Source organism: Vigna umbellata, chromosome 3 (genome assembly GCF_029865625.1).
Source record: "Vigna umbellata cultivar VRB3 chromosome 3, Vumbellata_1.0, whole genome shotgun sequence".
Classification (NCBI taxonomy): Eukaryota; Viridiplantae; Streptophyta; class Magnoliopsida; order Fabales; family Fabaceae; genus Vigna; species Vigna umbellata.
Genome location: NC_142167.1, coordinates 27,034,488 through 27,106,576, shown reverse-complemented (window position 1 = coordinate 27,106,576; position 72,089 = coordinate 27,034,488). Strand labels below are relative to the sequence as shown.

At 37.7% G+C, this 72,089-nt stretch overlaps 2 protein-coding genes, 1 long non-coding RNA gene, 1 other non-coding gene and 2 pseudogenes across 5 annotated transcripts; 2 read left to right on the top strand and 4 right to left on the bottom strand.

The window, feature by feature from the left end:
* The first annotated feature begins 141 nt into the window (after positions 1-141).
* On the top strand, positions 142-3,318 carry LOC148202150 (uncharacterized). The gene has a single exon (XM_088110640.1). It carries the CDS (start codon positions 142-144, stop codon positions 3,316-3,318), a length of 3,177 nt encoding a protein of 1,058 aa, XP_087966766.1.
* A 10,218-nt stretch (positions 3,319-13,536) lies between these two features.
* On the bottom strand, positions 13,537-13,643 carry LOC148202149 (small nucleolar RNA R71). Its single transcript, XR_015785366.1, has one exon. It is a non-coding gene; the product is annotated as a small nucleolar RNA R71 (small nucleolar RNA).
* An 806-nt stretch (positions 13,644-14,449) lies between these two features.
* LOC148202148 (uncharacterized) lies at positions 14,450-19,849 on the top strand (annotated as a pseudogene).
* Positions 19,850-31,778: 11,929 nt separating this feature from the next.
* LOC124838331 (protein JINGUBANG pseudogene) lies at positions 31,779-32,399 on the bottom strand (annotated as a pseudogene).
* Positions 32,400-41,908: 9,509 nt separating this feature from the next.
* On the bottom strand, positions 41,909-49,476 carry LOC124838330 (LIMR family protein At5g01460-like). The gene is made up of 14 exons (XM_047313900.2): positions 48,850-49,476; positions 48,651-48,736; positions 47,358-47,473; positions 47,139-47,249; positions 44,385-44,483; positions 44,160-44,282; positions 43,916-43,978; positions 43,758-43,822; positions 43,550-43,659; positions 43,317-43,431; positions 43,158-43,223; positions 42,808-42,918; positions 42,509-42,575; positions 41,909-42,415 (listed from the first exon to the last, which is right to left on the bottom strand). Exons 1-14 carry the CDS (start codon positions 49,197-49,199, stop codon positions 42,368-42,370), a joined length of 1,530 nt encoding a protein of 509 aa, XP_047169856.1. The 5' UTR covers positions 49,200-49,476; the 3' UTR covers positions 41,909-42,367.
* An 11,884-nt stretch (positions 49,477-61,360) lies between these two features.
* On the bottom strand, positions 61,361-66,532 carry LOC148202147 (uncharacterized). 2 transcript variants are annotated; one of them, XR_015785142.1, is made up of 6 exons: positions 66,225-66,532; positions 65,471-66,131; positions 63,875-64,898; positions 62,630-62,690; positions 62,457-62,533; positions 61,361-61,834 (listed from the first exon to the last, which is right to left on the bottom strand). It is a non-coding gene; the product is annotated as an uncharacterized LOC148202147 (long non-coding RNA). The 2 variants fall into 2 exon arrangements; XR_015785143.1 differs by having other exon boundaries at positions 62,457-62,517.
* Positions 66,533-72,089: the final 5,557 nt, after the last annotated feature.

Here is a 72,089-nt window from a genome sequence, read left to right as displayed (position 1 = left end):
GCTGCCGAAATCTTATCAATTTTCTGATGTAGACTTCAATGCACGTGGCTGATATAATTATGAAAATTAGTTTTTTTGAATGGGTAGGGCCTAACCTTGTGAGAGTTAAAACACTTGAACTAATGATTTTACGAACATAGTATGGATCGAAGCTGGATGAAGGAACGTCACATCAGTGAAGAGTATGAGAAGGGTGTTTCGAAGTTCTTGCAATACGTTGAACAAAATGCTAAGTCCGTCAACGGGAAATATTTTTGTCCTTGTGTGCGTTGTCTTAATCAAATACGGCAAGAATTAGGCAATGTGCGTGACCATCTATTCATGTACGGCATAATGAGGACTTATACCGTTTGGACTTGGCATGGAGAACTACTGGAGCAGCAAACCACGTCACGAGGAACGGATTATGTGGAAGAATGGATGAGTGACCATTTAGAGGACATGATACGTGATGTCGGTGAAGATAATTTTGTAAGGGCTAATTTGTATGATTCTCTTATTAATGATTCAGAGCAACCGTTGTTCCCAGGATGCTCGAACTTTACACGTCTGTCTTCAACTTTAAAATTATTTAGTTTAAAAGCAAGGAATGGATGGACCGATAAAAGTTTCACCGAGTTGTTAGAGTTGTTGAAGGAGATGCTTCCAGAAAATAATACTCTACCTATTCGTAATTACGAGGCCAAAAAAATTTTATGTCCAATGGGTCTTGAATATCGAAAGATACATGCTTGTCCTAATGATTGTGTTTTGTACACAAAGGAGTTTGCTTCGTTAAAGTATTGTCCAACATGTGGTTTATCCCGTTTTAAAAAGAAATCTGACAGAGTCACTGGTGATGAAGGTAATGATGGTGCACCTGCTAAGGTGATGTGGTATTTGCCTATAATACCTAGGTTCAAACGTATGTTCTCTGTTAAAGAAGATGCAAAGAACCTTAAATGGCACTTTGACGAAAGAAAGTGCGATAATCTTCTTCGACACCCTGCTGATTCTCCACAATGGAAAAAGATTGATGACAAATTTCCTGAATTTGGTGCAGATCCAAGAAACTTAAGGCTTGCACTTGCAACTGATGGTATGAATCCTTATGGAAACTTAAGTAGCAAACACAGTTCGTGGCCAGTTATGTTAATGATTTACAATCTTTCTCCTTCGTTGTGCATGAAGAGAAAATATGTGATGTTGTCCATGATGATATCGGGTCCTAGACAACCTGGAAATGACATTGATGTTTACTTAGCACCTTTAATTGATGATTTGAAATTGTTGTGGGAAAAAGGCATCGACGTGTTTGACTCACATGTTCAGGAACAGTTTCGTTTGCGTGCAATGTTGTTTTGCACTATAAATGATTTCCCAGCATATGGAAACTTGAGCGGTTATAGTGTTAAAGGTCATTTTGCATGTCCCATATGTGAAGAAAACACTAGTTACCTTCAGTTGAAGCATGGTCAGAAGACAGTATATACAAGACATCGAAAATTTCTTCCTCGTAATCATCCTTATCGTAGATTGAAAAAAGCATTTAATGGAAGTGCTGAGGATGAGGTTGTGTGCAGACCCCGGAATGGTGAAGAGGTGTACAACGAAGTGAAAAACATTGACATTGTGTTTGGAAAACATCATAAAAGTACCTATGCAAAGAACATCTGGAAGAAACGATCGATATTTTTTAAGCTTCCATATTGGTGTGAACTTGATGTTAGACATTGTATTGATGTGATGCACGTTGAAAAAAATGTTTGTGACAGTGTTATCGGAACTTTATTAAACGTCAAAGGGAAGACCAAAGACGGAATAAAAGCAAGACAAGATTTGGCTGACATGGGAATCCGATCTGAGTTACATCCACAGATAATAGGAAGACGCACCTATCTGCCCCCAGCCTGTCACACACTTTCCAAAAAAGAAAAACAAAGTTTTTGTAACTGTTTAAGAAGTGTGAAGGTTCCGCAAGGTTATTCTTCAAACATTAGTAACCTTGTGTCTATGCAAGACTTAAAGCTAGTTGGTTTAAAGTCTCACGATTGTCATGTATTGATGCAACAGTTGTTACCAGTTGTTATTCAAGGTATATTACCTCCTTCTGTTAGGGGTATTCTGACACGTCTGAGTTTTTTCTTTAATGCCATTTGCAAGAAAGTTGTTGACCCTCGAGGTTTAGATGAATTGGAAAATGAGGGAATAAGACTACTATGTCAATTGGAGATGTATTTTCCACCTTCCTTTTTTGACATCATGGTACATTTGATTGTTCATCTAGTCAGAGAAATTCGAATATGTGGGCCGGTCTTCTTAAGGTGGATGTACCCAGTTGAAAGATACATGAAGATCTTAAAGGGATATGTCAAGAATCAGTATAGACCAGAAGCTTCAATCATAGAGCGATACGTTGCAGAAGAAGCCATTGAATTTTGTTCAAGTTATATGCCATCTTGTGAACCCGTCGGTCTTCCGAAGAGCAAAAATGAAGGAAAATGTGAAGGTAAGGGTGTTCGAGGTGTGAGAATTCAAAGTGTTAGCAGAAAAGAAATTGACCAAGCTCATTTGTACGTCTTAAACAACACTGTTGATGTGATTCCTTACATTTCTGACCACGTTAATGAAATAAAGGCAGCAAACCCAAAAATGAGTGAAAAATGGCATCTTAATGAACATGTGAAAACCTTCTTGGGATGGTTTAAGAAAAAGATGTATGCGACTCCACATGTTTCTGAAACTTTATTGAGGTTATCTCGTGGGCCGAACACAGAGGTCATTACATATGGTGGGTACTATATAAACAATATTTCGTTTCAGACAAAGGTAGAAGATGACAAAAGCAGAGTTCAAAATAGTGGCGTCACACTACAAGCTGAGGCTGTGCACTTTGCTAGTTCTAAAGACAAAAATCCAATCACAGCATCCATCAATTATTTTGGAATAATACAAGAAATATGGGAAGTTGATTACGTTACTTTTAGAGTACTAGTTTTCAAGTGTAAATGGGTTGATATAAATTCTGGTGTCATGATGGATGACCTAGGTTTCACATTGGTAGACTTGAACAAGATGAATTACACTGATGAACCATTTATCATGGCTAGTCAAGCAAGACAAATATTCTACGTAAGTGATCCATCGAATAACAAATGGTCAATGGTTTTAGAAGGTAGAAACATGCATGGACATGAGGATGACGATTCTCTTGATATACTTGAGACAACATCTGTTGCATGTAGACCCACTGAAGACCCAGTTGATGACGTTGCCGATGTAATGCAGGCAATTCGTAGTGATCACAACGAAGGCATTTGGGAAAAAACAATTAATTAATAGGTTAATATTTTCACTTTTATTGACTTTATATGTATGTTCATCATAATTGAATTATTACTAACGTTGTATAATTTTTCAGGTATGTCGGCCTCAGACTCAGGATCGGGAAAGAGCAGACGTGGACGAGGCGTCACCCGAGTGACAGATGTGACATCCGGACGCGTGGATGGTCAGAGGAGGCATGTTGACATTGACCCCAGATCAGGTCATCCATCAGGGCCAAATGCTGATAGGTTTAGGAGTTATCTGGGCAAGTTAGCAAAAAGTCATGTCTCTATCCTTCATGCATGTTGGGATGACGTCCCAGAGGTCGACAAGAACCTCTTATGGCAAGATGTTCAGGTATGTTTATACTTCATGCAATTTGTGATATACTTATCTGTTATGTTTTCTTTTGGTAACAAGTTTTTGGTTTTAAACAGCAACATTTTGATATTCCAAACACAATGCAAATCAGAAAGAAAGTGTTATCGCATATAGCGATAAGATGGAGGGATTTCAAGACAAGGCTGACACGACTATATGTCTTTGGAGATAGACAACATGAAAATCCATCTCAGCATTATACCTTTACAGAGGAGGATTGGATGCAGTTTCGTGCATCTAGAGAGTCTGAGGAATGGAAGGTATGTTTCTTAAGATCGTCTTTCATTGAGTTTTTATGATTATACACTTACTTATATACATGGTTTCACAGGATAAAAGGTTAGCCGCCCAAGAAAGACAAAAGTTAAACGACGCACCCCACTTGTTATCACGAGGTGGATATGCAAAATTGGAGAAGAAACTGAGAAAGTCTAGAGCCGATGCCTTGGGACTTGAGTCGCCGGACCTAGCACCTGCACCTGCTAGGTACGAGCTATGGAAGGCTGCTCGGACTAAATCTGATGGGAACATGACATCTTCCTCAGCTGCCTTGATCTCACAGAGAATTGTAAGTTCAAATTATAAGCAGTTATTTGATTGTGTATCTATCACAGCATGTCTTCTAAGTAACTTGGTTTTTTTATGTGCAGGATGAGTTGGTTGAGCAGCAGACTCAGGGCACATTTGCTGGCCAAGGTAGGGACGACATTCTGACAACGGCCATTGGAAGGCCCGAGCACCCAGGACGTGTACGTGGAGTTCCTGGGGCGATTGGTCTTCGTGACTATTTTGGCCCTACACAGAAAACCCCCCAATCAATGAGTCAGGAGACACTGAGGCAGATGGATCTTCAATGGGAGGAAAGACTCAACCAAAGCATGAGATCAATGGAGCAACGATTCATGGAGCAGCTACAAGAACAAAAACAAATACAAAGAGCGCTTGAAGAAAAGTTGCATTCCATGACGCAAGGCAACATGGGGGTCGATGAAACTCCCACACCACCTTGTGTCAGCACTAAAGGATCATGCTCTGCTGTAGACCCCACTCAGTATAGCGGTCAATATGAGCTGTTGGTTGATGGGGATCCCCCACGCATTGTGGCTGTCGGACGAGTGCTTGAGGGAGGGGAGACCATTCATGGTGTTGCCATATTACCCCAGCACGTACGTGTGACCATTGACGAGGTTCGGGATCCCCAGGCTCAGGTGCCTGTACCCACTCCAGAAATTAACTTTGTGGGGGAGGCCATAGGATCATTTATTGCATGGCCTAGAGCATTGATCATGTCCCACATCGCTACTCCACAGGTATAATGTCTTTTAAAATAGTATTTCTATGTTTATTCTTCATATAATTGTTGACAAAGCTTTGACGTAAATTCTTATCTTCAGTTCACACGTCCTCAGAAGCAGCCAATTCATGATACAGTCATACATGAAGATGATGAGATGGCTGAAGCGGAGGATGATCCTCTATCAAAGTTAGTGACAAAATTACCCAGATTAAAGAAAGCATCATTAGAACTCTACTGGGATTTGAGGGTATTTGGTCTTCCCCCACATGTGCCAGTTTATATCACATTTTCTGATGCATTGGAGGTGATTGGGGGAGACAGGATGTTGAATATTTCCATCATTCAGCTGTGGTGCATGTAAGTTACTCAATTTGGTCTTTCATATTACTTTTATTTACATTGTTATATAGTTTCTAACAACTTAACTTTGTTGTTTTAGGTACATGGACACAATCATTGTAGACCAAGGTCGGTCTTCCGTGTACGGATTTGTTGAACCTCAGACCATTCAACCGTCTGGTAACACACTTCAAAACAGACAAGATTATTTGCAAACATGGATGGATGAGTCAAAAAGAGACGTATACCTTGTGCCATACATTGACGGGTAGGTGTTGTTATATGTGGTCAGTTTATTATTATAGTTTCGTTAATTAGTTGAATAACTATTTGTCCTTCGTGATAGGTCGCACTGGCAGCTGATGGTAATCATTCCCAAACAATGTAAAATTATATTTTTTTGTTCGTTGCACAGGAGGATGAAAACTGAGTTGAGAACCATGCTTCAAGGGTAAGTGTTTCTCCAAAAATGACTTTGAATTTGATGTTCACCTTCAACTTTTATGATAAAATAGTCATATTAATTATACTTTGTGTTTTCAATCTGTACAGAGTTATTGGTAAATCTCGTGGTCAACTGGTTCAAGTTTTGTATCCAAAGGTTGTAAGTCATTTAACGTTTCCTTTTCATTTATGTTATTGAATGATCTAAATTCTTAACTATTTAGTTTGTTATTTTAGTGTAACCACCAGGTAGATTCATGGGAATGTGGCTTCTATGTGATGTGTTGGATTAAGACCATCATTTGAGCAGTCATTACAGATGACTGGAATGAGGTAATGATGTATACCTTCAATACATTACAAATCATATTCATCTACAACTATATATGAAACAATAATGAATCTTTGTTGAATTTTGCAGCGCTTCAAGACTACATCGCCTATTACAGAAGACACAATTAAACAGATAAGGCAGGAGTGGACCGCTTATCTTCTGCAAAGATGGAGTTAGGAATAGTTATATTTCTTGTTGAACATTGTTTAGTTTTTTAGTTTAAGTTTTATGTTGATAGTTTGGTAGTGGATTGAACTCCACATTAAGTAGAACTTTGTTTATATAAAACGCATTTTTATATTATTGCAAAATTGTTCTGGGACATTTTTCTGCTTTTCAGGTGTGGTTTTATTGAAAAAATAAACTAATTTTTAAAAAAAAAACGCCCAGTAGACGTCCGTTAGTGCACAGTCGGACGTCTACAGACGTCTGTCAGTGCACACACGGACGTCCACCCCCCAGCTCCTACCTAAAACATTTCAGCAAGGTAGACGTCCGGGGGGAGGAGGCGGACGTATATATAGACGTCCGTCCAGACACAACGGACGTTTATATAGGCGTCCGTCCAGACACAACGGACGTTCGTGTAAACGTCCCTCTTGACACAACGGACGTTCATGTCGACGTCCGTCATGACACAACGGACGTTCATGTAGACGTCCGTGCTGACACAACGGACGTTCATGTCGACGTCCGTCATGACGCAACGGACGTTCATGTAGACGTCCGTGCTGACACAACGGACGTTTACAGAGACGTCCGTCCTGCCACAACGGACGTCTGAGCGACGTCATCCACATAAACGTCGGGCGTACGGCGGACGTCAAAAGGCCAAAATATCGGACGTTAAAACCCCTTTCTGCACTAGTGAATAATCTTGATTTTAGACGAGACAAAATTGAACTTGATAAGTCTTGTAAATAATATGTAACTTGTACATTGAGTCAATAAATCTTAATCGTTGTATTTGGTAAAAAAAAATCAAACAACAATGATATGAGATAAAGTAGTTCAAGAACTTGAAATTCTCCACAATTACACATTACTAATCATTTAGTGTAACTATGTATGTCATTGATCGTCGACCAAGATGGGGAGTTCTCTCCAAAAATCAAACACAATTTTTTTTCAATTATAACATGAAGATGACAATGGTCAATCTCTGTTCATTTTTCCTATGTTATTAATATCTTTTGAGTGTTGATATCCTACTCACAACATGCATTTTATCTTGATCACTCTTCTCTCAAACCAAATTCTTTCAAATGTTGTCTTAACAAGAGCATAAGTAGGTAAGGAACATGTTATCTTCTGAGCAGAGTTCATACATTTAGCTACATTACTTTTTATGTGTCTATTTTATTCCTTTTAAGCAGAGCTCAAATGTTTGAGTCCACTAGTACTTGACTTAAAAATTTGATCTCATAACTAATAACTTAAGTTGAAAAGCAATTTTTCATTTCATAACCTGTAACAATATAGCCAATAAAATACCTAATTATTGTGATAGACTAATAATATGTAATGTAAGTAAAAAAATAACAATATAGCCAATAAAATACCTAATTATTGTGATAGACTAATAATATGTAATGTAAGTAAAAAAAGTTAACACTCATGTTAAACAATTTTCTCTTCAACTCTAAATTGAATTTTTTTTTATTGAAATTGAATGTAATATGACGTATGCAATACATTGAGTGTAGGCGTTTACCTCCCATCCAACTTCTTCATATTACAATGTTGATGAGTTCCTATACCCATTATCATGCATAAGTTTAGTTATTGGGAGACATATTGAGAAAACAACTAGAAGAACAAAATTAAAGTTTCATGTGTCAATGACTAATGTCATACACAATTAAATTAAATGACTGGTGTGGAAATAACCTCTTTAACTACCTTGTCCTCACCTTAGTGTCATTTGTTATTTTACTACTTACAATTACTAACATTTTATTGACCAATGTACAATGTACAGAAACACTTAGAATTATAAAGTTTATCTTCACCTTATTCAAAATGAGAATTATTGGTTTACTTATACGAACTTAAACATCATTCTTAACCCTCAAAACACTATAAACCATCAAGAAGTCTGAATATTAGTCATATTTATACTAAAATGAATAAATTAATACAATAAGAAAAAAAAATCTTATGATCTAAACGGAATCATGATTAAAGAAATTATTCACATAGTCAATAAAAGTTGTTTTTTAATATTTATTTTCCCAATTTTTAAATTTACTTATTACAAGACGTAAATTTATTGTTATTGTTTTAATATTTCCCAGATTATATTCAATTAACATACCTAATGTCATTAATTAACTAAATAATCTAAAATTAAAAAAAAATCATTACAACAATACATTCACGTAGAAAAAAACATAAGGTACTCAAAACGTGCAACAAACAGCATTAAAAAGCCCTAAAAACACGCTATTAACATAATTTTAAAATGAAAAAATGTGTTACAAAAAACAATTTCTAAAAGAAATTAAAACAAATTAAAAAAACGTGCTAAAATTACAAATGAAATTTATGTTTTGAATAATTACTTCTTTATTTTAAAATTATACTGTTAGAAAGATTTACTGACACCAATAATTGTTTAAAAAAGAACTATTGTAAATTTAAAGTAGAATTATGGTACTATATTCCAAGAAGGTACCTTTATGATTCTTCAACCTATCTTCAAACCTCCTCCACCGTATTACTCCAAGTGGGATAAAATATTATCCCTTTTCATGTAAAGTTGTCATTATAACCAAATGAGATTGCAATTCTGGATGATGATCGATGATGATGAATCTTCCTTTAACATTGTCTTTCCTCCTTCCATTATTAGAACTTTTATATTGTAAGTATTGTAAAGTTTCCTTTAATCTCACCAAACTACTTGATATTGTAGATGCATGTGAATTAGATATCTCCATTTACACCTTGTACCTTCCTCCTATCTAATACGTATATTTGATGATGGGTTCAATTATCACACTATGTATAATTAAAAGTATACAAGATTTTAGTATAATTTAAAAATATGGTTAATTACTTTATTAAGATCTTAAGTGATGAATAAAAATCTCTTAGAAAGAAAAATAAAAGTAGAATGAGAAGAAGAAAAGTAGCTTGGTGGCATCCACAACCTTCAATCTCACTGTCTTTCCTTTCACTTTAACGCCACCAGACACCTCATCACGTTTCTTCTTCGTTTCGACTATTTGTTTGAAGTGTGGTTCAGATTTATTTCGCTCAGCAATATTCTGTGTTGGATTTTAAAGATTATACTAGCCACCTCTTTTCTCACTGTATACACTCATAATCTTCTTTGTAACAATGTTTCCAAGGAGTTTACAGGGAAATATAGTTTTAATAATTGGAATTTAATTTATAAGTATTAATAATTTAAATTATAATATCAATACATATTTATATCTTTACAGTAATGTAATGTAAGAAAATTATTTTTTTAAATTAATTTTTATTTAGAAAAGGTGAGTCAATGGGATAGTTTGTCTCGTATTGTCTTTAGCTATAGGAAGGACAGATTAAAACGAGTAACACGTTGAAAACTCCAACCTAAGCCATTGTGACTCACTTTGCCATCTTTATATGACAATGAAATAAGACAAGTTCAAATTTCACTATCTTATCCTTATTCCAAATTAAAAATTTATCCACATATCTAGTATTAATATTTTTGGCTTTATTTTCATCTCCATTCTCGTTGGGAATCGTATACATGTATGGTCCATTTATTATTTTAAATATTAATTAAATAATTTTTGTGAAAAAAATAAAAACTACAATAAAAACATTATTTTTTCTCCAATATCAAATATTAAAAAAAATTACAATTATATAAAGGATAAAATAAAAATATCAAATAACAATTAGTTAAAAGATCAAATAATTATAGAAAATAATAAAAAAATTATAAAAAATAATAAAAATGATCATATGTAATATAATTAAGTTAAAAAAATTAATGTGAAAAAAGTGTTTTAAATTAACTAATAAATTAAATGTTTTAATAATTTAAAACAAAGATAAATATGAGAATAAAACAAATATATACATATATTCACTCTAGTTCGCATATCTAATTCAAAAAATAAAATGTTACTTATACTCGTATCACTAACTAATTGATATAGTTAATCAATATAAAAATTTGCTATTAAAATCGAAATAAATTTAAATAATACCCACATATATGAATTGATTTACCATCCCTATCTATAAGTCTATTAGGTTTATTGTGTTGTTATCCATTTTTCTAGTTTATTATAGCATAAATTAATTGTACTTGGAATACGGTAAATATTATTGGTGTGATGAGTTCCGTACACAACAAGAATGGAATGACTTTCCTATGATATGAAACATCTTCCTAATGTACTAGAAGGTGTTTAACCACTAATGTCAGCCTAGTTATACCGTAAGAGTATATAATCATTAACCATTTTAATTTGTGTAAAACAATATTTAAATCAATCCATTGTTAACATATAGTAAATTGGTAAAACTTTAACTAATTATCGACCCTTACATTTACACAAGAAAGTGTGAAAAAAACGATAAAGCAAATCAAGGGAATGATTCTCCAGTCTCTTTTTCTTCGATGGTAAAACAAAAAGTGAAGCAACAAAAACGTAATGATAAGCTTTATAACACTTTTTCAATTGAAAAAAAAAATCGATCGTCGATCCAACCTTCTTATAAATTACTAACACTTTTTTTCGTTGTCCATATTTCTTTTCAGAAATAATCATATTAACAATTATAAATCTATAATAAAAATTAAATTAAAAGAAAATTATAATTTTATACTCGTTTTAATATGGAATATTGCTCCATGTAATCGTAATTGTAAAATGCATTATTAACATATAGTAGATAAAGATATTATTGTTGAAAAGTCACCATTATTATAAATAAATTAACAAAAGTTGTCTTCACCACGAGAGAAAAATAAGACGGGTCAAATGCAATGATGACAAAAGAAAAGTCAAAAGAGAACAATGGAAGAAGTCATGAATAAGCAGGAGAGAAAAATCCTAAAAATCCAAAGATCTCAAGTCAAGACATCTAAAAGAGAAAAAAGAGGCGACATCGACGTGATAGTACGCATGATGAAAAAAGAAACAGATCTGCAACTTGAAAGGCGCTAAGAGGGCGTAAGAGTTCTGATGGATGCATAGTTGATGACACAGTGGTTGCCTGACCGAGACAATCAAAATCGTGTGGTTGTCTGTCGAAACTGGAACTCCGACGATGACGACGGTAGACAACATCATCACAAGCAACGGTTCTAACGACGACGATTTTAGTGAGCAGGAGAAACAAAAAAAAATTCAAATAATCTTAGACTCAAGATATCATATTGAATACAGTAAAAATTATGTATAAGATTAATCTTCTTTGTGTTGAATATAGACGTAAAGTATTGTATTTATAATATAAAAAAAATGAATTAAACCCAAAATACAAATAAGAAACAATAACAAACAAATTAAAAGTAAAATATAAAATTAAGATAAAAATAATACATATAGCACAACAATTTAAATTTAAATTGATAATTTCATTTGTAATACTTTGTAACACAAACTTCTAAATCACAACGTTAAATGTTTTGTCCTAACATGAGTAATAAAGAATTATAAGGTGAAAACTTTTTTATTTTGTGAGCATGTTAGAAAAATAACATCCATAAGAAGAGGATCATGTTAGACTATTTTTGTGCTTATTGGTGGACCATCAAAAGTTTCATCGTTGGGGTACCTGATAGGTAAATAAAATGTAGTTGCATTAGTAGTTTAGTTTAGGCCATTTGAATGCATAATTATATTAATTGAATCATTTTTTTAAGCATTATAGTTGTTTCGGATCATACAATTGGATTTTGTGTTTTTTCTTGTTAATAGGTGTTTTGTGAGGGTTAAAATCACAAATCAATAAGTGCTTAAGATGTAAAGGTGAAACCAGAGAGCGTCACAACTGAATTATGGTTTTTTACCCAACCTGTGGATTTGCTTCAGGAGATGTAAACTCAAAACCAGAGCGCTCCATAACTGAGCTGCGGTTTTTTTCCACAACCTGTGGATTTAACTAAGGTGTGCATAATGGAAACCAGAGAGGTTCACACCCAGATTGTGGATTTCTCCATGAACTGTCAGAGCAGTAATCAACCTCTGATATTACGTGGAATTAAAGATTAAAGAAAAAAGGAGAAAAACAAAAAGGGACAGTTACTGTAACGGACCAATTCCACTAATTTGGAGGGTGAACGCACGTAGGAGGCCAATATAATGCCACGATTTTGGAGGGAGAGGGGACACGCGGAGGATCCAGAACGCAAATTTCTTCTTCTTCTCCTTGGGGTTTTTGGTGATTTTTAATTCCAGTATGCAGAACTAATTTCCTTTTGTTAGAGAATTGAAGTAGTACTTTGATTATAACTTCTGAACCTTTCCAATTGATGTTTCGTTAACTTTAATTTATCTCAGTGTTCTATTTATGTTTTGAATGTCTTTTTCTATGAGCAGTTTCACAATTGGGAAATTGGGGATTGCTTGCGATTGTAAATAGAGAAGATTAGAAATTGTCACAATTGGGAAATTGGGCATAGCTAATTAGTTTGCAATTGAGATGGTAATTGTTCTTCATAACTTCATTAAATTTTATAACTGGCCTAAGGGATTGGGGGTTAGAATTTGATGAATATGTTTGCCTATCTAAGGGATTAGGGGTAAACAAGCTCTTAATAAACTCAATTAGATAATTATAATTTGCACATCAATCGGGAAGGGTTAAGAATTTATATGAAAGCGTACAAAAATTCAATTCTCTAACATTGTTTATTTTAATTAAATTTTTTTCATTTGTTTATGTTCACTATTTTACTTGATTTTTGGTTACTCAAAATTATACGAATTAGTAATCTAGTACTCAACTATTTCAATCTCAGAGGACGATATTTTATTACTACAATAACAATTGGTACACTTGCCAAATTGTTTAACAAGTTTTTGGTGCCGTTGCCGGAGATTGATTACGGTTGATATTAGTGATCTAATTGGCTTAAGATTTGAGTTATAGATTTTAGGGAATTTTTGTTTTTTATTTTGGATTTTTTTATTTTCAATTTTATTGTCACGTAACTTCTGTTGCAGTATTGTTTTTTTAGTTGTTTATGCGAGGTATTATTACCCTAGAAGAATTGCTCTTCGACTCATAAATTGAACGCACTGCTAGAAGAAATAGAAGTAGTGCAAGAAGAAGAAAGAGAGAAAGAAGACAAGAACAAAGATTAATTGAACAAGAAAAGGAGGCATTAACAATGGCAGACCAACCTGTTAGAAAGACTCTTAGTGACTATTCAATGCCAAATCCTAAACACTTTCCTCCTTCCAAGTCAGCTAAAATGAGAAACGAGATTACTACTTTTGTGCAGCAAGACACTGAATCTTTATATGAGGCATGGGAAAGATACAATGAGCTAATTAGGAAGTGTCCACATCATGCCCTACCAGTTTGGTTACAGGTGCAAATATTTTATAATGGTCTTTCACCCTCTTTTAAAGCAATTTTGGATGCAGCAAGTGGAGGATCATTCAATCTCAAAACACCAGAAGAAGCTTTGGAGACTCTTGAGCTAATGGCAAACAACACAGTGAATATGCAGTTTGATCGTCAAAATAGAAAAGCTGGAGTGTTGGAGGTTAATACTTTGGATGCTATCCTAACCCAAAACAAGTTGTTAACACAACAGATCACTGATTTGACTCAGAAGTTGGGAAATATGCAAGCAAATAATGTTAATACAATATCTCCAGTGTGTGACTTTTGTGGAGGAATGCATCAAAATGGTGAATGTCAGGCCACTCAACAAGAGGCACAAGTGAATGTAGTGGGACAACAACAAAATCAGTTTTCTACCAACCTTAATGCAAATTGGAGGCATCAACAAACCAGACCTTGGAGCAATCCAATCCAATCAAATCAACCAAAGCCTCCATATCAATATCAAACACAACCTAGCAATCAAGGAAACAAGATGTCTACGTTGGAAAATGCATTAGAGAAGCTAACTATGCAAACTTCTACCTTTGTGGAGCAGACTTCTAATTTCATGAATGAAACAAGGAGTAATTTTAAGAACCAGGAGGCTTTGATCAGAAATTTGGAGAATCAAATTGGTCAACTTTCAAGACAACTCTCAGAGAGATCTTCTATAACATTTCCTAGTGACACTATACCAAACCCAAGGGAACAATGTAAGGCAATTCAACTGAGAAGTGGAAGAGTGTTAGAGAATGAAAAAAAGGAGTAAGATGGAGAGAGAGAACAATAAAAGAGTTGATGAAACAGTAGAAGAGAGTGAAAAACATGAAGTTGAGAGAAAATGTGAGGAGACGAATGAGGGAGAAAAAAATCAAGAGAGTGGGAGTAAAATGCGTGAGTATGTCCCTACAATTCCATTCCCTCACAGGTTGAAGAAGCAAGAACAAGCGAAGCAATTTGCAAGATTTCTTGATGTCTTTAAGAAGCTCCACATTAATATTCCATTTGCTGAAGCATTGGAGCAAATGCCAAGTTATGCTAAATTCATGAAAGACTTGTTGTCAAAGAAAAGGAAGCTTCAAGAAGATGAAACAATTATGCTCATAGAGGAGTGCAATGCAATAATTCAACAAAAATTACCTCCTAAGTTGAAGGATCCAGGAAGCTTTGTCATTCCATGTGAGATTGGAAATACAACGGTGGGTAAGGCATTGTGTGACCTTGGAGCAAGTATCAATTTGATGCCTTTGTCCATTTTTAAAAGGCTAGGTATTGGAGAAGTGAAGCCTACTATGATAACTCTACAATTGACAGACCGTTCAATGACTTATCCTTATGGAATTGTGGAAGATGTCTTAGTGAAGGTGGATAAATTTATCTTTCCAGCTGATTTTGTGGTTCTTGACATGGAGGAAGATGCTAAAGTCCCAATTATATTGGGAAGACCATTTTTAGCCACAGGAAGAGCACTGATAGATGTAGAAAAAGGTGAATTGATGTTAAGAGTAGAAGATGAAAAAGCAACATTGTCTATAAATGAAGCAGTGAAGCATAAATTAGACAAAGAAGACTATTTCAGGGCTGAAATAATTGAGTCTCTTGTGTTGGAAAATATACACTGTCATGTGAGGAAGAATCCATTAGAGAGAGCTCTATTGTCAGGAATGGAAGCAAAGGAGTTGAATAAAAAATTGACTGATGAAGAGGTGGTGAAGTGTGCTCATCAATTAGAAGTTCTCAAGCCAATATTCAATTCCAAGAGAGGAATAGAAGATCTACACAAGAGTAAGGACGGAGGAGAAGAGACATCCAAGATAGAATTGAAACAACTTCCCTCTCACCTTAAATACATGTTCTTGGATGAGCAAAAGCTAAATCCCATAATTGTGAGCAGTGAACTTACTACCACTGAGGAAGATAAACTTTTAAGGGTTTTGAGAGAGCATAAATCTGCAATAGGTTGGAAAATTGAAGATTTGCAAGGTATTAGTCCTACTATGTGTATGCATAAAATTTATTTGGAAGAGGACTTTAAACCTGTACGTCAACCACAACGAAGACTCAACCCTACTATGAAGGAAGTGGTAAGGAAAGAGGTAATTAAACTTTTGGATGCAGGCATTATCTATCCAATCTCTGATAGTGAGTGGGTGAGTCCTGTTCAAGTTGTACCCAAGAAAGGAGGGATGACAGTAATGAAAAATGAAAATAATGAATTCATTCCTATAAGAAAAGTCACAGGGTGGCGGGTATGTATTGATTATAGAAGATTGAATCAAGCCACAAGAAAGGACCATTTTCCACTTCCTTTTATAGATCAAATGCTAGAAAAATTGGCAGGACATGCATATTATTGCTTTTTAGATGGTTATTCTGGTTACACTCAAATAGCAGTAGCTCCTGAAGATCAAGAGAAGACAGCATTTACATGTCCTTATGAAGTCTTTGCCTACAGGAGGATGCCATTTGGTCTCTGCAATGCACCTGCAACTTTTCAAAGGTGTATGTTTTCCATTTTTTCTGATTTGATTGAAAATTGCATTGAGATATTCATGGATGATTTTTCTGTTTTTGGTTCTTCATTTGACTCTTGCTTATCTAATCTGACCTTAGTATTACAAAGATGCCAAGAAACTAATTTAGTGTTAAATTGGGAAAAATGTCATTTTATGGTGAGAGAAGGTATTTGTCTTGGTCATCACATTTCTTCTAAAGGTATTGAGATAGATAGAGCAAAAGTAGAAGTAATTGAACAATTACCTCCTCTAGTGAATGTAAAAGGGGTAAGAGGTTTTTTAGGTCATGCAGGTTTTTATAGGCGGTTTATTAAAGATTTTTCCAAGATAGTACCGATGACTAATCTTCTTGAAAAAGAAGCTCCTTTGGTGTTTGATGAGGCATGTATGCAAGCATTCTTAACCATAAAGAAACAACTTATTTCTGCTCCTATAATTACAGCCCCTAATTGGTCTTTACCATTTGAAATGATGTGTGATGCTAGTGATTATGTTGTGGGTGCTGTATTAGGACAAAGAAAAGAAAAAGTGTTTCACGTTGTATATTATGCTAGTCGTGTTTTGAATTAAACTCAAAAGAATTATGCCACGATTGAAAAAGAATTGCTTGCAGTAGTGTTTGCTTTCGATAAATTTCGATCTTATCTTGTTGGGTCTAAGGTTATTGTTTACACTGATCATGCTGCTTTAAGATATCTGTTTGCTAAGCAGGATGCCAAGCCACGATTAATTCGGTGGATTCTCTTATTACAAGAGTTTGACTTAGAAATCCGAGATAAGCAAGGTAAGCAAAATTGTGTTGCAGATCACCTGTCAAGATTGAAATTTAATGACATGAACCAGGATATGAGGCCTATTTCAGAGGAATTTCCAGATGAGAAATTATTAGCTATTACTTCCTTGCCATGGTTTGCAGATTTTGCCAATTTTAAAGCAGGTGGTATAATTCCTCATGGTTTTACTTTTCAGCAAAGGAAAAAATTTCTACATGATGTTAAATCTTATTTTTAGGATGATCCTTTGTTGTTTAAAAGATGTGGTGATGGTATCATTAGGAGATGTGTCCCTGAAAACGAATTTGAGAATATTCTTTGGCATTGTCATGGGTCAGAATATGGGGGACATTTTAGTGTTGAAAAAATAGCTTCTAAAGTCTTACAAAGTGGATTTTATTGGCCTACCCTCTTTAAAGATGCTTATAACTTTATTAAACATTGTGATAGATGCCAAAGGGTAGGAAATATTTCAAAAAGAAATGAGATGCCCTTAAACAATATACTTGAAGTAGAAATTTTTGATGTTTGGGGTATAGATTTTATGGGACCTTTTCCTCTTTCTTTCTCAAACCAATACATATTAGTTGTTGTGCATTATGTGTCTAAATGGGTAGAAGCTATTGCTTTACCAAGAAATGATGCTAAGGTAGTGGTTTCTTTCATCAAGAAACAATTTTTTTCTAGATTTGGGGTACCTAGAGCAATCATTAGTGATGGAGGTTTACATTTTCATAATAAAACATTTGCATCACTTTTGGGAAAATATGGTGTTAGACACAAGATAGCTACCCCGTACCATCCCCAAACTAGTGGACAAGTGGAAATTTCTAATAGGGAGTTGAAGCGAATTTTAGAAAAAGTTGTGAGCTCATCTAGAAAAGATTGGCCTAGAAAATTAGATGATGTACTTTGGGCTTATCGTACAACTTTTAAAACTCCTATTGGAATGTCACCATATCAATTGGTGTATGGAAAATCATGTCATTTACCAGTTGAATTAGAGCATAAAGCATTTTGGGCTATTAAATTGCTGAATTTTAATTTAACAAATGCAGGTGAGAAAAGGCTTTTGCAATTAGATGAATTAGAGGAATTTAGATTACAAGCTTATGAAAATGCTCGAATTTATAAGGAAAGAACAAAAAAATGGCATGATAAAAAACTGTTGCTTAGAGAGTTTGACCTAGGACAACATGTATTATTATATAATTCTAGGCTTAAATTGTTCCCAGCAAATTAAAATCTAGGTGGTCAGGTCCTTTTGTTATTAAAAAAGTTTTTCCCTTTGGTACAATTGAAATTTCGGACATTAATTCAGAAAGAAATTTTAGAGTAAATGGTCAAATATTAAAATTGTATTTAGGAGGTGATATTGAAAAATATAGGACCAATGTCTCACTTAGATCACCACCAAAAAAATAACTAAACTATCTAAAAATAAATAAAAAATAAAAAAATTAAAAAAATTAAAACTTTTTTACAAAAAAAAAAATGTTAAATTTAAAACGTAACAGAGGGGGAAATCTGATGCAGTTTCTAGATTACTCTACATTTTCAGGTTTTGCGTTGTTCTTCACCACTGGTAGCCAATTCCTCCACAGCAGATAGCGGCAACCCTAGGTCACAAATTTCACACACCAGCAAAATGAACCGTAGCCACCGTCAGCCATCACGTAAGCCTACACAAAGCACCACACTTTCCAACCAACAACCGCCTCCGACACGACGTCAACCTAGTCGCCGTAATGTTGTTCAACCATCGTCTTCCTCGACGCAACAACTATCTTCAATAAAACCAGAAGTTGAACCAAGTTCAAGCAGACAAGCACATTCTTCACCTGATAACAACTCTTTTGGTATTGTTTTTCAAAATGCAGAACAAAAGCTAAGGTATGATTCTTTGATTAAGAGAGTTATTGTGCCTACACGGTATTTAGATGAAAACACATTGGGGACATTAGGCATGTGGGAGGAAGTATTTGGGATGATTAATAAACTGGGTTGAAGTTCTTTTATTGCTCTCAAGTATCCTGCTTATGAGAAAATTACATTTGAATTTCTGAGTTCTGTAAAGACTGAAATTTTGCAGGGAAAGAATTGTACAGAGGGGTTAATTGCATTCAGATTGCATAACACTAATTATAATTTTACTCTAGCTGAATTTAATGCAATTTTTGGATTTCCCTGTGGAGGTCAAAGGAATTACCCCAGAGAATTTGATGCTCATTCATTTTGGTATAAATTGTCTTTATCTGGTGCTTTTGCTTCATCTGACTCTAAAGAATCTCATATACATAACCCCTGTTTTCGATATGCTCATCGCCTCATGGCTCATACTCTTTTTGCTCGGGGTGATAACACTTCTGCAGTTAGAAAATCTGAATTATTATTTTTATGGGGTATGGTGAATGCTGTCCAATTAGATTCAGGGGCTTGGTTGGCACGCCAGTTTACAAAGGTAGGGAGGGCTTCCTCTGGACAAATAGCAATTGGAGGGTTAATCACTATTATTGTTTTGCATCTCAACATTCCCTTGGAAGATGATACACCAATACTAGGAACTTCTAGACTTGATCTAGAAATGTTGGTGAATAATGAAATGTTGGTAAAGAGGGATAATCGTTATTTCTTGGTAATGAGTGACCTGGTAGGCATACCACCTCAACCTCTTCCTAATCCTGAGTTCACTGCTGTGCATGGGAAAGAAAGGTGGATTTTTGTTGAATCTGATGCTCAATGTCCTTCTCCTCACGCTCCTACCTCTGCTCGGATTCCTTCTGCTTCTACCACATCTTCTATGGACACACTTGCTCATCTTCAGCAGTCTATTACTGAACTTCAAACTCAACAACTCAACCATTATGCAGAGTTTGTCTAGTTTCGAGAAGCCCAATTTCAACATCAGTACGATGTTCACAATCTCTTGCAAGAAATTCTAGCTTCTCTTCATTCTCGACCCTAGTAATTTGGTGAGTTCTAGCCTTTCCCATCAATCTTTATACATTGCGGACAATGTTAATTTTTAGGTGGGGGATGTTCTTGTGCATTTGCATATATCATTTTATGTTATTTTGTCTTGTGCATTTTCATATATCATATATCATCTTACGCTACTTTGTTCTTGTGCATGCATGGACTACATACATTGCATCTCTTGTTTTAGTGGAAATGTATCATCTTAACACTAGGTTCTAAGTGTGTTCAATGAGATTTTTCGAGCACTCTGTTAAAATTCTTTTGAGCCTGTTTGTTGGGAAACTTCACACACTACACAGTGAAAATTGACATGATGACACTTAAGGAAGATAATTTTTGAGATATACATAAATAAGTTTTTTTGTTTTTTTGTTTTTTTGTTTTTTTGTTAGGTTTCTATGGTGACATTCAATGCATTGGGTTACTGGAGAATTGTCTGTCAAATATCTTTTGTTTAGAAATAAAAAAAAATAATAAAAAAAATAAAAAAAATAAAAAAAAATTGAGTGAATAAATTGACACCCCTTTGAGACTGTATGTTACTGGGGAAGAGACCCTCCTTTGAGACTGAGTGTAATTGAGTGGAAGATCCATGCTTAGTTGACAGGTAAATGTCTTCTAAGTCAGGAACCTAATAGAAAATCCTTTTAATGAGACACCAAAATTTCCAAATATTATCTGCCTTGTTGTCTAGTGTCATATCTCAAAGAATTATTTGCACTTAGGGACCCAACAAGTTAGTCATCAGTCTAAAACAATTGTGAAATGCGTGCTTGAGGAATATCATTGTTGAATTGAACTTGAGTTAAGAGGGTATATTTTCATTTAAATTCATTCATCATTTTGTTGCATTAGTGGAATTTCCTTTGCTTGAGGACAATCAAAAGTTTAAGTGTGGGGTATTTTGATAGGTAAATAAAATGTAGTTGCATTAGTAGTTTAGTTTAGGCCATTTGCATGCATAATTATATTAATTGAATCATTTTTTTAAGCATTATAGTTGTTTCGGATCATATAGTTGGATTTTGTGTTTTTTCTTGTTAATAGGTGTTTTGTGAGGGTTAAAATCACAAATCAGGAAGAATAAGTGCTTAAGATGTAAAGGTGAAACCAGAGAGCATCACAACTGAACTATGGTTTTTTACCCAACCTGTGGATTTGCTTCAGGAGATGTAAACTCAAAACCAGAGCGCTCCATAACTGAGTTGCGGTTTTTTTCCACAACCTGTGGATTTAACTAAGGTGTCCAGAATGGAAACCAGAGAGGTTCACACCCAGATTGTGGATTTTTCCATGAACTGTGGAAACGGTCAGAGCAGTAATCAACCTCTGATATTACGTGGAATTAAAGATTAAAAGAAAAAAGGAGAAAAACAAAAAGGGACAGTTACTGTGAGAAGTAACGGACCAATTCCACTAATTTGGAGGGTGAACGCACCTAGGAGGCCAATATAATGCCACGATTTTGGAGGGAGAGGGGACACGCGGAGGATCCAGAACGCAAATTTCTTCTTCTTCTCCTTGGGGTTTTTGGTGATTTTTAATTCCAGTATGCAGAACTAATTTCCTTTTGTTAGAGAATTGATGTAGTACTTTGATTATAACTTCTGAACCTTTCCAATTGATGTTTCGTTAACTTTAATTTATCTCAGTGTTCTATATGTTTTGAATGTCTTTTTCTATGAGCAGTTTCACAATTGGGAAATTGGGGATTGCTTGCGATTGTAAATAGAGAAGATTAGAAATTGTCACAATTGGGAAATTGGGCATAGCTAATTAGTTTGCAATTGAGATGGTAATTGTTCTTCATAACTTCATTAAATTTTATAACTGGCCTAAGGGATTGGGGGTTAGAATTTGATGAATATGTTTGCCTATCTAAGGGATTAGGGGTAAACAAGCTCTTAATAAACTCAATTAGATAATTATAATTTGCACATCAATCGGGAAGGGTTAAGAATTTATATGAAAGCGTACAAAAATTCAATTCTCTAACATTGTTTATTTTAATTAAATTTTTTTCATTTGTTTATGTTCAGTATTTTACTTGATTTTTGGTTGCTCAAAATTATACGAATTAGTAATCTAGTACTCAACTATTTCAATCTCAGAGGACCATATTTTATTACTACAATAACAATTGGTACACTTGCCAAATTGTTTAACAGTACCAATTATTTTTTATTGATGATTAGTTGAGATTTAATTCGGTATTCATGAATAAACAAAAATCAGAAGTGTTCAAGAAGTTCAAGTATTGTATTGGATACTCTTAACGTACCAGATTGAAAAAATTGTCAAGCTTTTAAGGAACAACAATTAATATGCTATCCGCTTTAAAGAGTTTCGCAACTTTTACATAGAGAGACTCTCTAAGACACTTGAGTGTTCTTCATGCTCCACAAAACAATGGAGTTATTGAAAGGATGTATAATATAATATCTTTTATTTGTATTTGTATTGATTAATTATTTTTAACACAATAACCGTAAATATTTCTAAATAAAAAAAACCTCTGTCAGACCTCATTAAAACGCACCAAAAAACCCCTCTACACGGACGCCAGATGTCAAGCAACGAGGATCAGAAATCAGATAGTGGAATGCAGGTGTGAACAGATGAGCGGACGTTCGGTTTTGACAAAACTGATTTTTCTGAAAATCGCGTCACACTATCTGCATGCATCTTCTTCTCCAAAATCTGATTTCTCTCAAATTCTCCTCCTTCTCTCTAGAAGCTCTCCCTTCTCTCTACCAAAACTCACCCTTTCTCTTTTCCGATCACCGTTCAGGCACCGTAGGAGCACTCCCGGCGTCCCAAGCTTCAATTTGAACCGAACAATTCCGAGTTCTTGTCCCTAGCCGTTGGTTCTTGTGAACATGCAAACCAAGTTGTTGTTGCATGAGTCCTTAGTGTCGTTCTGAACCATTTTGGTTGTTGTTTGATTTTCGGTTCGAAGAGTCGTTGAGCATTGAGGGTAGAAGGAATCGTAGTTCGGCGAACTGAGTTTCGGTCTATAGGACGTTCGTTCATGCTCAGAGGTAAGGGAAGCTTATCTAATTTAATTGTATGTTTTTTGTACGTTCGTTGATAATGAATGCATGTTGCTGAGTGGTTGAATGTATATAAAGTATGAATGCTGATATGCTGGTTTACATGGAATATGATTATTTACGATGATATGGATTGTATGAAAATTGATTACGATATGAATTTATAAAGTTATGAAATTATGTATTAAAACATGAGTTGAAGATAAATGAGTCCTGAATATGAAATTTTCCTATGATAATGTATGTTCGTCATTGAACGGTCCTTGACCGTTCGGTGTTCCTAGTAAACTTGTTTGAAATGGAATTCTTTCATTTGGAAAGAATCCTAGTTGAAGACGAGCGTCTTCTGTGGTAATACTATGCTTGAGCGTTCGGCCAAGCGTAGTTGCATCTGAGTATTCGGTGATAAACCTAAATGTTGTAAATATATGTATTTGTATATTTAGTTATTTTAAACACAATTCCAATAGTATCTTATTATATTTATTAATCTTTCTATTATAAGTATAGTAGTGCTCGGTCTCATACCAAGCTCTCGAATTTAGTAGTGCTCGTTCTTATACCAAGCGCTCGTACTCGTTTCTGGTATAATCTATCTTGACGAAAAATAGCGTTTGTCTAGTTTTAATAGAATTTTCTTCTCTACCGTGCTCGGTCATTGCCTGACATTCAAACTTCTTGATGTAAATTCAAATAAGTTAAATATTCATAAGTGTTCGGTTTCTTCAGGTGAATCCTTCTAAGTATTCTTCTCCGAAAGTCTTGAAGTGTATACGTCCATTTGATTCCGGCCTAGAGCCTTAGTATTTGGTCTAGTTTCTTTCTGTGTCCGGTTAGAACTCTCAAGGGTCAGTTCATCTAATTGACTCACTTCCAAAAACTTGTTAACTTTTTGACAAGTATACCAAATCGTTCCAAGTAATATAGAGTAAGTTCAAAGTATCGTTCTCCCTAGGGACTTGTGCAACACATGACAATTATTTCTTTTATAACTCAATTATACATCAAAGTGTACAAAAAAACACAAGAAACTCTTTTTGGTATTTTTATCAAACAGTTGGTGTGCAAGGAATTATATTTAAAAGAAACTTCGTTGGAATTGGGTTTCATGAATCATGAATATAAAACTCTGTTCAATATTTCATTACTTCATTCAAACATTCACATCAAGACATACTAGTCCTAATCCCTTAGCAACTAGTTCTAAATTAATATATTAAAATGATAATACCTTAGTCAATTTAATATACAATTTGCATTAAGTCCGATGTTAAGAATGATCAAGTTATTGAGTCTATCCCTAGATCCCAAATCACTTAAGTGTTCTATCTAGTTCAAAGTTACTTTCCAGTAATCAAAGACATTCAAATAACATTATATTTTCATACAATGATAATAAATTCAAGAAAGAGCATATGAACGAACAATGATATATTGAACATGAAAATTATATCACAGTGAGTTCATTACATCCAATCCCAACAAAAGAGAAATTTAACTACTCCTAGTCATCTAAAACGTACACATTTGAAGCAATCTCTTGCAACAATGGTGTCTTGATGCCTTGAAGTAGTCTCCGGAAGTTCCTGAGATGTTTTCGTTTCTTTCTTTTGTCCGGAACTTCTGTCAGCCAGTTGTTTTTGTCTTTCTGTCACGTCTTTTAAAGCCACTTAATTTCATTAATTCGCTCAGCGCACATGTACTGGTGCGCTATGCGAATTTTCTTAACTGCTGCACTTTAACTGATGTTATTCGCTTAGCGCACAGGTACTGGTGCGCTATGCGAATTTCCTTCTTCTGGCAGTGCGAATTTTGGCTTTCGCTTTGCGAAAATTGGTTGACAGAGTCTAAATAATACACCATTTCATGTACAATATTTTACATAACAATCTACTACCTATTACAACTTTTAATGAGGAACAACATGAATAATTACAAGATTGAACTCATTTATAAGTATAAAAACAACTCTTTTTCACACTTATCAGTAAGTGACGGTCGTTCTAGTCATTCTTGCGATATACAGTTGACTTCCGTTTCTTTCGTAATCTAATAGTAACCCTCTCGATCTTGTTCTATTCTGGAACCGGAGACCCCTATGTCTCGTTCCAAGTGTTCGTCCTCGTTATGAGTGAGGATTGAACGTTCGGTATCTGGTGTCTTAATAATCTTTGAACAAAAAGGAAATTGAAATGATTGAGAATGAAAGATGGAACTAAGGTGAGGAAAAATGAAAGATGAAGAAAATATGATGTGAATGAAATGTTGTGAAATATGAACGAGCGTTCCGGGGAGGAACGACTCATGAGTGAATATTGGAATTGGTAAAGTATGAATGTGGTAATGCTAAGCTGGCGGTTCATCCTGATGTTCCGTGAGTACTCGTCCTCACGTAGAGGAGGGTAGGTCATGTGTGGGAACGACAGGAGGTCCTAGTCCTTAGGGGTACTTTGGACAGATAGGACTAACCTCGGGTGGCAGCTGATGAGAGTATTCCAGTTACTACATCACCCAGGTGCACGAACGTCGTAGCTACACAGATTTCTTACAGTCCGGACAGTCAGTCTAGTAGTAGGCCTTGCTTGAAACGTATGTTGAAATGTATTTGATGTGTTTGAATATGAGAAATGTATGTGAACTTGAATTAAATTACATAAGATTACCCTGTGTTTCCTGTGTTGTCTGGTTTTGTACGTCCGTCCTTGTCGTTGCAATGATCATCCGTGTGGATGTGAGTAGAAGGAGACGAGCTGCTGGAAGAGGCGCTGAAAGAAGAAAATTTGGTAGAAGTAGAAGTAAAGACCGAACAATAGGACGTTCGGTCAGTAGTTTAGTTTGATTGTAGTGTGGTCGTTTGATCACCTTCTCTTTTGATTATATTTGACCGTTCGGTAGTTTCTTTTGTAAACCGATCGGTCAGTTTTGCTTATCCTGTACAGTTTTAGCTATAACCTTTCTGTAAGGTCGTTCGACCGTAACCGTACGTTTTCTTAGAGTTAAGACTGATCTGAATTATTAATTAATGTGATTATTCTATTATATAGTTTTGTACTGTATTTTTGGGATGTTACAACCTCAAAACAAATATTGAAGTCTAAATAAAATATTATGAAATATGAAATATAGTCCAAAAATATGTTATTTTTTTTCAATTAAAACATGTATTAGATGAATTCTTATGAGTTTATCTCAATTATAAAATTTAACACAATGCTTTATGATATAAAATTCTCCGATCACAGAAAAAATACATTCTCCACACTATAAACTTTTTCTCTCTCTATTGCAATGTCATATGATTTTCACTTAATTTGTTTACGTAATAATCACCAATAATAAAAATAAGGGCAAGTCCAAAATCAATCAAAATAGAAATAAATATTTTATAAACAAATCACAATTCACATACAATTTCCAATTTTCTTATATATTTAATAAATTAAATTAATTTGTTTATTTCTAACAAAACCAAAATTTGAAGTACACAGATCGTGATATATATAGTATTGTGTATAATTTTTTAATTATTTTTTAGCTTAATTTGAGTCTAACTAGACCTTTAACTCCAATCTATACCAAACAATTTAAAAAATTTTGGATATAATGTATTAGATGTAATTATAGTATTGTAATTTGATAATCTAAAGTACCTTGAAATGGACTTTTTTTAGCATTTTCCATATTTACATGCAGTGCCTCAGTCTCCCTCGTAACTCCATCCATTCTTCCCAGCTACCAATTTTGTTGTCATTCGAATTTTCCTATTCAAAAACAATTTACAAGTTATTATAGCTTAATAATAACAATAATAAAACAATTTCAAATTAATTGATCTTAACATTAAATTATATTTAGTAAATACCTCTATAATATCATTAATTTCAAAAATAGTTTTAAGTTTAGCCTTGTACATGAATCAACCTTTGAGAGATGGATGCATGCAATTGAGTTAGAGCTTAGCTTTGATGCTATGTTGATAGGTCATTCATTTTATACCTTGCATCATACCTATATAAAGGATATATAATGAAAGTAGACATTTTGATTGTACATTGAATTAATTAATGATAAAAAATTTAACAACGTAGAAAATTCAACTTAATAATTAAATAAATACTAGTGTTTGTTGAAGTCACATAAGTTTAAAACTAATTTATATTTATATTAAAATTTTATTTTTAAATATATATTCAGTTTTTAATCTAGTAAAAATTAAATTATTTTATTCGGATACAGAACTTAAAATAACAAAAATTAAATTAGTTTATCAGTTATTATTTATTAATAATGAAACGATAGTGATTAATATTATTGATTTTATAACCATTGTTTATCTTTTAAAATGTTATTTTAGACATTTTTATTACTCAGACCTATCTATATATTCTTTTCAATTATAAAATTGTTTTGTCATTAAGAGTGTTTATTGGTTCAAATTATTAGATAATACAATTTAATTTAATCAAAATTAATTTAATTTGCTCAATAATAGATTAAGTTAGATTGTATTTAACATTAAAAAAAATACAAAAACTCAACACAACCTAACCCAATATTTCTTTAATAGAATTTTTCAAATTCTACATAAACCAAACACTCAACTCGCGAACACCCTTAATATTTACATAATACTCAAGCTTAATAAAATACATTTAAAATTATTAATTAGGAGAGATTTAAAAAAAAAAATCTTCTATTACGTTTTATACAATATTTTAAATTTATTTTTTGAAATAATTAAAAATACAATTGACCTGCACATGTATAGAAAAAACTTATTTCAATATATGTAAAAAAATATTAAACAAAATTAATGCAAAAATAAGTTTAATCTAGTCTAAAAGAAATAGTAAGTTCGAGAAAAAACTATGGAAAATGGCATGAAACAAGTATTTGCTCTAGTCATATAAATACACATTCCATACCTTTGAAGGGTTATGATAGAAAGGAATCATCAACATAACAAAATTTCATATATAATTTAAGATATGGTTTATTTATACTAAAATTTTACACATAGGAGAGATTAACCATTCCAAAATGACGCAAAAACTCATATTTCCAAAGGAAAAGAATTTCTTACTATTAGTTTTTATACACCCACATGATAATTGTCTTTTAATAATAAAATGTTAAACCTACATACTAATGGTCATAAGTAATAACTCAACATCTTACAAAGAAAGAAATACATACACTTCCATAATCTATTCACCTTATCTTTCTCTTTATCTTTCACCCACCATGTGTTTGAAGTATGGTCACATACAATGTTGCCAACAGTTTTCAATTTCTCTTCTTTCACTGAGGCCAAATATGCATATACTTCCATACTGGGAAGCTGCTCACCTTATCTCACGTCTTCTTCATTTTGACCCACCACGTGTTTGCAGTGTGTTCGACATTTATTTAGTTCTATCATATTTTGTATTGTATTTCAAAGCCTATATATGGCTACTTCTTTTGTCATTCTATGCACTCATATCTTTGCAATAATGATTTTGGACGAAGGATGGCAGAAGGAGGAAAATGTGTTTTTCCTTTCTTTATTTTCACAACTATGATTAAGGATCTATTAGTTAGTAAAAGCGGAAATTATTATAAGGAAAATATATAAGTACGTTGAAGATAAGCTACAAATGAATGTTTTAAATACTTTAAGTTATAAGATTTAATATATATATATATATATATATATATATATATATATATAATATAAAATAAATTTTTTATTTCATTAGAATATCTTCTTTCCAAACTCAGGGACTCTAACTTCTCTCTAGATTTTTGAGACAATTTTTCTTTTGTTCTTCATTTAGAGTTAATTTGAGTTTATTACAATTTTGAGATTAGGATATTTTTCTTCTTCCTCTAATCTTAATTCCTCTAATTTAGTGTTGTCTGGAAGGGGTTTTCTATTGCATGTATAATTTGATATTAAAAAAAAAAGGATTTCCATGTTAGTCTAATTTTTCAATGATATGTTTTTTTAATCAATTTTTTGGAAGCAAATAGGTATCTCTAGGTCTTTTAGATGTTTTTCTTTAGAGAAAAAGATTTTAAGGCAAGTGAATACATTCTAATTTAGTTAACTTGAATTGATTTAAGTAACCCTTAAATTAAATGATTGATGTTATTGTTTTTGTTTTGAGATGATAAAGCATTGTATAATAGAGATTTTTCACGTAAAATCATTCTCCAAAGTAAGGATGTTATATATTTTAGGATAATGATATTTCTGTAAGTGATCAGAGAAACGAGAAAGAGAAAATCCGAAAGAACAAACTGAAAATGAATTGTATTGAAAAGTTGCAGAATAAACAACAAAACAAAGTATTTATACAGAAAAAATAAAGAAACAACTAAGATAAGTAGAACGCAGACCGAGCAGCTTCCTAGACCGATCGTCAGCTTCCTAGACCGATCGCCCTAGAGAGTAGAGCCGATCGGCAGTGAGAAGACAACAGAACCAGTAACGAGAAGTAAACAAAACCTGACGAACGGTACAGCCGATGGTGACGATCGTTAAGGACAATCGGTAATTAAAAGGATGACTATCAAACCGATCGTCCGAGAGTAGAGCCGATCAGTGATGACGAGCGTTAAGGACGATCGGTAATGTAAAAGGCCTCTATCAATTTCAACACCATTTTTAACAAACTTTTGACTTTCTTCATGTGTCGGCTTATAATTGGTTTAGGTGGAAAAATTTTTAACAAACTGGAAATGACATGGAAATGAAAGTGAGAGGATGTTGCAGGGGTTTTCATTTGGCGGGTTTCATTTTGGGGTTCCAAAAATTGGAAACTCATTTGCGCAGAGAGAAGCCTCGTTATTCACCCAATTTGCATCGTTCATTGGAGCCTTGTCCGCCACCAGAGTGATGCTCCCTACATCTCACCTATTTCACCCTGTATCCCCAATTTTACATATTTGCCCTTCATTTATTAAAGTCAAAAGAAAGTTAATGATGACTTAATGATTTCCTAACCACCAACAATTCTCCTAACGACCAACAACCCTAAATGTTTTCTGATTATATAAACCCTACCCTGTTACATGCACCCCCTTCCTTTTTCTCATTTTTTCACTTTCATCACAATAGCATTTTGTTCACTTCACTTTCACTTTTATTGTTTGATTGTTTTCTGAGTTGAGAGGTTATAGAGTGGTGGTTGTCATCCGTGGTGGTGGTGTTGTGCATATTGGAGGAGAGGAAGAAGGTGGTGAGAGAGAGCTCATCTAGGTTAGTTAAATATTTCAATTAAACATCCTTAACTGGCGTTGGAGCTCATCTGTATTATGTTGTTTAAATTGAAATATTTATGATGTGTTTCATGTTTTATGTAATTATTTTGTTTTTGAAAGTTTTTGTTAGTTAATATTTTGTTATATTGTATTTATTATATACATTTTTGTACGTGTTAATTTTTAAACTTTTGATTTAATTTATAAGTTCTTTATATTTGGTAATTTTTATTTTAATTTTAAAAGTTTTCTATAATTTTTATTTGTTATTTGTTAAATTTTAATATTGTAATGTTTATTGTAGGTCGTATTTAATTATATAAGATGGATAACTATCCATTTCTCGATTCTCAAATAAATTCTGATTTTATGTAGGAATTTTCTTCTTTTTTAAATGAAGTGGGCGAGGGTGATTACACAAATAAGTTTTCCACTGATCAAATCGTTCCATCACGCGCCGATTTAATTGAAGGGGTTCAAAAGATTGCATTTGACCTTGAATATGTTGTCGTCATTATAATATATGACACAACAACTGGTGAAGCTGGAAGAAAGACATTTATTTTATTAGGCTGTGAAAGAAGTGGGAAGTATAGGAAGTATAAGCCAAATGTTCAGTCTAGTGTATCTGGCACAAGAAAATGTGAGTGTCCGTTTAGGTTGAGGGGTGAACCTAAAGGACTTGGTTGGGTGTTAAAGGTTATGTGCAGCTATCACAACCATGAATTAGCAGAGACTCTGGTTCCTTTCGCGGGGAGGTTAAATGTTGTTGAACAGTCAATTCTTTTGGACATGACTAACAGTCAAGTAAAGCCGTCAAATATTCTTTTGACTCTCAAAGAACATATATAATGAAGATAACATGACCATGATAAAGCAAATAAATAATGCGAGGTACACTTACAAACGATCTTTGAGAGGATCGAGGACTTAAATGTAGTAGTTGATGATGTTGTTAGATAGAGACAGATACATCCAGAGAAGTAGATGTTTGGACGATTCTGACGTGGTAAGTGACCTGTTTTGGACACATCCCGATTTAGTGTACTTGTTGAATTCATTTAATATATATGTGTGTGTGGTACACCACTATTTGAAAATAGTACATCAGAATTATTCTTTAAATCTTTTAGGCTTAATAGGTTATTTCGTCCCCAAGTTAAGAGCTGAATTTTTGTTTAGTACCCGGTTTTAAAAATGTTTCTATTTCATCCCAAAGTAGTATAAATTGTATCAATTAGGTCCCTTCCGTTAAATTCACATAAACGGAGTTAACTCCAACAGACAAATCTGTATTTTTTCTTCTCTCTCCTCTAGATTTCCTGTAATATTCCAGCTTTTTTTCTCTCTCTTCTTCCTCACTTTTTCTCTGTACTCCTCTGCACTCACAAACCCATCTCCAACCCTCTTATACCTTCATCTCTCCCACCATCACCTCCCTGTTCACGTACTGCTCTGCATACAGTGGCCATGCAACCATCGACACCCCCGCCACCACCCCTTCCAACACCGAGTTCCACCCGGAGTGACTCACAAACCCCCCACCGATTCACGACTGATCGACTCCAAGCACTTGAAATCCGCCACGCGCCACACATTGACCGTCTTGTCCCACGACCCAGAGTACAACAACCCTTCGTCCTTGTCCAGACTGAGATTCGAAGCAGCGTCGAAGTGCTTCACCTTCACCGTGTTCCAGTTCTGGCGAACCTCCACATAATTCTTGGGGTTCATGGAAAACTTCATGTAATCTTTGAACGTTAGCAAGCTCCCGATGCGTTTATGCTTGCTTGGATTCTTGGAGGAAACCTTCCACACTCTGATCTTACCGTCTTGGTGGCCGGTGAAGATTTTTCCGGCGGCGATTATTATGGTTTTAACCAATCCACTGCTTGATTTGAAGTCAGTGTAGTCCTTGAGATGCTTCCAAACTCTTATATTCTTGTTGTCGGAGCCTGTGTATAACAAGTCTCTGGAAACGGCCAAGGAATATATGTGACCCTCTTCGCGAACGAGGGATCCGATGAGGCTGTTGCCGGGGAGGTGGTCTTGGTGGTGGTGGAAGGGGTTTATCGCGGGTGAGGCAGGTAAAACCCATGGAGACTTGTTGAGAGGAGATGAAGAATGGTTTGGGTAGTTCAATGGGGACATGGACTAGGGAGAGACATCATTGCTGCTATCGGTGTAGTTCATGTGGTTGGCGTTGTTGCGGTGGTTATATTGGAAACAATATATTTCCAGAAGACATTAAACTTTTAATGGAAGGTTTTATCTCAGGTTTGTTAAGTTATTTTTAATATAATTTTGTCTACGTTTCCTGTGATTTAATTACGTGAAAAGCTGTCTTTGTTAGATAAAAATTGGTACCCAAAATCCATCTTAAATCCATCAATTCTCCATTTTTAAGAATGGTTACAATTCATGAATATTTGATAAAGATACTGAAATGCAATGCTAACAATAAATGTATAAATCAAGCAGAATAATACAACACATATCATTGAAAAATAGAGGTGCAGTTTGAACATTAAGGCACATGTAACATGCAGTGAGGAGCTGGAAAAAGAGAGATAATTAGTTATGCCCTTGGGACACATGAAGGAGGATCCCTAAGAGGGTGGACAGAGGAGAAGTTTGAGGAAAAAGAAAAGGAATAGTATATCCAAAGATTTTGTGGCGCAGTGGAGTATGTGAGTTACTGTACGTGTCTATTTCCTATGTTTCTGAGTGTCTCTTTGTTTGTTATTCTGTGTTACATTCTGATTATTCCTTATTCCTTTTCAGGTCCTTATTCTAGAGGAATGCAAGAAGGGAGGTGTTGGAGGCCGAAGCACATGGCCTGGTTGATGGAGGGAGAGGGCAACCAGTTTTGGGATTAGAGGGATGCGAGTATGCGGGATTGGTGGCATGGAGAGAGAAAATTGGGACACAGCCATAGACCCGAAGATTTCTTCCAACACTGCCTTCTCCTCCTCCTCTTCCCTCATCTTTCTTGCTTCCACTTCTCTTCTCTTTTCTTTTCTTCTCTTCTCTTCCCAGTTTCTTGCTTGCTGCTTTATATTAAATGATGGAATCAGCTATAGATTTGATCCCCCATTCTCCCTCATCAAATGTGGTTTCAACTTATTTGTTATATGAATGTTGGAAGGGGTGGTGGCGGGGGTGTCGATGGTTGCATGGCCAGTGTACGCAAAGCAACACATGAACATGGAGGTGATGGTGGGAGAGATGAAGGTGGTTGTTGGCGTGAATAAGAGGGTTGGAGATGGGTTTGTGAGTGCAGAGGAGTACAGAAAAAGTGAGGAAGAAGAGAGAGAAAAAGCTGGAATATTACAGGAAATCCAGAGGAGAGAGAAGAAAAAATACAGATTTGTCGGCTGGAGTTAACTCCGTTTATGTGAATTTAACGGAAGGGACTTAATTGATACAATTTATACTACTTTGGGATGAAATAGAAGCATTTTTAAAACCAGATACTAAACAAAAATTTAGCTCTTAACTTGGGGACGAAATAACCTATTAAGCCAATCTTTTAATAAGTAAAAGGGTGATACTCTTCTCATATGGAAGTGGCTTAACTTCCACAATGTTATCCTTGCAACTACGTGAAAGTCAATCTCCATTTAGCTTGTCTAACATTGTCAAAGTGATGGACGTTGATGGAAAATTAAAGTCAAGGCATGAGGTATTTTAGCTTTTGAGAGTCTAAAGAGAATAGAAGTATTGCACGGTGCTTACCATATTTAAGATTTACTTTGAATATATTACTGTATGCTTCTGCAATACATTAATGCGTCAATTTTTTCACATAAAAAAGAAACATTTGATTTTATATAAAATAATTGAGTAACCAGTTACTAAGTTGATAAAAATACACCGTTTTCTTGTGAAAATTTTTGGTTTTTTAATTCATCTTTTAGTTGTGTCTCCAGAAATTTTACTGAGTTGGAATGGTCTAGAATTTCTTTTTCACCATCTTGTTTCAATGCTCACGAACACAACCTTTGTTGAAACCATGAAGCTAATGGAACGTATGTATGGTGCGAAGGAGTTTGTAACAAGGAAGGACACAAGCCTTTTATCTCCAGACACATTCTATCTCACTGAAGTTGACTCCATGTATTGGAGATTCTATGAAAAACAAACTAATAGATAGGAGAAAAGATTATGATAGATTTAAAAAAGTAATTATTTACATATCAACGTATAATCATAGATTTTATATTACTTTAGAAGTTACTTGATGTCTACTTTAATTATATAGATTAGTAATATAACGTATAAGTTTTTAAATGTATTAAAAGGTTAACAATTTTATCATTTTATTATTATAATTAATTTTAACTAAGTTTAATACAAACTTGTAATTAGTAATTAAATGGAGAAATTATAAAGTGAATTTACATATTAAGTAAATACCGAGAAAAGTAATTGGTATTTATAATTTTCTTTGTACAAGAAATTAAAATCATTTTAATGACATGTTATTTACGTTAACCTACTGTAATGCTCAAGAAATACGTAATATTTTTATTTATGAAATTCTATATTTTCTTAAAATATTACCAATTATAACTTATAATCGGTAAATAATAATATACTAGTTTTCTTTTAAAAAAATAATATAAGAGTTAAAAACTAATAATTCTATTTTTTTATGTGAGACCTGAAAAATAGATTTAAAAGTGGAGCAAAATGGTGTCTTAAGTTAATAGGACCAAACTTTAAAATGTCATTTCAAACATCTTGGCCCATTAGCTTATTATGTCTCTCTCTAAAACTCAGTTTCAGATTTTCTCTGCCTTCTCTCTACCACAACTTTGTCTTCTATCTTCCATTCATCCTCTCTGAACCAGTAGATTTCCGATCAGGTGGTGCCAAAACGTCCGCAGCGTAGCGAGCTTCGCAACAGACTGATTCGTTTTGGGTCCTAGGCTGGTAAGTCCCTACATGCAGCTTCTTCACTGTTCTTGAACGGAGACGTACATTCTTGTTGGTTGCATGTGCCTTTTTGCTTTTCCTTCTTCCATTTCTACTCCATTCTAGCTCTAAGAGTTGTTTCTGTCACCAATGTGGTGTTCTGTAGGGTTTGTTGAGTTCTCACAACTCAAGGTTCGGTTGAAGGGTTCTTGTGAGCTGTTCAGTCAAGTTACTCTAAGGTAAGGGGAGCTAGGATACATTTTTATATTGATTGCATGTGATGTATGCTGAGTTTTGTACTGCTGTACTGTTGGTTTTGTGTTATGACTTGGAAAGATCTAGTTGCATGTGTTGAACTTTGGGACAGTGGAACTGGAGTGTAATGTTTTTATACTGTTTGGATGTATTTAATTGCTGTAATGACTATGTTGAAGTTCTTCTGGTGAGAGACACGTTGTATCAGTGAATAAAATAGAAAACTTAGTGTTCTGGTAGTGTTTTGGGTCACTTGAGAGGAAGTGAGGTAGTGATTTTGGGAAGTAGGGGTTTTGGGCACAATTGGGCTGCTGGGACATCTTAGGCAAGTCATTTGTGACTTGTTAGGACATGAAACTGGTTTAGAACATGCTAAAAATGGTAAAATTAGATTTGAGCCCCTAAGTTGAGGAAATTAGTGTTTTAAGAAGGAATTTGGGTCTTACTCATTTAATAATCACTGTAGGAATGAGTAAAATCAATTAGATAAGTTTAATTAGGTTTATATCACCCATTAGAGGTCTTAAAAGTTGGGGAAGATTATTGGAAATGGTAAGAGGGTGTGGGTGGGTATAATTCTGCAGAACTTGCATTCTACAGATTATGCAGTCCCACTATGCAAATGGTCTCGCACAGCGAGACCCTGTAGAGGGTACTCACTGTCTGAGTCATTCGTTGTGCGAGCTGGTGCGTTGTGCGAATGACTAGAGGGTGCTGCTCTCTGTTTGTGGATTCGCCTAGCGAATCCTGTCGCTATGCGACTGATGATGGTCTGGAACAACTCCTATTTTAATTCGAACGACGAGTTTGGGCGCATAGCGAGTCTTTGGGAGGGGTGGTCTCTGTCTAGGCTCTCGCATAACGACCTGGGTGCGCTATGCGAGAGGTTGGAAGTCTGATGCATGCAGTGAGTTAATTCGCATAACAAATTAAGTGAGTGCGCTATGCGAGGGACATGAGGTACAACACCTCAGCGAGTTAATTCGCCTTACGAGTGAGGGTGCGCTGTGCGAATCCTTTGAGTCTAGTCTTTTCTTTTGCTCTCTTTTTGGTTGAATCAAGTGTGTGGAATGTTGGGAATGCATAGTATGATGTGGTAATGTGATTATATTGAAAGTATGCGAGTGTATGAAACATTGTTTGGTGATTGAAAGTATATGGTTTTAAAAGTATGGTTGATAGACGTAATTCCATGGATCTCAAAGGGAGGTTACATGGTGGTGCCTTGTATTATTGGACGTAATTTCATGATCTTCAAGGAGAAGATTCATGGTGGTGTCTTAGTGTTTAGAATGATTTGCATGGTAGCTCAGTCTTGGGGTTTATCCTGAAACTACAATGGTCAATCATTCTCAAGTAGAGAGGATTGAATTCTGTCGTGAGTAGTAGCAGAAGGTCCTAGTCTTGGGTGCTTCCAGTATAACCCAAGGTGAGTGATAACGGACTAACCTCGTCAGTGTGGTAGGGTGAAACCCATTGGTAATGGCTTTGTAAAGCAGTAGAGGCCACCACGAGTGCATGACCCGCCATAGCTCGGCAATCATTCTAAGTCCGGACGAGTCAAGTGTAAAGTGTAACAAGTGGTGTTGTATGGTTCATTAACTTTGAATTAAACTTGCATGTTGTATGTGATTGTTATAACATGATTTTTGTATATCTAGCTCACCCTTGCTTTTGTGTTTGTGTTTTTCTTGGGTATGCTTTTTTTTTACAATGATCATCCACTTGGATGTGAGCAGATGTAGATGAGGTGCCTCTAGAGCAGACTTTGGAGGAAGATGATGCTACTGCTTAGTTTGTTTATGAATTTCTTAATTAAGTTCTATCCTTTTGAAATACTCTAATGCGTTTAAAGTTTTAAATTATGGCACATTTTGGGATGACTATAACTTTAATACTTTACTTACAGTCTACTTCTAACTGTTCTCTTATATTAAAATGTGGACTTACTATATTATATGCTTCTATATAATCTGGGATGTTACATTTTCAAAATATGAAATGAAATATCTTTCATTTTATAATAATAAAATTTAAAAGCATTGAAATGTTGTTTTTATATGTTTCATTTCCATCTATCTCATTTGATTAGAGATTATATTTCAATTCACTTTATTTCAGTTTCTCTCTCCAATCTAAAGTTCAAACATATATTTTTAAAAGAACGGGTAAAAGTCTATGATCATTTTCGTATCATTTGGTGAAGGATGGGTACCAAAGACCAAATAATTGGAGACTTAAGACAAATGTTTTGCATTGCGAGGTCAACACAGGTCATGACATTAAGTTATGAGTGGAAATTGTTTTTAACAATTAATGGACATATATCATCTTGAGGTAATGATGACCACATTTATATCCAACTTCATCACCATGGAACAAACTTTTCTATAACTCTTCATCAAAAAATAGATGGGCACAAAACGCCAAATAATTGGGAACCTAAGCAAATGTTTTGCACAGTGATGTCAACACAATATTGACATTAATTTATGAGTGGAAAATTTTTTCTTTAACAATTAATGGACATACAACTCATCTTCAGGCAATGATGATCACATTTATATCCAACTTCATCACCATGGAACAAACTTTTCTATAACTCTTCATAAAAAAATAGGTGTCAAATAAGTGGGAACTTAAGGTCAATGTTTTGCACAACGAGATTAACACAGGTCATGACATTAATTTATGAGTGTAAATTTTTTTTAACAATTAATGGACATACAACTCATCTTCAGCCAATGATGTCCACATTTATATCCAACTCCATTACCATAGAACAAATTTTCTGTACCTCTTCATCAAAAAATGGGCGGGCAGCAAAGGCCAAATAACTGGAAACCTAAGGCTAATGTTTTGCATAACGAGGTCAACACAGGTCATGACATTAATTTATGAGTGGAATTTTTTTTTTTAACAATTAATGGACATACAACTCATCTTCAAGCAATAATGACCAAATTTATTTTCAACTTCATCATCATTGGACCAACTTTAACTATAACTCTTCATAAAAAAAATGGGTGGGCACCAAAGGCCAAATAACTAGGGACCTAAGGCTAATGTTTTACACAACGAGGTTAACAAAGGTCATGACATTAATTTGAGTGGAAAATTTTTTTATTAACAATTAATGGACATACAACTCATCTTCAAGAAATGATGACCAAATTTATAGCCAACTTCATCACCATGGAACCAACTTTTCTATAACTCTTGATAAAAAAAAATGGGTGGGCACCAAAGGCCAAATAATTGGATCCTAAGGCAAAAGTTTTGCACAACAAGGTCAACACAAGTCATGACATTAATTTATGAGTGGAATTTGTTTTTTTAACAATTAATGGACAAACAAGTCATGTTCGCCAATGATGACCATATTTATATCCAACTCCATCACCATGGAATAAACTTTTCCATAACTCTTCATAAAAAGTGGGTGGGCACCAAAGGCCAAATAACTAGGAACCTATGGCTAATGTTTTGCACAACAAGGTCAAAAAAGGTCATGTCATTAAATTTTGAGTGGAAATTTTTTTTCTTAACAATTAATGGACATACAACTCCTCTTCAGGTAATGATAACCACATTTATGTCCAACTCAATCACCATGGAACAAACTTTTCTATAACTCTTCATAAAACAATGATGGGCTCCAAAGGCCAAATAACTGGGAACCTATGGTCAATGTTTTGCACAGCGAGGTCAACATTGGTCATGACATTAATTTATGAGTGGAAATTTTTTTTTATCAATTAATGGACATACAAGTTATGTTCAACCAATGATGACCACATTTATATCCAATTCCATCACCATGGAACAAAATTTTCTATAACTTTTCATAAAAAAATGGGTAGGCACCAAAGGCCAAGTAACTGGAAACTTATGGCTAATGTTTTGCATAGTGAAGTCAACAGAGGTCATGACATTAATTTATGAGTGAATTTTTTATTTTAACAAATAATGGAGATAAAAGTCATCTTCAACCAATGATCACCACATTTTATATCCAATCCATCACCATGGAACCAACGTTTCTATATTCATTCATAAAAAAATGGGTGGACACCAAATACCAACTAATTGGGAACCTGATGTTAATGTTTTGCACATCGAGGTCAACACAGATCATGACATTAATTTATAAGTGGAATTTCTTTTAACAATTAATGGACATACAACTCATCTTCAGCCAATGATGACCACATTTATATATATCTAACTCCATCACCATTGAACCAACTTTTCTATAACTCTTCAACAAAAAATAGGTGGACACCAAAGGCCAAATAACTAGGAACCTAAGTCTAATGTTTTGCACAATGACATCAACACACATAATGACATCCACAGTTGGTGGGGATTGCACTAAAATTGTCTAACACATAAAATGTTCATTATTGAACCCTGTTATAATCAACATCCATATTTGGTGGAGACTACACCAAAAATAATACATCACCCACAACGACAACGCTGTTACAAATACAACACTATTATACACCAATGTGTAATACATTAAATGATAATTCTTATCTTCAAAACATAGGAACACATTCAAAGTAACACTAAAATCTAGGAAAGTACAACTTTATTATCAACAAATACAATGAATACATTTCTTTCAAGATTTCTAACAAAAATTATGTTCTTCAAAGGTAATCAATAGGTTATCAAAGAGTTCTAACAAAACCAGAAATGACATTACAACAACCATTATTCTACAACAGCCCTAATTGTTGCAACACTTCATCCTTGCGGATATTGTCAATATTCAAAATCCAATCAAAACAAACTTGTCCGTAAACTATTGCAGCTTCTCCTGAAAATAATAAAATGCACACAAAATGAATAAAATGCTCAATCTTTTATTAAAGGTCCATAAGAATTTTTTCTTACTTATGCTTGCGTAATTAGGCGTTGTTTTCTCTTCGTATTTATCAACACCATCACACAACTCCATAAATTTTATAACAATAACTCCACAATCATACCTACATCAAACAAAGTTCAAAATATAAATAATGTCATACTACTTCAATCAAACAAATAAATATTATAATAAAAAAACAGAGACTAAACTTATGTGTTGGGTTTGATTGGAGTGTGCACGTGTTGTACTTGGAAGGATGGTTTGTTTTCTTCATAACGATTCAACAACATTATTGAAAGATAAACAACCATAAACCAACATTATTGAAAGAAACTAATAAATTTTCAATACAACATATTTACTTACATTGTTTACACCTTGTTGTTTAATGGAATTCATGACTGTCAAAGCAAACATTGTACAAAAGATATGTCAAAATAACCTAACAACAACCACACCCAAAAAAATTGTAACTTTGCACCCAAGACACACAAAAACCAAGGAATAATCAACCAAAAGTTCAAATATTTTAAACAACTCAATATCACCGAACAAAAACAACATAGGATAATGATAACGAACCACACAAACTTACAAATGGTGCTTCTTCCTCTTCAATGGAGGTTTTTGGAGCATGTTGGTTCTTTGAAACGGCGAAACGACGACGAATAAGACTTTGATGAACAACTTTGAAACGATGATGGAAAAGACTCTAGTGAATGACAACGGTCCGGTGAATGGTGCAAAGTGAGTGAAAGACAACTTCTGCAAATGGGAGACCTGTGGGTGGAAGGACGTTCTCTCGAGGCTTCTCTCGCGCAAATGAGCTTCCAATTTTTTAAATTCCCACAATGAAGCCCACCAAATGGAAACCCTTGTAATCCCCTTTCATTCCATTTCCACATCATTTTCAGTTTGTTAAAATCCTCTCCACCTAGACCAATTACAACACGACAATGACAAGTAGACAGAGTCAAAAGTTTGTTAAAAAATGGTGTTGAAATATCATTATCTATATTTTATATCCAAAATGTAAATATTGTAATCATTATAAAGACCAAGTGTCCGTAACTTTGAGAGGCTTATATATTTAGTCTAGAGAAATATTGTCCTTATTATTAAACTTGGACTCAGAAGAGTTTAGTAGATAACATGTAAAAGCTTAGTGTAATTAGCTTGAAGGGACGTTATGCACTCAAAAATATAACTTACAACTTTATTCATTGTAAGTTAAAAATAACATTTGTTAAAATGAACAAATTATGCATTATTACAGAACATTCCTTGTTTATATATAAAAAAAGGTTTATAGGAATATTTATAAAATTATTAATTGAGTGATTTACAACATTGTAAGCAAAACAGTGGAACATTTCCTTATTTATTTTCTTCTAATTATTTGAATAGTTTCATTATTAATAGAATTGAGCCGTGTTTCTTACAGTACTGTACACACTATTTATTAAATGCAATTAATATTGTTTTTGTTGAACAAACGTAGTTAAAATATAGCTTATAGCTATACTAGAGAGAAGAGAAAGTATACACAGCTACTTTCTAGCTTTCCACATAATCAACAACCAATTCAAAACAGAAATACACAATCTGAAAGCCGAACTAGAAAATCTATTATACAAAGGATGAAGTACAAGAACATGTATGAACATTAAAAAAAAAAAAAAAAACCCTGCTCGTACAATTTCTCTTTGGCAAGGGTTGTGTTACCTCAGTATTTTGTAGGAATCCGGTATTCTTCACACACGTAATAATACGCTTAATTACACAATGAGAGTGGAATGTGACAATCAAACAAAGGAATAATACATACAATGGCGACAGAAGCAGCAATGGCCAAAATTGAAGCTATAGCACCCAACTAACGATTCCACCGCATCAAATTGTTCTACTCAGATGAAGATTAGTTTGCTCTATAGATTTTTCAACATCAAACAAAACTAGGCAAAAACACATCCAAATATAAAAACCACTTGAAGGGTTTGAAGCAAGGAATCTCCGATGGCTCACTCCAGAAAGTGCTTCTCCAGAGGCTGTGCCATGCCCTCCCTTATGTAGATAATTGGAACCTCCCACTAGGTTTTTTTCTTCTCCATCCCTGGTATTTTCGTGTTAAAAAAGACTTTTAGTATCAGTAAAATATTAACAAACGTTTAAACAGTTGGAACTAACTTTGCAAAGGTAAACTTACAAACGCAGCGTAATACACAAAGGTCAATCCAGCTAAAGCAACAAAAGCAATTTGGAACACATTGTACCTGTAATGGAATAACCAGTCAGTCAAACTCAATTAAAATGTATTACTACCACATTATAGCCATATTCAATGTTCACAAACTCTTATCTAAATTCAAAATATATAGTAGGTCAAAATTGGAACAATAAGCCCATAGTGTACTCTAGATTCACAAGTTAGCAGAAAGAAGTAACCATTTTTTGCCCCACGCGAAGGCAGGCAAGTAGAGGCAGAAGAAATTCAGATTGACTCACTTGTATAAATATTTAATTCCTCGAAGAGACTCCAAAGTGTGGCCAAAGATTTCCTGGGCTGCAGTTGCTTGAGCATAGTAGGCAAAGGCTGTGGAGCAGAACTGGATCACACTACAAGGTAAAATAATACAACTTTCAGCGAGGGTGTACAGCATGCCATGATCATGACAGCATATAACAAGTGCCTTAAACTTTACATGCAACACTACTTGTGCAACTCTTCTTACATTATGTAAGAGAAAAACAAAAAAAAATATCATAAACTTTATGACACTCAGGTAGAAGCTAGAAGCTTTAACTTCAATACACATACCACCCCATTAGAAATGTACAGCAGAGACTATACTTACCTAATGGAAGAAAGAAGAATAAGGCCCACATTAAACAGAAAAGAGTTCATAAGAGTTGCTCCCCACCTGCCAGATATAAGATCATATTGTCAGATACAAATAGGGATGCCAAACTACCAAAATGGAGAATGAAATATAAATCTATAGCACTTAAATTACTTCATGGGATGTATAGTAATAAAAACTAGTCTCAGTCCAAGCACCATGGCACCAGTAATCACAGCAAGGAGAAGGTAGAAGCAGAAAAATGCAAATGCAGCAGTGCCGAGAAGACCTGATGAAATAACAAATTACATATATCATCTAGATTAACTGAATAAATATTATAATGTATTTATTCTAGTATACATAATAACTAAAAGAAAGAAAATAACCAGACGTTTCCAACGTACCCCATACATCGTCTAGCTTAATGAAAACTTGATTCAGGAAAGGAGAAAGTGGTGGATCAATTAATAGATAGATAATAATATGAATGATCCACACAACGGAAACAATCAACCTGTTAACAGTTTTCAAATAGATAAGAAACATAACACTTGCTAAAATTGTTCAACAGTTCAGAAGGATCATACTGCAACCACACAGTTTATAGCTTACCCTAAAATTCCAAAAACAAGTTTTGCCAGATAACCAAGAATCGTTAGTGCCCATGTTGTCTCAGCCTATATTCATGCAGGCTTGGTCAGAGGGAAAAAATTACACATTGATTATACCTGAAAATTAAAAAAAAAAAACAGAGAAATTTGATCATGGACCTTTTCCCCTTGAGGATACATCTCTTCAAGAAGCTTTACGTCTTCTTCTAATTGAAAAACCTCCTGCAGAATTATGTGAGATTTATACGTAAATCACTTTAATTTCACAAAATGCTTCAACAACTGTAAAGTATATGGTGCCAGCATCAAATTTCATATGGAAAGCCCAAGCTAACAATTGTCTCCACAAAAATACTTAAAGAATAAAGTAAATAAAACTGATAAATGATCAATATTTGTTTACCTTCTCGACTGCCTTCACATTTTTACGAAACTTTCTACCCTTTGAACCACCCTTTTCTTCCTGACGGAGAGCCTCGGCTGCTTTCTTTAAATCTTTTGCTTTTTTACCTAGTTCAGTGGCTTCCTGCAGTAACCAAACCAACAACACCATGAATATAGTATACCATATCAGGTAAACAAAAAAAAGCTAACGAATTACATTTTTTTCAGTAACAATATACAGCACCTTGATATACTGTGAGCGAGTGATAACAGCCTTTGGACGCCGAATAAATGAAAATATAAGTCCTAATGGAAGACATGCAATACCAACACCGCCAAATATCTGGATTGAATAGAGAACAGTGGTCAAATATCATGAATATGAAAACCACTATTTATAGAAGGCGTATTTAAATAAATCCACTGTTAGGTTTCTGGGTATATGAAACCTATCTCACTCCCTCTCAAATGCTCAACAGTAAGACACCAAAGGAAAGAATAGAACTTTTGTATTAACCCAAAAGAACAAATATACATGAATGGTAAACTAATTGAGAGCCTAACCTCCCTCCACAGGCCAAAGTCCTGTCTTTACACAAAGAATACAAAAACTCCCTTTTAACAATGAATAGAACTCTATTTATACAAGACCTCCCTTCCCGCCTTTCCTAACTGCTAAAACAGTTAGGATATTGACTTTGTATTAACTCTTCCTTCTCTCTTAAACCCATTATATCCTATTACTTTATATCCTATCATTACACCCTGTTGCAGAACACCGTTGTCCTCAAGGTTGGAATTGTGAAACTTGATCTCTTGGCTCCTCTTCATCATCGTGTTATTATATGAAGGAAACCCACTGGCTACTGCCCTCCAATTCAAGTCCGGAGGCTTGGGTGGTGGCAAATCCTCCTCCAATGACTTCCATTCTTCCTGGATTCTATTAGCTTCCAACATTCTAGTCACATCTTTTCCAGAATCATAAGTCCTGAGAAAATGGTCTTCGATGTCTTTCAATGCTTCAAACAACTCTCTACCCTCTACAGGTGTATCAAGAACTGCAAGCCCCCCTTTTTGTTTGCTGGCCCACCTCTTCACAAAATCCATCCTTCTCTCCCAGGCATTGATTCTTCTATCCACCCTTCCCTCCAATGCCTTCATTTTTCATTCCACCACGCATCTCTCCCAATGATCCAGCACTCCTTTCCTAAGGATATCTGGTAGTCCTCTCCCGTTTGGATCTGGCAGTCCTCTCACGTTCAGATCTGGCGGTCCTCTCCCGTTTGGTTCCTTTCGTCGTCTCACGTTCAGTTCCAGCCGTCCTCTCACGTTCGAATCTGGCTCCTCTCCCTTTCGGTTCCGGTAGTCCTCTCCTGTTAGGTTCCGGTAGTCCTCTCCCATTCGATTCTGGCGGTCCTCTCCCGTTCAGATCTAGCAGTCCTCTCTCGTTTGGATCCGGCAGTCCTCTCATGTTCGGTTCCGGGACGTTCGGATCCGGCGGTCCTCTCCCGTTCAGATCCAGCAGTCCTCTCTCGTTCGGATCCAACTGTCCTTTTCTGTTCGGTTCCGGCAGTCCTCTCATGTTCGGATCCGGCAGTCCTCTCCCGTTCGGATCCGGCAGTCCTCTCCCGTTCGGATCCGGCAATCCTCTTTTGTTCGGATATGGCAGTCCTCTCCCGTTCGGATCCGGCAGTCCTCTTCTTTTCGGATTTGGCAGTCCTCTCCTGTTCGGATCTTGGACGTATTCTTCCGCAGTCACTGACTGCTTAATGGCCGCCAACCTTTCAAAGATTGTACCTCTGTTCCTTCCTCCAAAGCGCACCACCATAGCTTCCTTCAGTCCTTCCCAAGAAGGATTCTTGGCTTTAGCCTTCCAGGCCCAGACCCAATACCTAGCACTTCCCTCCATGCTAATGTATGCCAGGCGCACTTTTTCTTCCTCTATCACCCGTTGGGTCTCAAAAACTTTCTTCGCCCTAGCAATCCACCCCATAGGATCAAACCCTTCGAAAGTGGGTAGGTCTACCTTTTTTACCCAATTAGGTTGGGCGTCTCCTCAGTCTTAATCCAGTTCCTCCTCTGTGCTCTCTCTTCTCCTTCTCCGATTCTCGTTAACAGAATGTTGATCTTCATCTACAAACCCTGGACTGCCTTCCAATCTTTTTTCCTGGTTCCACACCCTTCCTCCAATAACTCGCAAGAGTTCTCTGGTTTCCTGCCGCATTTCTTGCATATTTCTTCTCCATTCTGCCATGCTCATTTTTGGTTTTGTCCTGCTTATTTTCTGTTCGTTGGTCCTTCTCTCCAAGGAATTGTCTCATTTTCTTGATCACTTCTTGATCTGCAAGCTTTGATTCGGCCGTCATCTCCTAAGAAATCCGGCAACGCTCCCTTGATGATCCGGCAGGTCGGACCAATTGTTAGGTTTCTGGCACTCCCTCTCAAACACTCAACAGTAAGACACCAAAGGAAAGAATAGAACTTCTGTATTAACCCAAAAGAACAAATGTACATGTATGGTAAACTAATCGAGAGCCTGACCTCCCTCCACAGACCAAAGTCTTGTCTTTACACAAAGAATACAAAAACTCCCTTTTAACAATAAATAGAACTCTATTTATACAAGACCTCCCTTCCCGCCTTTCCTAACTGCTAAAACAGTTAGGATATTGACTCTGTATTAACTCTTCCTTCTCTCCCAAACCCATTATATCCTATTACTTTATATCCTATCATCTACAAATCCATTAAGAGAAAGTTTCTTTCTTCTGTTCAGTACTTTTATTATATTTTTAGGGTGTTAAGAAAATCTCAATTTCGAAAGAGAATAGAGTAATACCATATTATAATTCATTCACTCTCACACTGAATAATCTATAACCACAAGAGTAGTCCTTTATCCAATACAATAATTTTGGCCAAACAAGCCTAAAAATCTAGCCAAATATTTAGCATGAATTTTAAAAGAAAAGTTAAATTTAATGAAGATTGAGCTTACAGCAAAAAGCACGGATCCAACAATAGTAGCGAGTGCAACAACATATTCTGGGAAGGTACTACGCATGGTCCATGTTTTCTCTGACGAAGGACTGGCAGAGTAAGCTGAGCACTGGTTTAAGGACAATGTCGAGGGAAATGCAGTATGAGCAACAGAAAAAATATTACCACTGAAAACATCAAAACCAGCTAAAAAACAGAAACTGGTACAGAAAAAGACCTGATGGACACCATTTCCAATACATTGTTCATTACTATTGAATGTCCATGTGCTAGGAAATGCAGTTGTCGATGAAGAGAGGTGCCTAACAGTAAAGTCCACCTTACCAACCAGCCCTAATAGATCAATCATGGAAGAGAAGCATAAGCAAACAGTTTAAATCTCAGATTAAACCACATCAAATTTAAAACATTAACTCAAGGTTTAAGATGGGTTTATGTAGTATATCTTTATTAAATTGAATTTGAAATGACAAATAAAGATGACTATCCTTCTTGAAACAGCAATGAGCAAATTCTTAATCATGAATTTAACTTTTTAAGGAAGATTATGAATTATGCAATACTTTTTACACCTATAAATATAATTTTAAACATTCCAATTGTTTATTTTGTGTAAAATGATTTCCGTTTCTTAGTCCTACACCAAATGGACAACATTGTCAAGGAAATGAAACCAGTTTAATGGGTTGAAATTTGCAGTAGCTTTCTTCTTTTGGCACCAAGTCCGTGACTCGTTCCTGCCTGTCCCATCTAATAATGTGAACCATAATGCCTTGACACAATTTCACTCGTATAAACTTTTATTACACTCTTCTTGCTTGCAGTGCAGCATGAATTATTCTTGCCGGAACGACCCACCCCAATCTCAGTTCTCCCTTTTGTTATCAGTAATCCACAACAATCCCCTCCCTTTTATTTAATCCATATCTCTTAAAAATTACTTATTACTTATTACGTATAGAGCCCAAAGCATTGCCAAGCAGCACATCCTTAGTTCCAATAAAAACCCTGCAAATGATGCAGATTAAATTTCACCTCTCTCTACTTCTATTCACCCACCAATATCTTTAACCACACAAAAATCTCTCCAAGGTAAGTTGTTATACAAGAAAACAGCCTTCAAAAAAATCCCACCCACTATCCAACCTCGCAAACGCACTAAGATCCTTACTTCCCATAACATGGATAATCCAAGAGTCCTCCCCGCCTGTCATCCAACGCCAAGAAGGACAGCAACCACATGCACAATAACACGAAATTCTCCTTTCATTTTCATTTGAAGAAACCGCACAACCACATATCCATAAAAAAAAACACCCAACCCATAACCCCTATACACGCAATTCCCCAATCCCATTTCTAATATTCTTAGTCCTTGACAAAACACATTCAACTAAAACGCAAAGCACTACTCAGTCCTACGATACACGACTAAGTAATAAGAGGTATGAGTCACATAACATAACGCGACTCAAAGTGTTTACAGCATCATCACATTAATCATTCATACCGTATAAAATACCCAGAACGAGGGCGCACACTATAGCCGTGGTGACCATCCACATTAACGCACTCTTAATCCTCTTCCCCATAGTCCTGCACACAAAGCAAAAGACACCCAACACAACATTTCATTCAAATCCACGAAACACTTAATTAACAACAATTCAAATTTAAAACCGAACAAAGAAAAAACTAAAAAGAAGTACTTGTCAAGGTCGCCCTCGTAGTAGAACATGGCGAATGGGATGACGAAGAAGACGAGGATAGCGTCGACGATGTAAACGGAGAGCCAGAGGTCCTTCATGGGGAGGGTGAGGTTGCACGCCCCGTTGTAGATCGCGTGGCGGCAGGCATGGCGGTTAGCCACGTCGGCGGGGAGCATGAGGATGGAGATGGCAGCGATAGAGAGGCCTAAAACGACGACGAATTTGGGGAAGTAGGCCTGGTTGGCATCGTCAGGATGCTGGTAGTTGACCAAGAGGTACACGTTGACGAGGAAAACGATCACGCAGACCACCACCGCCACGATCACCAGGGCGAGGTTGAAATCGCCCATCGTCGCTACGGCGAAATCAGAGGAATCAGTAATTGGGAACCAGGGTTAGGGTTGATCGGATCTCGTTTAGAAACAGACAGAGAGAAAGCAGAGAGGAATTTGGTTTCGTTCCGGTGGTGGTTTGCTACGGTTAGCGGTGGTAATTTTTATGTGAGGGATGGAATTACTGTTATGTCCTAGTGCCGTTGTTGACAATGGGTTATGGGAGAACTGTTCGGGGTATATTTGTAATTTCAAGTGGGGGTATTTCGCTGTTGTAAGCGAAATTCAAACCAGGCTGTACTCCAAGTCATAACAGGAGGGGAAAGGTTGGAAAATGGGATAGTGAGGTGGAGTTTCGTAATGGGCTCAATGGGCCCAATTTGTTTATCAGGGCTCAAGAAAACTTTTCGACTGATTCACCTTGCACCTCCAAACATTTCATTCTGGATCTTCAATTTTCTAAAATGTCTCTAATTAATAACTAGTTTAAAAGTTAAAATTTTTTGTTATTGAAAATTTCTGTGCACACAAGAGACTCTATCTCCATTTTCTTCCAATCACCTAACATGCATTCCTACACCTCTGTATTCCTTCATCCATGAACCCCTGCATCCTTGCACCGCATCCCATTTTATTTTTATAAAGAAAACATACACCAATGCACCTTTGAATTGCAGCTCTTTGATAATATTTTTTCTCTTGAGCTTTGTACTTTAAAGATATTTGAGAGGAATTGTTCGAGTGCAGTTTAGAGTGGTGCATCACGAAGCTTGACTTGTTTTGTGGTGGTAAACTTAGGGTGTTTCGTGTTAGCTCATTCTTCTTTGTGTTCTTGCTAAAGAGAGAGGTTAGTATTTTTTTTTAATCTGTCTGGATAGTTAGACTTGTTGGTTGTATTGATATTAATGGAGAGACATTTTATTTCGGATAATCTCTTTGCATGCATGAAATGAAAAACCAAAACCGAACCTATCAGCTGTGGAGAGCCAATGCAGGCGGACTCGGATGTGTATATCTAATTTACGAAGCTTCAGATTTAGATATATGATACACGACTTACATTATATTCATATTTTGTATGTTTACATTATATACATCTTATATTAGTTTAAATTTCTTTTAATACTTCTTATATTATTTTAAATTTTTTTTTAATTTTATGTATGAGTTTATAATATATTATATAATTTCTAATTAATATAAATTAATTTTTATGAATGTATTAAAATTAATAAAACTAATTTTGAATAAAAAAAAACTTAAAATGATCGTAAGAATTCGAATGTACCAAAATCGGATGTAGATATCCGATAATCACCATTTCAGATGTGGAAATCCGATAAATGTTTAATATTTTATATAAAAAGTTTAATTATATTACTTACTTAATTATTTTATTAGTTTCTAATTATTTTTAGAATTTAGTATGATTTTGTATGGTTTATAAGGTAATTATATAATTTTTAATTAATATAAATTAATTTCTGTGAATTTATTAAAATTAATAAAACTGATTTTGAAAAAAATAAACTTAATACCCCTATCGGATATGAAAATTCGAATGTGTAAGAATCGGATGTGGAGATTCGATGATGACAATTTTGGATATCAATATCCAATGTTTAATATGTTATATATAAAAGTTTCATTATATTATTTTAATTATTTTATTAATTTATAATTATTTTTAAAATTATGTATGATTTTGTATTAGTTTATAATGAAATTATATATTTTTTAATTGATATAAATTATTTTCTATGAATTTATTAAAATTAGTAAAAGTAATTTAGATTAAAAAAGAAATTTATATTTTACTATTGCATATGAAAATCCGATTTTATATATATATATATATATATATATATATATATATATATATATATATATATATATATATATATATATATATATATATATATATCTCAGATGTTTATATCCGAGACTGTCTCCTCTACATCAGCATTCTTTATGATAGTGTCTATCTCCTCTACAGTAACATTATTTTTAGTAGTACCTATCTTTTGTAGTATAACTGAAGGTGCTTGGTTATTCAGCTCACCATACATAAGCGTTTCTTCTCTGAAGAAACTTGGTTGCCCTATTTGAATACTGAATAGTGAATTATTAGAAGCAATACTCCATTCAGAAGGATTAACATTTGTTTCAAATATTGAAGATGAAACAATAGATGCATCATATATATATATATATATATATATATATATATATATATATATATATATATATATATATATATATATATGGGTTTGTTAACTTGTATAAGCTCTTTTTTCAGTTGGTACATTTTAGTAATGTGTATCGGGTTTTAGACAAAAAATCCCTTATATATTATGGATTCTAAGTTTTAAGATCAAAGGTATTTGAATAATTTTCATTCTCAAAACTAAAAAAAAAAACAAGAAACTCGCAAACCCTTACTCACCTCTCTCGTTCCACTCAACCCTTTCTCTTTCATCTCTCTCACTCCAACATTTTCTCTATCATCCCTAATGTAGTCCCAACTGGAAAAAAAAATCAGAAACACTCGCTTAACCTTAATCCACCTTTCCTCACTTATCCAATTTGTTTCTAAAATTTAAAAACGAAATTTAATAATAATCAGAAGGGAAAATATATAACACAGTCCTTCAATCAAAAATCAACTCATTCATTATTTTGTTATTAAAATGGAAAATAAATGAACGAATAGAGCAAGAGTAACAAATTGCGGTGTCGCGGGTTGTTGTGTGTGAGTGAGAGAGAGAATGAAGATGAGAGAGAAACAAATTAGATAAGTGAGAAAGATGGATTAGGGTTAGGACAAGTGTTTCTAATTTTTTCAGTTGGGGTTACAGTAGCAATGATAGAAAAAAGGTTGGAGTGAGAGAGATGAAAGAGAAAGGGTTGAGAGGAATGACGAGGTGAGTAAGGGTATAGGTTTCTTTTTTCTTTTAGTTTTGAGAATGAAAATTATTTAAATATCCTTGACCTTAAAACGTAGAATCCATAATATTATCAGCATCGTCGTCGTCGTCGTCATCGTCGTTCCTCCTCATCCTCATCCTCATCCTCCTCCTCCTCCTCCTTCTCGTCGTCGTCGTCGTCCTCGTTCTCGTCCTCATCGTCATCCTTGTCCTAGTCCTCGTCCTCCTCCTCGTCCTCGTCCTCGTCCTTGTCCTTGTCCTCCTTGTCCTCGTCCTCCTCGTCCTCCTCCTCCTCCTCGTTCTCGTCCTCGTCCTCGTCCTCATCCTCGTCCTCGTCCTCGTCCTCGTCCTCGTCCTCGTCCTCGTCCTCGTCCTCGTCCTCGTCTTCGTCCTCCTCGTCCTCATCGTCATCCCCGTCCTAGTCCTCGTCCTCCTCGTCCTCCTCCTCCTCCTCATCTTCATCCTCATCCTCCTAATCCTCAACCTCATCCTCCTCATCCTCAACCTCATCCTCATCCTCCTCGTCCTGGTCCTCGTCCTCGTCCTCGTCCTCGTCCTTGTCCTCGTCCTCGTCTTCGTCCTTGTCCACGTCCTCGTCCTCCTCATCGTCCTCGTCCTCATCCTCCTCGTCCACGTCCTCCTCGTTCTCGTCCTCGTCTTCCTCGTCCTCGTCCCCGTCCCCGTCCTCGCCCTCCTCCACGTCCTCATCCTCGTCATCCTCGTCCTCGTCCTCGTCCTCGTCCTCGTACTCATCGTCCCCGTCCTTGTCCTCATCGTCGTCCTCCTCCTCCTCGTCATCGTCCTTGTCCTCGTCCTCGTCATCGTCCTCCTCCTCCTCGTCCTCTTCGTCCTACTCGTCCTCGTCCTCGTCCTCAGCCGCGTCTTCGTCCTCGTTCTTGTTCTCGTCCTCGTCCTAAGCCTCGTCCTGTCCTCGTCCTCAGCCTCGTCCTGTCCTCGTCCTCAGCCTCGTCCTCGTCCTCCTCGTCCTCGTCCTCCTCGTCCTCGTCCTCCTCGTCCTCGTCCTCCTCCTCGTCCTCGTCGTCATCCTAATCATCCTTCTCGTCATCCTCGTCCTCGTCCTCCTTCTTGTCCTTCACGTCCTTGTCCTCGTCCTCGTGCTCGTCCTCCTCCTCCTGCTCCTCCTCCTCCTCGTCCCCGTCCTCGTCCTCGTCGTCCTCCTCCACGTCCTCTTCGTCCTACTCGTCCTCTTCCTCGTCATTCTCCTAGTCCTCGTCCTTGTTCTGGTCCACATCCTCGTCATCGTCCTCGTTCTCGTCCTCGTTCTCATCCTTGTCCTCATCCTTGTCCTCAGCCTCGTCCTCCTCGTCCTCGTCCCCCTCGTCCTCCATGTCCTCGTCCTCGTCCTCGTCCTCGTCCTCGTCCTCATCCTCCTTCTCGTCCTCCTCGTCCTCGTCCTCCTCCTCATCCTCCTCCTCATCCTCCTCCTCATCCTCATCCTCCTTTTTGTCCTCCTCATTGTCCTCGTCCTTGTCCTCCTTGTCCTCCTTGTCCTCGCCCTCCTCGTCCTCTTGCTCCTCCTCGTCCTCGTGCTCGTCCTCCTGCTCCTCCTCGTCTTCGTTCTCGTCCGCGTCCTTGTCCTCATGCTCGTCCGCGTCCTCGTCCTCGTCCTCATCGTCATCCTCGTCCTCTTCCTCATTCTGCTCCACGTCCTCGTCCTTGTCCACGTCCTCGTCCTTGTCCATGTCGTCGTCCTCGTCCTTGTCCACGTCCTCGTCCTTGACCTCATCCTCGTCCTCATCCTCGTCCTCCTTCTCGTACTCCTCGTCCTCGTCCTCGTCCTTATCCTCCTTGTCCTCGTCCTCCTCGTCCTCGTCCTCGTTCTCCTCGTCCTCGTCCTCGTCCTCCTCGTCCTCGTCCTCGTCTTCGTCCTCGTCCTCGTCCTCGTCCGCGTCCACGTCCTAGTCCTCGTCCTCCTCCTTGTCCTCGTCCTCCTCCTTGTCCTCGTCTTCGTCTTCGTCCTCGTCCTCGTCTTCATCGTCACCCTCGTCCAAGTCCTCGTCCTCGTCCAAGTCCTCGTCCTCGTCCTCCTCCTTGTCCTCGTACTCCTCGTCGTCCTCGTCCTCTTCCTCCTCCTCCTCGTCCTCCTCGTCCTCGTCCTCGTCCACGTCCCCGTGCTCGTCCTCGTCCTCGTCCTCATCCTCATCCTCCTCCTCATCGTCCTCGTCCTCGTCCTCCTCATACTCCTTTTCCTCATCCTCCTTGTTCAAGTCCTCGTCCCCGTCCTCGTCCTCGTCCTCGTCTTCGTCCTCCTCGTCCTCGTCCTCATCCTCCTCGTCCTCCTCCTCCTCCTCCTCGTCCTCGTCCTCGTCCTCGTCGTCATCCTTGTCCTTGTCCTCCTCGTCCTCGTCCTCGTCCTCGTCCTCGTCTCGTCCTCGTCCTCCTCGTCCTCGTCCTCCTCGTCCTCGTCCTCGTCCTCCTGCTCCTCCTCCTCGTCCTCGTCCGCATCCTCGTCCTCGTCCTTGTCCTCATCGTCATCCTCGTCCTAGTCCTCGTCTTCTTCCTCGTTCTGGTCCACATCCTCGCCCTTGTCCATGTCCTCGTCCTCGTCCTTGTCCACGTCCTCGTCCTTGACCTCGTCCTCGTCCTCGTCCTCCTCCTCGTCCTCCTCCTCGTCCTCCTTCTCGTCCTCCTCGTCCTCGTCCTCGTCCTCCTCGTCCTCGTACTCGTCCTTCTCCTCGTCCTCGTCCTCGTCCTCGTCCTTGTCTTCGTCCTCCTCGTGTTCGTCCTCGTGCTCGTTCTCCTCCTCCTCCTCGTCCTCGTCATGCTCCTTCTCCTCCTCTTCGTCCTACTCGTCCTCCTCCTAGTCCTCGTCCTCGTCCTCATTCTCGTCCTCGTCCTCTTCCTTGTCCTCATCCTTGTCCTCAGCCTTGTCCTCGTTCTAGTCCTCCTCGTCCTCGTCCTCCTTCTCGTCCTCCTCATCCTCGTCCTCCTCCTCATCCTCCTCATCCTCGTCCTCGTCTTCCTCGTCTTCCACGTCATCCTCGTCCTAGTCCTCGTCGTCCTTTTCGTCCTTTTCGTCCTCGTCCTTGTCCTCCTTGACCTCCTCCCCGTCCTCGTCCTCGTCCTCGTCCTCATCCTCCTTCTCGTCCTCCTCATCCTCGTCCTCCTCCTCATCCTCGTCCTCGTCCTCGTCTTCCTCGTCTTCCTCGTCATCCTCGTCCTAGTCCTCGTCGTCCTTCTCGTCCTTTTTGTCCTCGTCCTTGTCCTCCTTGACCTCCTCCTCGTCCTCGTCCTCGTCCTCGTCCTCGTCCTCCGTCTCGTCCTCCTCGTCCTCATCCTCCTTGTCCTCGTCCTCATCCTTCTTGTCCTCGTCCTCCTCGTCGTCGTACTCGTCCTCCTCCTCCTCGTCCTCATCCTCGTCCTCGTCCACGTCCTAGTCCTCGTCCTCGTTCTCGTCCTCCTCCTCGTCCCCGTCCTCGTCCGCGTCCTCATCCCCGTTCGTCCTCATCCTCCTTGTCATCGTCCTCATCGTCCTACTCGTCCTCCTACTCGTCCTCCTCCTCCTCGTCCTCGTCCTCGTCCTCGTCTTCGTCCTCGTCCTCGTCCTCGTCCTCGTCCTCGTCCACGTCCTAGTCCTCGTCCTAGTCCTCGTCCTTGTTCTTGTCCTCGTCCTCATCCTCCTCCTTGTCCTCGTCCGCGTCCTCGTCCTCGTCCTCGTCCACGTCCGCGTCCGCATCCTCGTCCTCGTCCTCGTCCTCGTCCTCATCGTCATCCTCGTCCCCGTCCTCGTCCTCGTCCTCATCCTTATCCTCCTCCTCATCGTCCTCGTCCTCGTCCTCCTCGTACTCCTTTTCCTAATCCTCCTCGTTCTAGTCCTTGTCCACGTCCTTGTCCCCGTCGTCGTCCTCGTTCTCGTCCTCGTCCTCATCCTCGTGTTCGTCCTCCTCGTCCTCGTCATCATCCTCCTCCTGCTCCTCATTCGTCCTCTTCGTCCTCGTTCTCGTCCACGTCCTCGTGCTCATCCTCGTCGTCATGCTCGTCCTCGTCCTCATCAGCCTCGTTCTCATCCTCGTCCTCATCGTCGTCCTCATCTTCGTCCTCATCGTCGTCCTTGTCGTCCTTGTCGTCCTCGTCCTCGTCCTCATCGACATCCCCGTCCTAGTCCTCGTCGTCCTCCTGCTCCTCCTCGTCCTCCTCTTCATCCTCCTCATCCTCAACCTTATCCTCCTCCTCCTCGTCCTCGTACTCGTCCTCCGTTTCCTCCTCATCCTACTCGTTCTCGTCCTCGTCCTCGTCCTCGTCCTAGTCCTCGTCCTCGTCCTTGTCCTCATCCTCGTCCTCGTCTTCCTCGTCCTCGTCCTCGTCCTCATCATCGTTCTCGTCCTCGTCGTCAACCTCATTCTCATCCTCCTTGTCCTCGTCCTAGTGCTGCTCGTCCTCGTCCTTGTCCTCATCCTCGTGCTCGTCCTCCTCCTCGTCCTCTTCGTCCTACTCGTCCTAGTCCTCGTCCACGTCCTCGTCGTCCTTCTCGTCCTTTTCGTCCTCGTCCTCGTCCTCGTCCTTTCCCTCCTTGACCTCCTCCTCGTGCTCGTGCTCGTCCTCCTCCTCGTCCTCCTTCTTGTCCTCCTCGTCCTCATCCTCCTTGTTCGGGTCCTCCTCGTCCTCGTACTCGTCCTCCTCCTCCTCGTCCTCCTCCTCCTCGTCCTCGTCCTCGTCCTCGTCCTCGTCCCGGTTCTCGTCCTCATCCACGTCCTAGTCCTCGTCCTCGTCCTCGTCCTCCTCGTCCTCCCCGTCCTCGTCCGCGTCCTCATCCCCGTTCGTCCTAGTCCTCCTTGTCATCGTCCTCCTACTCGTCCTCCTCGTCCTCGTCCTCGTCCTCGTCTTCGTCCTCGTCCTCGTCCTCGTCCTCGTCCACGTACTAGTCCTCGTCCTCGTTCGCGTCCTCGTTCGCGTCCTCGTCCTCGTCCTCGTCCTCGTCCTCGTCCTCGTCCTCGTCCTCGTCCTCGTCCTCATCCGCGTCCTCGTCCTCCTCCTCGTCCTTGTCCTCGTCCTCTTCGTCATCCTCGTCCCCGTCCTCCTCCTCCTCATCATCGTCCTCGTCCTCGTCCTCCTCGTACTCCTTTTCCTAATCCTCCTCGTTCTAGTCCTCGTCCCCGTCCTCGTCCTCGTTCTCGTCCTCGTCCTCGTCCTCGTGTTCGTCGTCCTCGTCCTCGTCCTCGTCCTCGTCCTCGTCCTCGTCCTCGTCCTCGTCCTCGTCCACGTCCTCGTGCTCATCCTCGTCGTCGTGCTCGTCCTCGTCCTCCTCGTCCTCATCAGCCTCGTTCTCATCCTCGTCCTCATCGTCGTCCTCGTCTTCGTCCTCATCGTCGTCCTTGTCGTCCTCGTCCTCGTCCTCATCGCCATCCCCGTCCTAGTCCTCGTCCTCCTCCTGCTTCTCCTCGTCCTCCTCTTCATCCTCATCCTCAACCTCATCCTCAACCTCATCCTCCTCGTCCTCGTCGTCGTCCTCGTCCTCGTCCTCCTTTTCCTCCGCGTCCTACTCGTTCTCGTACTCGTCCTAGTCCTCGTCCTCGTCCTCGTCCTCGTCCTCGTCCTCGTCCTCGTCTTCCTCGTCCTCGTCCTCGTCCTCGTCCTCGTCCTTCTCATCCTCCTCATCCTCAACCTCATTCTCATCCTCCTCGTCCTCGTCCTAGTCCTGCTCGTCCTCATCCTCCTTCTTGTTCTCCTCGTCCTCGTCCTTTTTCTCGTCCTCGTCCTCCTCCTCCTCGTCCTCTTCGTCCTACTCGTCCTCGTCCTCTTCCTCCTCCTCGTCCTCGTCCTCGTCCTCGTCCTCCTCCTCATCCTGGTCCTCGACCTCGTGCTCCTCCTCGTCCTCATCCTCATCGTCATCCTCATCCTCGTCCTCGTCCTCGTCCTAGTCCTCGTCCTCGTCCTGCTCGTCCTCGTCCTCGTCCTTATCGTCGTTGATGTCCACGTCCTCGTCCTTGTCCACGTCCTCGTCCTTGTCCTTGTCCTCGTCCTTGTCGTCCTCCTCGTCCTCGTCCTCGTCCTCATCCTCGTTCTGGTGCACGTCCTCGTCCTTGTCCACGTCCTCATCCTTGTCCACGTCCTCATCCTTGTCCATGTCCTCGTCCTCGTCCTTGTCCACGTCCTCGTCCTTGACCACGTCCTCGTCCTCCTCGTCCTCGTTCTCGTCCTCCTCCTCGTCCGCCTTCTCGTCCTCCTCGTCCTCGTCCTTATCCTCCTTGTCCTCGTCCTCCTTCTCCTCCTCCTCGTCCTCGTCCTCGTCTTCGTCCTCGTCCTCGTGCTCGTCCTCGTCCTTCACGTCCTCGTCCCAGTCCCCGATCCCGTCCCCCTCCCCGTCCTCGACCTCGTCCTCGCCCTCTTCCACGTCCCCCTCACCGTCCTCGTCCTCGCCCTCCTCCACGTCCTCGTCCTCGTCATCCTCCTCGCCATCTGCCTCCTCGTCCTCGTCCTCGTCCTCATCCTCGTCCTCCTCCTCGTCTTCGTCCTCGTCCTCGTCCACCTCCTCGTCTTCGTCCTCCTTCTTGCCTTCGTCCTCGTCCTCGTCGTCCTCGTCCTCCTCGTCCTCGTCCTCATCCTCCTCGTCCTCGTCCTCGTCCTCATCGTCCTCCTCCTCCTCGTCATCGTCCTCGTCCTCGTCCACGTCCTCGTCCTCGTCCTTGTCCTTGTCCTCGTCCTCATCCTCATCGTCCTCGTCCTCCTCGTTCTCTTCCTAGTCCTTCTCGTCCTCTTCCTTGTCATTCTCGTCCTCGTCCTCGTCCTTCACGTCCTTGTCCCTGTCCTCGTCCCTGTCCCCGTCCTCGTCCTCGCCCTCCTCCACGTCCTCGTCCTCGTCATCCTCGTCCTCGTCCTCCACCTCGTCCTCGTCCTCTACTTCGTTCTCGTCCTCGTCCTCGTCCTCGTTCTTGTCCTCGTCCTCGTCCTCGTCTTCGTCCTCGTCCTCGTCCTCGTCATCGTCCTCGTCCTCATCCTCGTCCTCCTCCTCCTCCTCGTCCTCCTCGTCGTCCTCCTGCTCATCCTCATCCTCCTCCTCATCCTCCTCGTCCTCGTCCTCGTCCTCGTTGTCCTCCTCGTCATCATCGTCCTCGTCCTCGCCCTCGTCCTCCTCTTCCTCCTCCTCGTCCTCGTCCTTGTCCTCGTCCTCATCCTCATCCTCATCCTCATCGTCCTCGTCCTCGTCATCCTCGTCGTCATCCTCCTCCCCGTCCTCCACCTTGTCCTCGTCCTCATCCTCGTCCTCGTCCTCGTCATCCTCGTCCTCGTCCTCGTCCTCGTCCTCATCCTTGTCCTCATCGTCCTCGTCCTCGTCCTCATCGTCCTCCTCCCCGTCCTCGTCCTCGTCCTCGTCCTCGTCCTCGTCCTCGTCCTCGTCCTCCTCGTCCTAGTCCTCCTCGTCCTCGTCCTCGTCCTTGTCGTCATCCTCGTCCTCGTCCTCGTCCTCGTCCTCGTCCTTGTCCTCCTCCTTGTCCTCCTCCTCTATCTCATGCTCATTGTCCTCGTCCTCATCCTCATCTTCATCCTCATCCTCAACCTCATCCTCCTCATCCTCAACCTCATCCTCATCCTCCTCGTCATCGTCCTCATCCTCCTCGTTCTCGTCCTCGTCCTCATCGTCATCGTCGTCCTGGTCCTCGTCCTCGTCCTCCTCGTCATCCTCCTCGTCCTCATCTTCATCCTCATCGTCCTAATCCTCAACCTCATCCTCTTCATCCTCAACCTCATCCTCATCCTCCTCCTCGTCATCCTCGTCCTCGTTCTCCTCCTCCTCCTCCTCATCCTCCTCGTGCTCGTCCTCGTCCTCGTCCTCGTCCTCGTCCTCCTCCTCGTCAAGGCGCCTCCGTCTGTATTTCCAAAGCCACCAGGTCATCGTCAGAACTAATTTCCCCATCTAAAAAATCCTTAGGAAACCAGACTTGGCGAGACGGATGGTGGCATGGGTAGTAGAACTGTCCGAGTTCAGCCTACGCTACGAACCAAGAGGGTCGGTCAAGGGCCAGCACCTAGCCGACTTCGCGGCCGAGTTACCTCCCACCAGCCGAGACGAGTCGAATTTGTACGTGGATGGGGCGTCCGGTAGATCGATCAGCGGGGCCGGCATAGTGTTGGAAGGCCCCAACGGATTCCTATTGAATGTTACAACAGTTGGATATTCCCCAATAGAAATGGGACAACATCTCGATGGACTTTGTAACTCACTTACCAAGATCATGGAAGGGTCATGATTCCATTTGGGTGATAGTTGATCGATTAACGAAAAGTGCTCACTTTTTGCCAATCAACCTGAGAATGTCAATGAAAAAATTGGCAGAGTTGTATATTCAGGAAATAGTGAGATTGCATTGTTTACCAAATAGCATTGTCTCATATCGGGATCCAAGGTTTACGTCAAGGTTCTGGCAGCAATTGCAAGAGGCTTTGGGTTCGAAGTTAAGAATGAGTGCAGCATATCATCCTCAAACAGATGGACAAACTGAAAGGACTATTCAGTCATTGGAAGATCTGCTGAGAACGTGTGTATTGGACCATTTGGGAGGTTGGAGTAAGGTTTTGCCTTTGGTGGAATTCACATACAACAACAGCTTTCATGCGAGCATTGGAATGGCACCGTATGAAGCATTGTATGGGAGAAGGTGCAGGACACCTTTGTGCTGGTTTCAGGATGGAGAAACAATTTCAGTAGGTCCCGAGTTATTGCAGCAAACAACAGAAAAAGTCAAGTTGATACAAGACCGGATGCGTGCAACACAAAGTCGGCAAAAATCTTATGCAGACAAGAGAAGGAGACCTCTTGAGTTCAACGAAGGAAATCATGTGTTTCTACGTGTGACACCGGTCTATTGAAGCATGGAGGTTGATGTTTTGTCTCCCGTGAAACATGGGTGCATGTTTTGGTTAAGGGGACTCATCCCTTTCATTTGTTTGTTTTTTTCTTTCCATTGTATTACTGCAAGCATCTTCCAAGAGTGAAGAATTGCTTGCAAGGAGAAGAGGTAGGGGAGTTAATCCTTTCTTGTTATGATCATGAATATGAGTATGAATATGTTAAAATTTTGGTAATGGTAGTTATCTATTGACTTGTGTAAAATTTGGTTTTCATGATTATAATTTCTTATTTTCGAGTTACTGTGGTGAAATTTTTCTATTAATTGTTTTCACCGTTGGATTTAGCTAAACTTTTAATATGTGAATCCTAAGACCTATTACTACACTTTGACCGTTCGAATTTGAAAATAGAAGTTTGTACTTGGAGAAATAAATCCTGCATGTTTGAGTAAATTAGTTACCCCTGTAGTTCTGTTACTAAGTTGTCTCGGTAAAATATAGATTCTGACCTATTTGACCGTTAGATCAACCTCAAAATTTGATATATGATCCCTAAGAGTTTCCCATCCCTCTCAAGATAAGCATATTTCAAATGGGATGGTAAAGGTTTCAACTCCAAAATGGGTGGTTGTACCACAGATGGCAAAATTTTACTGCCTAAGGTAATCTCAGCCACCTCAACATCACACTCGGACGCCATAGAGGTATCATCTATCAATACTGCGTCCTCAATATTACTTGCTTTACAGTTTTCTTTTTCGTCCAAAATTAGGCACGACATATTTGAAAAAGAAAAATTGTTTACAACATTACTTGATAAGTCAATACAAAACAAAGAATGATCTTTAATATGGTGCTTCCCAACTTTCAACACGTTGAACCACACCTTCTCGTCTCCTATCTCCATTGTCAATGACCCTGCATGCAAATAAAATAAACTATTTGAAATAAAACAATTAAAATTAAATATAATTAATTCAAATATTAATATACGTAATAAACTATTTAAAATAAAACAATTAACTAATAAACTATTTAAAATAAAACAATTAAATAATAAACTATTTGAAATAAAACAATTAAATAGTAAAATATTTAAAATAAAAAAATTAAATAATAAAATATTTAAAATAAAATAATTAAATAATAAACTATTTAAAATAAAACAATTAAATAATAAACAATTTAAAATAAAAAAATAAAATAATAAACTATTTAAAATAAAACAATTAAATAATAAACTATTTAAAATAAAATAATTAATTTCAAATAATAATAATAAAATGAATAAAAAAACATACAAGTAAAACAAAATAAAATAAAAAATGCATTAGGCATGTACCAGATAGGGAAATTGATACATCCTACATTGGATATTGGTTTCCCATGTCCAATACATGCCTACCGCGTTTCTGATCACAAAACCACGGACAGATCAAGCAAATCAGAGAAATTTAAACACTTTGTAATCATCCAATCTATATATTCAGTCTATAAACATGCAAAACCAGCAAAAGAAAAATTTAAACCATGAACCAACCTCTGACAGCGTTTGAGCAGCGAACAATGGACGAAAATTGGAGGAAGAAGAAGACGAATGCCTGAGAAGAGGAGAAACTAAAATGTCAAAATAAGAACTTGTATTAGTGTGCGCACAAGACAACAAAGAAAGGAAAACTCAAATCCGAGAAGAAGAGTCTTGTGTTTCTGTACCTCTGTTGCGAAAAAGAAGAAGCTTGCGGCTGTGGTGCAAAAACAAAAACTTTTATGTGCTCTGTGAGAAAGGAGAGTAAGGCAAGGGTGAGAAAGGAGAGGAAGGGTGCTGTGAGAAAGGAGAGCAAGGGTAAGGATGTTGTGAAAAAGTACAGTGAGGTGAATTTCGATGCATAAATACACTCATAAATACACATAAAAGCAAGCTTCTAAAATTGGAACTGACTCTTAGAAATCTTTGACCAAATTTAAAAATTAAAACATTTTTAATTAGGGTTAAAATTGAAATTTTATTAGAGTAAGATGCCTTGATTAATTTGTGTATAAAATCAAATAAGTTGAATCAATGTGCAGATTCTATCTTATGAATAATTATTTATTAAATTTAAAATAGCAGTGAAAGTTATAGTAAAATTGGAAAAATATATTATTTTCACAGTTTCCTGAAAACCTTCTTACCCTTTAGCATTAGTAGATAACTTTAAAATATATTATGTTATTACTTTTCAATAATAAAAAATAAACAGTATACAAGAATAATTTTACAAGGAAAAAATTATTTTGGCACATATACACTTAATTTAATATACTTATTTATACTCCTACATTAAAAAAATTAGAAACAAATAAGTGTAACTTAAACCAAGATTCAAATACCCATTTTCAAATACTATTTTAAAAAAATATTTATTTCAAAATCCATGATATTTTGAAAGTGTTTATTGTAATATCTTATTTAATAGTATAAATTATTAAATAAAATATTATAAATTCTAAGAAGATATAAAACATATAAAATATTAATATACTTATCCATTGTAATAACTATAACAACATAATATATTTATACAACAACTGAAAACTACAAAAATTATTCAAAGGGAAGAAATTTATATACATAACAACTATAAAAAATAAATCATCACTTTGCAACATCATCATCTTTCACTAAAAGTATATCATCACCTAACTCATCATTTGCTCACATTACGAGTTGATCATTGTAAAAAGAACAAAATAACCAAAGAAAAAACAAAGTAAGCTAGTATGCAAAAGAAACATCTTTAAAAACATAACAAATATCAACTAAGCATTTATAAGATATCAATCTTATATAAACATACACATATAGTTGACACTAGAGTGAATTATCCCGGCCTTTGACACAATTGTTATCACTCTACTACTCACAAAATTAGTCTCTTTCACGTCTCATACCAAAAGTATAGGGTTGAGACCTCTTACCATTCTCTCCTTCACCTTATTCCTCTCTATATGAGTTGAATGGTTGCTAGTATATCAGGATACCTGCTTTCTGAACTCCCATATGTCAAAGCATACACTAAAAATCATCATAATACATAATTTCTCCTTAAAATTCTCTCAAAATCAATACCAAACATAATCATAACAAATATCCTCATTTTCATACATACAATTATCATACTTGCGAGCATAATAAATTATTACATAAATCAATATCAAGCATCTAAAAAGAAGAAACAAAACAAGCATATAAACTGACCGTTAGAGGTGGCACTCAATGGACGAAACCTCTCGCACAAAGGTGGCGCTCAACGACAATCCTAACGCTTAGTGCCAGACCTTTCGCAAGAAGTGACACTAAGCAATAATCAAGGCGCTCAACATCATTCTTCTTACAAAAAGTCGCGCTCAACGACACCCTCCTACCGCTCAAAGTCTCAGAACTAAAATTGCTCCAAACTTACCGTGCAACATGGTGCTCAATGGTGCCTTACCACTGCTCAGCGTCAAAGTATACACAAAAATGGCCACTCAACGGTGAAAATGGACGTTGAGTAGTCTGGAGCAAAACTGCTTCCAAACTTACAAAACTAATATTGCGCTCAACGCCACACTTGTACCGCTCAACATTGTACCAGGAATTCAACATACTTAGATTTGCGATTTAATTTAAATGAGATCTTATCAATTGCTCAAATTTGTATCCTTTTTCCATAGAAATGGTTCAACAAATTTTGTATACATTAAACTCATACAAATTTGTACAATTGTTCAACTCTTCAATTCTCTCAATTACAAACACAAGCCAAAACTCAATTTAACTAACAAACCATGACATTCAATTCAACATAAAACATCAATCAAATTCAACAACATACCAATATCAATAAGAAATATTCAATTCGCGCACACTAAATCAACTACCTTCTCGTACCTGAATGATGATCCAACAGCTCTAGAACCCTTAAAACACCTTTAAATGCATAAGAAACCCCATATGCCCCTATAAACAGTATAAACACGATTAGGACACACCGCTAGAACAACTAATAATTTATAGAAGACTTAGACCCCACATGTAAATTAGAACCGTCTACAAGCACTAAAAAAATGCACAAACTAAGAAAATGAGTAGAAAACTAACTTACTTTATCTCAGAAACCAATCAAATAGAATTAAAAAACTTGTCTCAAAGATCTAATGATTTCCGATCTTCAAACATATGAAATGATAATTAGAAGGTTTAGAAAAAGAGTAAAAAACTCTAAAAGAAAAGAAATTTAAAAAAAAATGATATAGTATAAAATAATAAAACTCTTTTATAAAGCTTAATTTATACTTAAACTTTTATTATTAAAATAATTAAGTCTCATTATTTTATCCACAGTATTAATTTTAAAATATAATTGGGTTAAATATGTTTTTAGTCCTTCAACTTCAAGCAATTTTAGATTTAGTCCCTATTTCAAACTTTGATACACTTTGATCTTCTTTTTTAAGGAAAATATAACTTTTAGTCTTCCCAAAGTAACAACAAAGTTAAAATTTTATCCCAAGTGGCTAACACAATGTCACCTTGTCCAGAAACTCCCACTCTCCACAAACAATGAAATAATGTCACATCAATGGCCTTGACACATCAGTACGGCATCACCATTTTCTCTCAAAAGTGAAACCCTAACCACCAAAACCCTAAGCTGCCACTTTCGTGCCGCCACCTTCAACCCACCATCCACCATGACCACACCGCCTTCGCGCAACCAAATCACAATTCACACCTCTTTCATGACCACAGCAGAGAATGAGTAGGCAACCCAATCGCGCGGCCGCTGCCATGTTCGTCTTCCTCTGATCAGACTATCTCAACCATCAATTTTACATTAAATTTTTATTGAACCAAGATCACTATCAGCTGAAGCGCACACTCGCTCGTAAGGCACGAGCAATCGCAACCGCAACCTCAGCTATTGGCTGTGGAACGCGCTTTCTCCACGAAGGTGGCGAAATCAATTACTCCGTCTCTGGATCGGGAGAAGTGGGACTACCGAGGGCAGAGGAAGATAATCCCGTTGGGGCAGTGGCTCCCGAAAGTGGCAGTGGATGCTTACGTTGATTGTAAAACCTCTTTGATAATTGCTCTGTTTCCCCTCTTCATTTGTAAGTCTAGTCTTTGATAATTGCAAAACCTCTTGATTAACTTTCACCATCATCTTTGGCTTAAAGACCGTCCCATCCACTGCAGTAAAAATGACAAATATCCTAAAATTATTTAATGGAAAATAAATGCACTAATACTTGAAGAGACAAACATTTGAAAATGGAAATGCACCTTGAACAGAGTATTCAACTTCTCATTCTCAAGATTAGCCGCCGTTGAACTATAATCAAACCCCAATATGCTTGCGCATTTAAACTCCATCTTGTTCTCAGTCAGTGTGCCAGTTTTATTAGAAAAGACATATTTAAGTTGGCCTAAATCTTCGTTAATATTGAAAGCTCTGCCCTGAAATCTTGACTTTGTTGCCTCATCATACATTCTCGAATCTCCGATCAAGAGTTTGCGAGGAAGAAGGAGAACAAGAAGAAAGAGAATACAGATTGCGACAGACGTCCAAGCGTTTGATTTTTGGAGGTTGAAAATTTATAATTTGTTTAAGAACAAGAATGTATATTAAAATTTGAAAATGAAACTAAATTTTGATGGATTAAAAGCATATTATTTAACCCAATATAATTTTATAAACGGTTACATGTACGATAGTTTACTTTTTTTTTTTTTTTAAGGTTTAATCATTTAGGAGGTCTTTTTTTAGGAGAATCTCAATTTCATCCTGTTCTTTTTCGTTTTCTCAATTGGGTCCTAATTTTGTGAAAATTGTAACAATTGGACCTCTACCGTTAAATTGGGTCTAACGGCGTTAGTGTGTGGTTGACCTAGTGTCCTGGAGTCCCTTTCTTATTGATGTGCCACGCTCAAGTAGAAACACCTCAATTCTTTACTATTTTTTATTTTTTCATATTTGAAAACAAGCCTAAGCCATCACTTCATCCAACTCGTAATCAATCAACCATACCTCCCTGCCATCACTTCACCGACATCCTTGTTTATCCACTCAAACCTGCAAGAAGAAAGTCACAAAACCATAAATGGCTAAGCCACTATGAACCCTTCAATCCTTTTTCAATTTGTCGAACCACCTCATCCTCCTCTTCGAACAATCATCAACCACCATAGCAAATTTCCTTGCCTCCATAGCAACCATAAGTCACCGGGAGTTTGAACAAACACCTGAAACACGACAAAAACCCAGAAACCAGATTTGAGTACCATTCGGACCTCGAATCGAGAAACCAATTCACCAGATAGTTGAAGGTCGCGTTGCGAGGAAACCATTACCAAAAATTCTCAAACCTAGGTTCATTCCTCCATCATTATTGCGCCTCCCCTTCGCCTTCGCCCCTTCTCGAAGTCGTCGTCAGCCGCCGTAGTGCACCTCACTGCCTCCATTGTGTTGTCGTCTTCTCCTTCATCACAACCGCATTGTGAATCTCCAACCTTCCTCCGTTCAATTCCACCATCTACACCACCTTCAATCTCCCTTACTGCCGCCAAGAGCCACTCTCCATTATCTTGACCTTCCCTCCGAATCTCGTCCAATCGGGTTTAATCATCGTCGCTCTTGCCACCCTCGCTGCCGGAAGGTCCCCGTTGGCTTCACAATCGTGAACTCTTCCTCGCGAACACGGTCACCGAGATAACAATTGTTGGGGTTAGATTTCACCTAGTTTACTCTCATGCATATACGAATTCTACTTCTTCATTAATGTTAATGTCACTCTCTAAAACACTTAAAACTCGATTCCTCGGCGAAGAAAGCCTATCCTTAACTATTAGTTCATACAATTTTTAGCATTCCTAATAATTAATTCTGAAGAACAAAAGCTTAAGACAACCAGAACTCATACCCTCATTCCTGAGCAATACTGCTTTTGGGAATAATTCTTCGAATCATGAAATGTAAGATACCTTCCGATACTCATGCAAATCATACATCATGCTAAGAAGAATGACCCTAACAATTAATGAAAGAAGCATATATATAATCAAGAATCAATTCAATACATGAGAGTTTACAAAGGTTACATCATCCCTAACAACAAATAGAGTTTAGTTCACCATTGACATGGTGAAACTAGATGAACAATGGAAAAATAATGAAAGATAAAACCCTAGAAATTGAAGATAGGAGCTTCCGCATCCAAATGAAAGAGTGTGTTTCTAAGCCTATTCCGTCCAAAGATGTGAACCCTAGGACGTCCAAGTCCTTAAATAGAACATAAAAATAATAGAAAACGGGTCCAAGCCCATAAGATTGGCGCTCAGCGGTGTGCGGGTCAAAAGTTGCGCTCAGGGTCAGCTTAGAAGGCAGGCAAGCAAGCATGGTGCAACTCAACGAAGTTGCGCTCAGCGCCCCTGAAAAGGGCGCTCAGGCGCGAGCCAAGAACATCGTGCGCTGAGGGCTCCAAAAAAGGGCAGTCAAGCGTGAGACAGTGTACTCTAACGCTAAGGGCCCCTAAAGTGGCGCTCAACATTGCTGCGATCCTCCTTTCTTGATGCTTTTCCATCCCTTCCGGAGTTCCAGCTCCTTACTACTTCAACTCTTGTTCCAAATCATCTCAATTCTTGTGGAAAACACTGAAATCTTGCACAAAGCCCTTAAATTCACCTTCAACTCTCTTATTCATCAAAACTATGATTCTAAGCTAGTTTCTAAGTCAAAAAGGATGTTTTTAGTATCAAAATTAGGTATCAAATAACGGTAAATTCAACCGTTATCACAACCCCAAACTTAGAACTTTGGTTGTCCTCAAGCAAACAAAATGTAACTTAGCTTTCAACCAATCCATACAATGGTTTCAACATATTTCAAAACCTTTTCTTTCAAGACAAGTAATTGCTCAAATAAGCTTATCATAAAGAATATCAGTCAAGATGAATAAATGCCTTGATTCAATTAAGCTTATTGTAGTGCTCACATAATCACAGAATATTCAACAGATGTTAAACTCATGAATGATCAACCAAGCAAAGATGTAATCATACATACATGGAACTACTCCTTACCAAGACAAAGTGTTTCTCTCAAACACACAGATGTATATAGAGGTGACTCATTCACTCTACTATGACAATGTCACATAAATCAACTTTGCCTTTCATTTAACCACAATCAATCAAACTCACAAACAAGTATCATCACAAGGGCTTTTTTATGGCTTGTAATGTGGCTGGGCTAAGAAGAAAACTTGGTTTTTTCTGGATCACAAAATCCTTGAGTTAAGAGAGTCATTTATAATTTCATTATTTAATCACAATCTCTCTTTTCAAGAAACCATTCTCACTTCTTCCCAACTTTCCCTTGCATTGAGCTTTTCTTTTTCTTTTTCTTTTTCTTTTTCTTTTGCTTTTTCATTTGCTCAACACTTAGCTTAATGCTTATTGTTTTTATTTTCCCTTTTCATATTTCCCAACAACCCCAAACTTGAACCTTTATCAATACCATACAAAATATTCTCAACTCAACTCAAGGTAAAGGTTTTCAAAAAGGGTTTTCATATCATGTTTAAAACTAAAGGTTCAAAGGATAGAACACATTATGCTCTCTTTTATTGGGCTAAAAATCATGCATCGGCTAAAAAGGGATAACAACATATGGCCTTCATCATATGACACATGCAAGCAATTGATTCAATCATAGAAACCTGGGCAAAGTCATTCATGCTTTCAAAGTAACAACAATCATTCACAAAAACTTTGGAGTTCAATCCTCACACAAGTTAATTTCAAGTTCCAAAATTTAGATAAACATCCTGCTCAGTAACATCAATCACAAATCATCATGCATCTGTTTCACAATATTGTGAGCAACCACCTGTATATCAGCATCATGCATCATCTCAACATCAATCAATATAAATCAGCATCATGAAGCAATATTCATCACAAACATCATCATCAAACCATTGCATCACAGATAAAGTCTAAGCCAAGTACATCACACAATAGAAGAAATTAATATAGTTCAAAGCAAAATCCTATTCTAGAGACAAAATAGCATCCATCAATAGATGCTATATACAATCCTCAATCATAATCATTTGAGTCCTCTTCATCTTCATCTTCATCTTCATCTTCCTCTTCCATAGTTGAAGCTTCAGCTGCTCCAGCTCCATCATCTGTTTGTGGGGCCATAGGCCATGCCACCGTAGCTGCACAGTCCTCCTGAGATATGAACTGTCTCTCAGGAAAAGCGGACGTCGGTGTCCTCAGCAGCTCCTACTCACCCCTATACAAAGCATTCATCCTCTCCTCCATCAAGGACATCTACATGTCCCGCATCTGAAATGGGGAAGCCTCATGAGTTGGCTCTTGGGCTGGCTGTGGTGCTCGCCTATGAGCCCTAGGAGGCTGTGGTGGTGGCACTGGATATCCTGCCTCATCTAGTGTACAGTACTGAGTGTAATAGGAATCATCATTTCCTTCCTAGGCCGCTTCAATGGTGTTGTGGACACATTAACCCCTGCCATCTCACACAGATGAGTGATCAAAGAGGGATGTCCAAGGGGAGACTTATTATTTGCATAATGAACACAGTCTTGAATTTCCATGGCTATCACTTGCCCAATATCAATATTCAACCCCTTGAGAATACAATAGAGGAGTATGGCCCTGTTAGTAGTAATGTCAGAAACATGGGAGCAGGGTTGGATGTTAGCATGTGCAAAAGCTATCCAAGATTTGGCCAGGGCTGTCAGATAACAACGTTTGAGATGAATAGGTGTCCCCTACCTGTTTCTCTGAAAATGCCCTCTAGGTAATCATAATACCCTCTCCACATCAGCAAAATCAGGGCCTTCTTCAACAGCTAATTTAAACTGGCACTGTTCTTCAGTCCATTCAATACCCAGAAACCTGTTTATTGTGTCAGTGATGACAAATTTATGAACACCGAAAAACGGCGCCAAAAACTTGTTTAACAATCGGCAAGTGTGACCGAATCGTATCAAGTAATAAAACTCGGTAAGACCAAGTATCGTTTTCCCAAAGGACTCACGGCCTAGTTAGCTATATGATTTGTTGATTATTTAAGACTTGTAAAAATTTGATTTTAGGTTTTAAATGCAAAAGACAGTAATTAAACATGTATGCATGAATTTGATCAATGGAAAAGAGGAATACAAACACTTTAATGAATTAGATGGATGAGTATGTTGTTGGGGTTATCAAATTCATCTTATCCACTCTCATATATTTTAGGAATTCATCATTCTTTTCATCAATTGCTAATGTCACTCTCTAAATCGCCTTGCAAGAAGGCCTATCCTTAATTACGAGTTCATACAATTCCTAACATTCCTAATAATTAATTCTGAAGCGCAGAAGCTTAACGGCAACCAACCCTCATATTCCTATGTCTAGGCAATATGCTATTGGGAGAAATTCCCCGTATCTAGATTTCCCCGTACGTTCCCATATCGACAAAATCAATAATCATGGCATTGAATGAGTTAAACAATGCAAGCTTTAAGCAAAGAGGAAAAACCCTAACTAATGATAAAAGAAAGCATGTATCTTAAAATAAGATGTTAAAACACAAATTCCATATATGAGAGTTTCACAAGACTACATTGATTCCCCAACAACAATACAAGGTTTAGTTCACCATATCCATGGTGAAACTAGATGAACAATAATGAAATAAGGAAAGATAGAACCCTAGAAAGAGGAAGAGGTAGCTTGAGCATCCAAGATCTTCCTTCAAGGGGTGGAAAAGTGAGTGTTTGCTTCGTCTCAGCCAAAGACGCAAACCCTAGGAAGATCTAAAGCTTATATATTGTTCGTAACATTACAGAAAATTAGGCCCAAGCCCAAAATAGTGCCGCTCAGCGGTAAGTGCGTGAGTTGATTCTTCCCCCTCAGCGGCATTTTCACCCCTCAGCAGATCCAACGTGAGTTCCTGAGTGCCGCTCAGCGGTAAACTGCCGCTCAGCGGTAGTTGCGACTTCTCCTTTTGCACTTTTTTATGTCTTTTGTGATTCCATCTCTATCCTTCTTCACTTCTTTCACCAAATTCACCTTAAAACCTGCATAAAACACTGAAATCAAGCATAAACCTGTCTAGCTCTCTTATTT

Coding starts and splice junctions, on each gene's coding strand:
- LOC148202150 (XM_088110640.1), top strand. CDS start 142: ATGGATCGAAGCTGGATGAAGGAACGTCACATCAGTGAAGAGTATGAG.
- LOC124838330 (XM_047313900.2), bottom strand. CDS start 49,199: ATGGGCGATTTCAACCTCGCCCTGGTGATCGTGGCGGTGGTGGTCTGC. Junction 48,737..48,849: donor TACGAGGGCGACCTTGACAA/GTACTTCTTTTT, acceptor CTTTGTGTGCAG/GACTATGGGGAAGAGGATTA. Junction 43,432..43,549: donor TAAGCTAGACGATGTATGGG/GTACGTTGGAAA, acceptor TTATTTCATCAG/GTCTTCTCGGCACTGCTGCA.